This window comes from Oryctolagus cuniculus, chromosome 20 (genome assembly GCF_964237555.1).
Source record: "Oryctolagus cuniculus chromosome 20, mOryCun1.1, whole genome shotgun sequence".
Taxonomy (NCBI): domain Eukaryota; kingdom Metazoa; phylum Chordata; class Mammalia; order Lagomorpha; family Leporidae; genus Oryctolagus; species Oryctolagus cuniculus.
In genome coordinates, this window is record NC_091451.1 from 47,379,232 (window position 1) to 47,447,797 (window position 68,566).

The 68,566-nt window shown below is 61.3% G+C and overlaps 5 gene segments (V, D, J or C); all 5 read right to left on the reverse strand.

The window, feature by feature from the left end:
* Positions 1-5,072: 5,072 nt before the first annotated feature.
* Positions 5,073-7,835, reverse strand: LOC138843088 (Ig alpha chain C region-like). The segment is given in 4 exon segments: positions 5,073-5,513; positions 5,696-6,028; positions 6,165-6,461; positions 7,820-7,835. Coding segments are annotated over 4 exon segments (1,029 nt in total).
* Positions 7,836-15,047: 7,212 nt separating this feature from the next.
* LOC138847290 (Ig alpha chain C region-like) lies at positions 15,048-44,497 on the reverse strand. The segment is given in 3 exon segments: positions 15,048-15,485; positions 15,664-16,035; positions 44,186-44,497. Coding segments are annotated over 3 exon segments (933 nt in total).
* Positions 25,077-36,274, reverse strand: LOC138847289 (Ig alpha chain C region-like). The segment is given in 3 exon segments: positions 25,077-25,514; positions 25,696-26,087; positions 36,065-36,274. Coding segments are annotated over 2 exon segments (753 nt in total).
* Positions 44,498-53,287: 8,790 nt separating the features above from the next.
* LOC100359197 (Ig alpha chain C region-like) lies at positions 53,288-55,434 on the reverse strand. The segment is given in 5 exon segments: positions 53,288-53,728; positions 53,909-54,265; positions 54,397-54,702; positions 55,206-55,285; positions 55,406-55,434. Coding segments are annotated over 5 exon segments (1,170 nt in total).
* Positions 55,435-65,345: 9,911 nt separating this feature from the next.
* LOC100355766 (Ig alpha chain C region-like) overlaps positions 65,346-68,566 on the reverse strand; it is a 4,840-nt gene continuing 1,619 nt past the window's right edge. Inside the window, 3 exon segments of the C gene segment in view lie at positions 65,346-65,786; positions 65,966-66,343; positions 66,480-66,779. Of these exon segments, the coding sequence occupies positions 65,389-65,786; positions 65,966-66,343; positions 66,480-66,714 (1,011 nt within the window).

Here is a 68,566-nt window from a genome sequence, read left to right on the forward strand (position 1 = left end):
CATGCATGTGTGGTATTTCATAGTGTACCTGTGTTTGGTATTTCACGGTTTATGTGTGTATGGTATTTCATGGTGTACATGTGGGTTGTATTTCATGGTATACCTGTGAGTGGTATTTCATGGTACCCATGTGTGTGGTATTTTGTGGTGTACAGGTGGGCTGTATTTTGTGGTTTATGTGTGTGTGGTATTACATGGTACATGTCAGCTGTATTTCATGTTGTGTGTGTGTGGTATTTCATGATGTAACATGTGTGTGGTATTTCATGGTTTATGTGTGTATGGTATTTCATGGTGTATATGTGGCCTGTATTTCTTGGTATACCTGTGAGTGGTATTTCATGGTACACATGTGTGTGGTATTTTGTGGTGTACAGGTGGGCTGTATTTTGTGGTTTATGTGTGTGTGGTATTACATGGTACATGTCAGCTGTATTTCATGTTGTGTGTGTGTGGTATTTCATGGTTTATGTGTGTATGGTATTTCATGGTGTACATGTGGCCTGTATTTCTTGGTATACCTGTGAGTGGTATTTCATGGTACACATGTGTGTGGTATTTTGTGGTGTACACGTGGCCTTATTTTGTGGTGTATGTGTGTGTGGCATTACATGGTACATGTCAGATGTATTTCATGTTGTATGTGTGTGTGGTATTTCATGATGTAACATGTGTGTGGTATTTCATGGTACACATGTGTATGGTATTTTGTGGTACATGTGGGCTGTATTTCATGGTGCACGTGTCTGTGGTAGTTTGTGGTGTGTGTAGTGATGGTAGTTCGTGGTACACAGGAAGCTCATGTTCTTTGTCCAGTCTTTTGTCCATGCACACCTAGGTCGAGTCCTGGGGCGTTTCCTTTGGGTAAGGACCTGGGAACAGGACTAGTTGTTTGCGAGACGACCATATGTTTGCACGTGGCCTTCTGATTGACGCTCCTGCCAGCCACATGCAAGGAGTCCCTTGGCTCCACCTCCTCCCTAACACTTATCTTTGCTCTTTTGGACAGGGCCACCCTGATATTACAAGGTGGGGTCTCACGATGAGTTCATGTGCGTTTCCATGGAGGCCAGTTTGACGGCAAGGCTGCCACGGGTGCCCACTCAGGCCCACCCCTCCAGCCCAGGCACAGCTGGAATCTTTTTTTTTTTTTAAGATTTATTTATTTATTTGCCAGTCAGAGGTACAAAGAGAGAGATGGAGAGGCAGAGAGAGAGAGAGAGAGAGAGAGAGAGAGAGATCTTCCAATCAATGGTTCGCTCCCAAGGTGGCCTCAATGGCAGGAGCTGTGTCAATCCAAGCCAGGAGCCAGGAGCTTCTTCCGGGTCTCCCACGCGGGTGCAGGGGCCCAAGGCCGTGGGCTGTATTCCACTGCTTTCCCAGGCAATAGCAGAGAGCTGGATTGGAAGTGGAGCAGCCGGGTCTTGAACTGGTGCCCATATAGGATTCCCGTGCATCAGTCCAGGGCGTTAACCTGCTGTGCAAAGTGCTGGCCCCAGAGCTGGAATCTCACTGGCAGGCGGCTCCCGGGGAAGGAACAGCTGTGGGAGCTGCTGCACTTCGTGTCCTGTGGGGGCCACGGCTCCGCGGCAGAGGCTGCCCTGAGCAGGAAGCAGCCCGGGTCCTCGTGGTTGCCGTGGCAGCACTGGTGAGGCCTGGGTCTGGAGCATCAGGGCCCCCAGGTGTGCAGCCGCAGGGTCTGGAGGCCTTGGGGAGCAGGCAGACAGCAGGAGGAGTGCGGATGGTGTGGCCAGCGTTTACGACCAGGAATCAGTGCTCAGGGGTGGCCCCGAGCTCGGGACCAGGACTGAATAAGCTGACCTCAGCTCGCTGACCAGTTACAGGGGCAGTGACCTGGAGCTTGGGTTACTGACCAGGGCCACTGCCTGTGTTCAGGACCCAACTCAGGACCTGAAGCAGGGCTCAGCAGTAGCCCCAGGGAGCAGTGGGCAAACGCAGGGTCCAGAACTCAGGGGTGGGGAGCTGTAACCAGTGACAGGGTCAGGACAGGTGCAGGGCCCAGGACCAGGACTGAGTGAGTAGAACCAGGGCTGAGGGACCAGAACCAGGGCTCAGTAACCTGAAACAGGGTCAGTCACCAGGACCAGGGCTCAGTGCTCAGGACCAGGTCCGTGGGCACTCCAGGGAGGCATCCGCCTGAGCCCTCCCCGGAGGAGCACTGGTCTTGGACTTGAGCCACCTGCAGGGCCAGGCTGTATCTGGGGCACCGCGTCCAGTCCATGCTGAAGTTCCTGTGTTGGAGTGGCAGTTGTCCCCCAGTCTGCAGCCACCGTGGCTTCCCTGAGCCATCGTCCAGCAGAGCGAGAACATTCGTCTGGGAAGGGTTGAGTGCACCTGGCAGGGGGATGGGGGGGTCCGCTGCTTCATGGAGGGCTGGGCTCTGGCATGCAGAGCTGGCTTTCCCAGGGGCTCTTGCACGCTTCCCTCCTGCAGAGACAGGGGCAGCTGAGGGTGGGCGGTGTCCTCACCCTCTCCCCTGTCCCAGCCCGGGCCTGGCTCCCAGGAGCCTTGGTGGAATCCTCAGCTGCTGTACCTGGGGACGCTCCCACCCTGACCCAGGGCACCCATGTCCCAGTTCCTGCAGGTTCCCTTGTGCCCCTCTATGGCAGCAGCAGTCACCTCTCCTTGGGCCCGGTACCCCCTCCCCAGGGCATCCCCACACCTGTGCCTCAGTACTGGGGTCCCTCTTTGCTGCCAGGTGGGCCCCGGATGCTGGTCACGGTCAGAGCTGTGCTGTAGAACAGGCTCAGCAGGAAGAGAGTGAGGAGGGTGACGGTGGTGGGCCACAGGTTGGCGCCGGGGGCCTCCTCCTCCAGGCTGTCCTGTGGCAGATCCAGCACCACACAGGGCAGGGGCTCCTGACAACCTGCAAGACACAGAAGGCCTGCCAGGACGTGAACGTGTGGGTGGGGCCTGGGCCCAAGGCCTTCCCTCCCATGCCTCCTCAGGGGCTGGGGGTGGAGTGGTGGGGTCTCTATGTGGTCTGAGGGTGAGAGCAGGGCCCATAGGGGGTTGGTCCCTACAAGTGTCTTAGCGCAGCTGCAGGACAGGAGGCGGGGCAGTGTCCTTGCTGGTCCAGGGAAGGTTTGGCCGGGGCCCTGCTGGCCTGAGCTGAGCCACGTGTCAGTGGCTCCTGCCTAAGCCCTGCTCTTGGGCTGGCCTTGGCCGGGACCTGGGTGCAGAGAGGACCAGGCACACCTCAAGGTCTGAGTGTGGGGGTCAGTGTGCCCAGGGCATTAGCAGGGACCTTGGTGTGAGCAGAGCCTCTGTTCTTCCCCAGGGAAGTGGCTGAGGGATGGCCAGCGAAGGCCAGCAGCACAGCGGCCAGCAGGGTGGACCAGGTGTCCTAGGTCCTGGGTCACGGATCTCTGTGTTGATTGGAGTTGACTAGTTTGTCTTATAATGGAATATCTGGTCACAGCTATCAATCTATTATTTATCTATCACACATCTAGAAAGCTCTCATCCATCCATCTCTCTAACTACAGTTCCCAAATCTCCTTACCTGTACATTAACCCAGCCATCTCTCTACCCATCCATTTAGCCACTGATGCATCTATCTACCTGTCCATGCATCCATCTGTGCATCCACCCATCCATGGTCCTGTATGTCTGCTCTCCCTCTGTTAAGGATCCCTGTTTCCCTCTTTGCTAGGAAGCCGACCCTGTCTCATTCCTGGGCATCATGGGCATCTGAGGCAGGAGCAGGGGCCCCATTTCCTGTGGGAGTCCTGGTGCCAGGGGTTCCTACACTGGTCTGGGACTGTTCTGGGGCTCCTGGGGTGCAAACAGAAGCCCAAGGCGTGAGGAGGGGCCTGTGTGGGTGGTCTCTGCTCAGCCCCTCTCTGCCTGTGGTTTGGCTCAGACTGGGGCATAGGAGGGGATTGGAGGGTTGAGTCTGGGGGCCCAGCAGTGAGCAGGCCCTGCCTAGGGTGGGCTGTGGAACTGGTCCATGAGCTGTGCATGGCTGGACATTCAGGGAGGCCCAGAGAGGGCCAGCAGGATCATGGACAGCAGGGCTGGGCCTGGGGAAACCGTCTGGGGTCGGGTGGGGATGCCCCCGCCTTCTGGGAGCTGGGTCTGGGCTGTGAGCTCTCCTGCAGCTGAGGGGGACGTGTGTGAGCGTGTGTGGCCTGTGAGCACGTGTGTGTGTGCAGGCCCCAGAGAGCGTGGTGCGGGGTGGGGCCTGCTGTGTGCCCTGTGTGTGTCAGCACTGTCCTGCACTGCTGGGCGGTGTCTGCCTGCGGCTGACCTCTGACAGGCTGGGGGTCTGCTGGGCGACCTCTTCCCAGGGATCCCTGCACCCAGCCGCTGTTCCTCCCCCTCCCTCCCTCGTCCTCTGCACCAGGGCAATGGCTGTACCCCTGCTGCCAGGAACTCCTGCTGGTGTCCACGGCTCTGGGTGCGACCTGAGCTGTGCCTGCACTGCCTCAGAATCCACCCCGGCTCAGCCTCCCCTCTCACTGCTCCCTCCCAGACACACTCACTCCCTACACACTCACTCCCAGACATGCTCACTCCCAGACACGCTCACTCCCAGACACACTCACCTCCTACACACTGCCAGACACACTCACTCCCAGACACACTCACTCCCAGACACACCCACTCCCAGACACACTCACTCCCAGAAACAGTCACTCCCAGACACACCCACTCCCAGACATGCTCCCTCCCAGTCATGCTCCCTCCCAGACACACCCACTCCCAGGCACACTCACCCCCATGCACATTCACTCCCAGGCATGTTCACTCCCAGACACACTCACTCCCAGGACCACTCCCTCCCAGACACACTCACTCCCTATAAAACACTCCCAGACACACTCACTCCCAGGTACACATACTCCCAGACACACTCATTCCCAGACATGCTCACTCTCAGGCACCTGTGTTCACACTCATGCTCACATGCACACTCACGGGCACAATGCATGATGTCCCCTCCAGGTGCCCGAGGTCCCAACACCTAGGACCAGGGGCGCTCCACCTCCCCGCCCTGTGGCTGCAGCCCCCGAGGAGACAGACTGGCACAATGAACCCGCAGGGCTGCTGGGGGCGAGCACGGAGTTTATTCAGGGCAGGCCAGGGGCTCAGTAGCACACGGCTTCCACGTCTGCCACGACCACAGACACGTTGACGTGGGTGGGTTTACCCGCTTGGCGGTCGATGGTCTTCTGGGTGAAGTGCTCGGCCAGGCCCTCATGGCCCACCACGCAGGAGTAGCTGTCCCCCTGGTTCCAGTCCTTGGCCGACACGCGCAGCAGGCTGGTGACGGCGTAGGTGGTGGGTTCCTGGCCGGGCTCAGGCAGGGGCTTCCACACCAGGTAGCTGTCTTTGGGGACCACCAGGGTGCCGTTGTGTGTCCAGGACACCAGCACGTCCTTGGGGCTGAAGCCCCTCACCAGGCAGGTCAGCGTCACCTGCTCATTCAGGGCCAGCTCCTCAGTCGGCGGCGGCAGCAGGTGGACCTGGGGTGGGGTGAGGCTGCCTGGAAGGGGGAGAGTGAGGTCAGGGTGGCAGGGGAGGACCGAGCCCCACTGCCCCGCGTGCCGGCCTCAGTTTCCCTCTGTTTTCCGGGGAAAGGAGCCTCGGAGCCCAGGAGGGGAGGGAGAAGTTATACCCCGGGGGTGAGGAGAGGAGCCCATTGCCCAGGGGTGGGGTCAGGCCCACCTCTGCTGATGGTGGCTGTCAGGGAGCCGCCCTCTATCTCAGGGTGGGTGACTGTGCAGGTGAACTCTGTCCCCGCATTCCAGGGCTCCGCACAGCCGGGCAGCACGCTGGACACACTGTAGCAGCCGCACGGGTAACTCTGGACGCTCTGCTGGACGGGTTCGTTCCCGTTTGTGGGCTCCCAGGTGAAGACGGCGCCCTCGGGGTCCTTCAGGCCGCTCAGGGTGCAGGTGAGGCTGGCCTTCGATTCCAGGAGCAGGTCCCCGATGTCTGGCCGCTGCAGGGACAGGCTGGGCTCCCCGCAGGAGGTGGGGGGGCAGTAGCAGTGGCAGTCTGAACGTGTGGAAACAGAGAGGGCTCGGTCTGTCAGTGTGCAGCTCGCTCATCCCTCCCCAGGCTGCCATCCGCCCCTGTATTGTCCAGCCCAGCAGCCCACACGCGGCCTCAGGGCCCCCGGCCGCCCTCTGACCTTGGCAGGGCACAGTCAGATCCTGGCCCTCATCATAGTTGTGCTCCACATGGCAGGTCACATTTCCATCTCTAGGACACTCTTCAATTGTCAGGCTCAGCAGGCTGCTCGTGGTGTAGAGGCTCGAGGGGGGAGACGGGACAGGAGGGAAGATCACGTCCCCCTCGCTGCCGTTCCAGCTCACACTCAGAGGGCCCAGGGGGAAGAAGCCCCGGATCAGGCAGCCGACGACCACAGGCTGTCCACACTCAGGACAGGTCAGGCTCAGCGGGAAGAGGCGGGGAGAGGTTGCGTTCACTGCAACACAGGACACGCTGTGAGACCATCGAAGTCACATGGCTGCAACCCCAGAACACCCTGGGAGCACAGGACCCTGCCTGCATCGTCACAGCCAGAACCTGGCCCAGAGAGGGGAGGAGACCAGCCCAGGGTCACACAGCAGCGGGGCAGGACTGGGGCCGGAAGTGTCCAGCTGGCTCTGCTGCCCTGTGTCTCCCAGGCTCCTCGGGGCTGAGCTGCTCAAGCTTGGCTGGCACGGAGCCGTCGAGGGCCCCAGGCTCCCCAGCCTCAGGGCCCCTGGGCAGTGTGTACAGGGTGGGGTGCTGAAGGGAGGAGGGGACAGGCTGGCTGGAGCAGTGAAGCAGGCTGGGCCTGGTGAAGGCCGAGGGGAGGCAGAGGTGGGGCCCAGCTCTGTGCCCAGCTTGCACTGCCCTTGCCAGGGTCCCAGACCCTCGCCCCAGCCCCACGTCTCATACTCACACCCCTCCCCCAACGAGCAGCAGTCGCCAGCCCTCCTGGCCACCAGGGCTCCAATGCCAAGGAGCGCTTGTTCCTGGAGCTCTGACCACACGGCCGCCTCCTGCCCAGGACGTCTCTGAGTCCTGCAGGACAGGGGTGACCGACAGCGCCCAGAGGCACAGGCTCCGCCCTAGGAACACAGGCGCCCCCTACTGCACTAGGGCTCAGGTCTTCAATGGTTTTCATGCCTGGAACCCCACACCTGGGAACCAGCTTAGCCCCAGACACAGACTTTGCACTTCCCCCAGAGGCCTCAGAGACTGCAAGCTCAGCCCACTCAGCCCTCGCTGTCCTGCTCAGCCCTGCTCAGCCCAGCTCAGCTCAATTTAGCCCAGCTTCGTCCACCGACACTCAGCTCAGCGGACTGGGTCTGTTCAACATTTCCCAGCTCAGCCCAGCTTTGCCCAGCTCAGTCCAACAAAGCTCCGTCCAGCCCAAGTCACCTTAGCCCAGCTCAGCCCAGACCAGACCAACTCAGCTCAGCCCAGCCAATTCCAGCTCAGCCTAGTCAGGTCACCTCGTACGAGCTCAGCCCTATGCAGCCCAGTTCAGCCGAGCCCTGGTCTGTCTAGCCAGCCCAGCCCAGCCCAGCCCAGCCCAGCCCAGCCCAGCTCAGCTCAGTCCAGCCCAGCTCAGTTCAGCTCAGTTCAGCTCAGCACAGCCCAGCCCAGCCCAGCTCAGCCCAGCCCAGCTCAGCACAGCCCAGCCTAGCCCAGCTCAGCCCGGTTCAGCTCAGCTCAGCTCAGCACAGCTCAGCCCAGCTCAAGCCTAGTTTAGTTCAGTCCTGCACTGTCAGGTCAGCTCTCACCCATACCAGGTCAGCTCAGCCCAATTCAACATAGCTCAGCACAACTTACTCCAGCTCCTCTGTTCACAGTCCAGCTAAGATCAGATTTGCCTAGTTCAGGGCAGCCCAGCCAGGCCTTTCAGTCCAGCCTGCAGGGCTCAGTTCAGCCCAGCTCAGCCCAGCTCAGCCCGGCTAAGAACAGCTCAGCCCAGCGCAGCCCAGCCCAGCCCAGCTCAGCCCAGCTAAGACCAGCTCAGCCCAGCTAAGACCAGCTCAGCCAAGCCCAGCCCAGCCCAGCTCAGCCCAGCTAAGACCAGCTCAGCTCAGCCCAGCCCAGCTAAGACCAGCTCAGCCCTGCCCAGCCCAGCTAAGACCAGCTCAGCCCTACCCAGCCTAGTTCAGCAAGGGGTAGGCGTCCATCAGGTTCCCACGTCCTCCTCTGCTCCTCTCTGTCCCAGCACAGCCCACGTCCAGATCAGCCTGCAGGGCTCTTGGCACTGCCTCCAGGGACTCGGCTCATCCTGGGCTCAGTCCCCCGAGCCAAGCCTCTCCCGGCAGTGGCTGTGTCCTGCCTGTGGCCACTGGGCTCCTGGCCATGGTCCCCCTCTCCCTCTCTTCTTTGGCTGATGCCTGTTCTCCCTCTGCCCCCAGGAGCCTCAGGACCAGCCTGGCTGCGACTGCCCCTGTGCAGAGGGGCAGAGCCCCGTGGACCCACCTGTCTGGGCTGCTGGAGGAGCACCATGGAGGGTCAGGTCTCCCTGGCCAGGCTGCCCTGCACTGCGGGTCCACGCCTGTGCCAGAGCTCCCCATCTGCACCCTCTGCTGCTGGCCCAGAGGGGCTGAGTAGAGTGGGAGCCAGGCCTGGTCCGGGCCCCTCCTGGAGAGCTGTGCACCTGCTCTGGCTCTTTGCCCATGGCTGGGCTGGGGCTGGCTGCTGAGTGTGACTGGGGAGGCTGCGTGACTGTGGGTCTGGCCCCACGTTGGGGTCACTCAGCTGCCCACTTCCTGTCCCAGCAGACAGTGCAGCTCGTCTCCACGTCATACTTGTCTGTGGTCTGTCTGTGGTGGGGAGGTGTGTGTGTGGCGAGTGACCCGAGGTACCATGGAGGGAGGAGGGCTCCACGTGGCTGGCCACAGGATGGGCTGGGGGCTGAGATTCGGGAAGGAGAGGCTCAAATGGACACAAAGGCTCAGAGACACTGGGACAGGGAGGGAGACAGACAGCAGGGAGTGCTAGCCCAGGCCGAGATAAGGCCCTGTTCATGGGAGGGCCAGGGCTCAGGGGACAGGGCTGCCTTTGGTGCCACAGGGTTGGTGTCAGGATGGAGACAGCCATTATGCCATGGGCCTGGCGCCCCTGCACCTGTCCAGCCCCACAGGCAGCTGGGGTCCCAACTGAACCCCCTGCAGTTCCAGCTCTGCCTTTTCCGACTCGGGGTCTCTGGCCTGTGGCAGGCAGAGGGCGATGCTGTTCCTGGCCCTGGCTCCCTGCATCCACCCCAGTCCCCCACCCCATCTCTCTACTGGCTGCTCCGTCAGCGTTGCTGTCCCAAGTCCACCGCCCTTAGGGTTCCACAGCCACATTCAGGTACCCGACTGTCCTCACCCAGGGAAGGCTGGGTCAGGAGGGGTTGGGGAGCAGCAGGTGAGCTGGATTGTTCTGCATACACCTGCCCAGGATTTGGGTTGGCTGGGCTGGGGCCTGGGGTCTACCCAGAGGCGGGCCTGGCAGTGTCTTGTGAAGTGTGGGTGACCTGAAGCCCCCTGGCCACAGAGGCAGCACGGCGAGCCTGGGAGGTGCAGGGGCCAGGTCAGCAGGCTAGGTTGTGGTGTGGCCCGGGGTCCCGGCAGATGTGCCCTGGCCTGGCCACAGGGAGCTCGGCAGGTGTTGTGACGGCCGCACTCTCAGTGCGGGGACCTCGTGGCCGTGCGTCTTAGGCATTGCTGATGGCTGCAGCAAACACAGCGCAGACGGGCAGGCTTCAGAGAAGGCACTGATTTCTCCCAGTGCTGCAGGCTGGAGCCAGCGTCAGGCGGGGTCTTCTCCCAGTGTCCACACCTTGGGTTGGGGGGAGAGGGAGGAAGAGGGAGAGGAAGATCTTCCACCTGCTGGTTGGCTCCCCGAGGCCCACAACAGCTGGGACTGGGCAGGCAGAAGCCAGGAGCCTGGGTCTGGCTTGTGGGTGGCAGGGCCCAGGAGTGGAGTGGTCACTGCTGCTTCCCAGGTGCAGGTCAGCAGGAAGCTGGAATTGGAGGCGGAGCCAGGTCGTGACCCCAGGTGCTCCCATGTGGGCTGCGGGTGTCCTGAGGCAGCTTCACCTGCTGTGCTGCACACCTGTCCCTGCCTGGGCTTTGCCATGACCCAGGACGCAGGGCGGGGAGTGGTCTGGGGCAGCTGCAACCCGAGGTTGGACACTGGTCCCTGGGCCTCATCTGGTGGCCTTGTGTCTGGGACCAAAGCAGCCCAGTGTAGAACAAGGACAGTCTCATCTGCTCGGGGTTTGTCTGGGCCGTGACCCCAGAGACGTGGACTCCACACTCGGAGAACTCACACCGTGGTGGCTGTGTCCCCGGCTCGCTGGCCGGGACAGCTCCCCTGAGCCCTCAGGACTGGTGCTGGTGCGGCAGGAGAGGGACTGGGCAGCCTCAGGAAGCGAGGGAGACCCGGGAGCCATCGCAGCCCCGTGGTTTCCATGGCGGGTCGGTGGCCCAGCAGGAGCCCAGGTGGGCAGGCCTTGGAGCCGCTCCAGCCAGGCCGGACTCCCTGCCCCTTGCACATTTCTCTCTTTCTCCGCACTGCCTCCTTCCTTCCGTTTCCCCCGAGTTTGAAATCGCAGCTCTTGGACTCTGGCAGCAGCATTTGAGGTCCCATGGAGCCTTTGTCCGTCCTGTGGGGAGGCTCCGTGCCAGCTCCTCGCAGGCTGGGTCTCCTGGACACCTGTGCCCGAGACCCCTCCTCTGGGTCCCAGAGCCCCAGATTCCAGATAGGGAGCGGTGAGCAGTCAGTCTAGATGGCCTCTGTGCGCTGGACGTCCATGGGCGCTAGGGGTCGTGCTGTGAGGGTGTCGCTGAGTCGTCAGCCGCAGTGGGCGTCCTGAGCTCATCCCTGTGTGTGGAGGACGGGGTCCATGGGCGGGAGGAGCCCTCGGGAAGCAGCCTCCCTGGGAAGCAGTGGGCCGGCCTCCTGCAGCTGTGGTGGGGGCAGGGCCCGGGGCAGAAGGTAGGGCTGGAGGCAGGTCCTGCTGGCCTCGCTCGGCCCATGTCCTCATGGTGGACTCGGGCAGGCCTCAGTCCCTGGCTGCCAGGTGGGACCCTGAGGCAGGGATGTCCTTTGTTGTCTCCTTGGGGCCATTGCTGTCACTGGGCCCCTGTCCTGTGGGTCTCAGCACTGCCTGTGCGTGGAGGTGGGTGGGAGTAGGGAGAGAGTCTGTTGGGGGGGACAGAGAGATTTTTCTACATCGGCTTTGATTGGTGGCCTCGCTCAAGGTCACACTTCCATCAGGGTGGTGTAGTTTGAGGGTGTCTGTGCTGCTGCCCTTCCCCTGCTGGTTGCAGCTCTGGGCCCACGGGGTCCCGGGACCCCTGACCCGCAGCCCACAGCGGCGTCCCCGTGAGATCCTTCCAGGAGCCTGGATCTGGTGCTCTGAGCAGAGCGGGGCTTTGGCTGTGGGCCCTGGTGTGTGGGGGGGCTGTGCTCGCTCAGCAGGGGTGCGGCGCCCTCGCTCCAGCACAGCTTTTTTTTCTCGTTAAATATTTATTTATTTGAAGGCAGAATTACAGAGGAGAGAGATCCTGTGTGTGCTGATTCCCTCCCAGAGGGCTGCTAAGGCTGGGGCTGGGCCAGGCTGTGCCCTTCATCAGCCCTGACACAGGCAGGGGGACGCTGAGGTGCAGTGGCAGGTGCTAGCCCGGGTCCCCGTGGGTCTGCTGTGCTGTGGGTCAGTGCCCCAGGGAGACGGCCTGGCTGAGACGGCCTGACCTGGTGGAAGCCAGCGGGGCCTGGGCTGACCCTGGTGGAAGCCAGGCTGGTCCCGGCTAACCTGAACTCTTGGCCTTCCTGAAGCCTGGCTGGGGCTGGTGGGTGCCGTCCATGAGACCCTGTCCTGAGGGGTGCGAGGGCCCCATGGTCCCCACGGGGCTGTCCGTCCTTGCCCAGGCCTCGGGGCAATCTGGCCAGGCCTCCGTGGAGGGCCTGAGGACAGGGGTCTCAGCGGGGACACCTGGGCTGTGCCTGGGATGACTCAGCCGGCCCAGGGCTATTTCAGGGGTTTCAGCAGGTGCACGGGCACAGGAAGCTTCTGAAGAAGGAGCAACACAGGGGAAAACAACACGACCGTCCGTCCTCCTCGGTCCCACCTGCGCTGCACTCCTGACCCGGGGACCGCAGGCACTGAGTCCACCTCAGGCAGCCCGGGGCCTGGGCTTGTCCCCTCTCCACCCCTGCAACCCCTCAGGGCCTGAGAGGACGGAGTGAGGATGAGGAGTGCGGCCGTGACTGCACCTGCAAGTGGTGCCCGCCGGGGCCTCCCTGAGGGCTGCGGCCTTCCTGCAGGTCACGTCCTAGAGCGGTCAGCACTCAGGGCTCAGGATGTGTGCAAAGTCAGAGCCTTAGAGGATGCAGCTCAGGAGGAGTCCTGGTGTGTGCAATGGGGCGAGGCCCAGGCTCAGGACCAGGCTCAGGACCAGGGATCAGAGAGCAGGACCAGGGCTCAGTACTCAGGACCAGGGCCCAGGACCAGGGATCAGAGAGCAGGACCAGGGCTCAGTGAAGAGGACAAGGGCATAGTACACAAGACCAGGGCCCAGTTAGCAGGACCAGGACTCAGTCGTCATGACCAGGGCCCAATATCCAGACCACATTCAGTCATCAAGACTAGGAATTAGATAATAGGACTGGGGTCCGTCTTTGCTGCCAGGCGGGCCCTGGATGTTTGTCATGGTCAGAGCTGTGCTGTAGAACAGGCTCAGCAGGAAGAGAGTGAGGAGGGTGACGGTGGTGGGCCACAGGTTGCCTCGGGGGCCTCCTCCTCCAGGCTGTCCTGTGGCAGATCCAGCACCACACAGGGCAGGGGCTCCTGACAACCTGCAAGACACAGAAGGCCTGCCAGGACCTAGACGTGTGGGTGGGGCCTGGCCCAAACCCTTCCTTCTTACGCCTCCTCAGAGTGGTGGGGTCTCAGGCAGAGTGGTGAGGTCTCTATGGGGTCTGAGGGTGAGAGCAGGGCCCATATGGGGTTGGCCCCTGCAAGTGTCTTAGCGCAGCTGCAGGACAGGAGGCGGGGCAGTGTCCTTGCTGGTCCAGGGAAGGTGTGGCCAGAGCCCTGCTGGCCTGAGCTGAGCCATGTGTCAGTGGCTCCTGCCTAAGCCCTGCTCTTGGGCTGGCCTTGGCCGGGACCTGGGTCCAGAGAGGACCAGGCACATCTCACGGGTCTGAGTGTGGGGGTCATTGTGCCCAGGGCGTGAGCAGGGACCATGGTGTGAGCAGAGCCTCTGTTCTTCCCCAGGGAAGTGGCTGAGGGACAGCCAGCGAAGGCCAGTAGTGCAGGAGCCAGCAGAGTGGACCAGACGTCCTAGGTCCTGGGTCACGGATCTCTGTGTTATATTGGAGTTGACCAGTTTGTCTTATAACTGAATATCTGATCATATCTATCAATCTGTTATCTATTTATCCATCATTTCACTCAACAATAAAGCTGTCATCCATCCATCTCTCTAACTACATATCCAAAAATCCACCCAGCTAACATTAACCCAGCCATCTATCTACCTGTGCATTTATCCACTGATCCATCCCTCCACCTGTCCATCTGTCCATCCATGGTCCACTGTCTTAGGGTCATGGGCTAATCTGTCTGCTCTCCATGATAATTCGCCCCCTTTCCCTCTCTCTTGGGAAGCTGCTCCTTTGGATCAGTTCCTGAGAATCATTGGCTTAGGCAAGAGCAGGGCCCGGTGCCCTGTGGGAGTCCTGGTGCCAGGGGTTCCTACACTGGTCTGGGACTGTTCTGGGGCTCCTGGGGTGCAAACAGAAGCCCAAGGCCTGAGGAGGGGCCTGTGTGGGTGGTCTCTGCTCTGCCCCTCTCTGCCTGTGGTTTGGCTCAGACTCGGGCACAAGAGGGGATTGGAGGGTTGAGTCTGGGGGCCCAGTAGTGAGCAGGGCCTGCCTAGGGTGGGCTGTGGAACTGGTCCCTGAGCTGTGCAAGGCTGGACATTCAGGGAGGCCCAGAGAGGGCCAGCAGGGCCTGGTCAGCAGGGCTGGGCCTGGGGAAACCGTCTGGGGTCGGGCGGAGATGCCCCTGCCTTCCTGGAGCTGGGTCTGGGCTGTGAGCTCCCCTGCAGCTGAGGGGGACGTGTGTGAGCGTGTGTGCCCTGTGAGCACGTGTGTGTGTGCAGGCCCCAGAGAGCGTGAAGCGGGGTGGGGCCTGCTGTGTGCCCTGTGTGTGTGAGCGCTGTCCTGCATTGCTGGGCTGTGGGACTGTGGAACCTTCTTCCCGGGGGTCCCTGCACCACCCCTGTTCCTCCCCCTCCCTCCCTCGTCCTCTGCACCAGGGCAATGGCTGCACCCCTGCTGCCAGGAACTCCTGCTGGTGTCCACGGCTCTGGGTGCGACCTGAGCTGTGCCTGCACTGCCTCAGAATCCACCCCGGCTCAGCCTCCCCTCTCACTGCTCCCTCCCAGACACACTCACTCCCTACACACTCACTCCCAGACACACCCACTCCCAGACACACTCCCAGATATACTCACTCCTAGACACACTCCCAGACACACCCACTCCCAGACACACTCACTCCCAGACACACTCGCTCCCGGGCACCCTCACTCCCAGGCACGCTCACTCCCAGATATACTCCCAGACACACTCACTCCCAGACACACTCCCAGACACGCTTACTCCCAATCACACCCACTCCCAGGCATACTCACTCCCAGACACATCCACTCCCAGACATGCCTACTTCCAGACACACCCACTCCCAGACACCCCCAGACATACTCACTCCCAGACACACTCACTCCCAGACACACCCACTCCCATGCACACTCACTCCCTATAAAACACTCCCAGACACACTCACTCCCAGGCACGCTCACTCCCAGACACACTCACTTCCAGACACACTCACTCCCACAGGCACCTTTGCTCACACTACGCTCACATGCACACTCATGGGCACCATGCATGATGTCCCCTCCAGGTGTTGAGACCCCAGCTCCTCCGTCCAGGGGCGCTCCCCCTCCCTGCCCTGTGGCTGCAGCCCCCGAGGAGACAGACAGGCACAATGAACCCGCAGGGCTGCTGGGGGCGAGCACGGAGTTTATTCAGGGCAGGCCAGGGGCTCAGTAGCACACGGCTTCCACGTCTGCCACGACCACAGACACGTTGACGTGGGTGGGTTTACCCGCCTCCCGGTTGATGGTCTTCTGGGTGAAGTGCTCGGCCAGGCCCTCATGGCCCACCACGCAGGAGTAGCTGTCCCCCTGGTTCCAGTCCTTGGCCGACACGCGCAGCAGGCTGGTGACGGCGTAGGTGGCGGGGTCCTGGCCGGGCTCGGGCAGGGGCTTCCACACCAGGAAGCTGTCTTTGGGGACCTCCACGCCTTTGTTCATCCAGTACACCAGCACGTCCTTGGGGCTGAAGCCCTGCATCAGGCAGGTCAGCGTCACCATCGCGTTGAGGGCCAGCTCCTCAGTCGGCAGCGGCAGTAGGTGGACCAGGGGTGGGGTGAGGCTGCCTGGAAGGGGGAGAGCGGGGTCAGGGCATCAGGAGATGACCAAGCTCTACTGTCCCACACGCTGGCCTCAGTTTCCCTCTGTGAGTTTGGGAGGGAACCTTGGAGCCCAGGAGGGGAGGGAGGAGTGAGGTTGGGGTGAGGAGAGCAGCCCATTGCCTGGGGGTGGGGGCAGGCCCACCTGTGTCTTTGCTTTTGGTGGCTGTCAGGGAGCCGCCCTCTATCTCAGGGTGGGTGACTGTGCAGGTGAACTCTGTCCCCGCATTCCAGGGCTCCGCACAGCCGGGCAGCAAGCTGGACACACTGTAGCAGCCGCAGGGGTCACGCTGGGGGCTCTGCTGGACGGGTTCGTTCCCGTTTGTGGGCTCCCAGGTGAAGACGGCGCCCTCGGGGTCCTTCAGGCCGCTCAGGGTGCAGGTGAGGCTGGCGTCTGAGCCCAGGAGCAGGTCCCTGAGATCTGGCTGCTGCAGGGACAGGCTGGGCTGGCAGCCTGAGATGAGGTTTCTAGAGCTGGAGCTGGGGCAGGTGCAGCAGCTGTTGCCTGGGCAGCAGTCTGAAGAAACAGAGTTGTTATGTGTCAGTGGCCCCTTGTCCATCCCTGGCCTCAGCTGCCCTTGGTCTGCAGTTCCTTGGATGGAGCCCAGCAGCCCACTCTGCAGCCTCATGGCCCCACCCCAGCCTGCTCTCTGACCTGGGAAGGGCACAGGCAGACTCTGTTTACTGAGTTGTACTCCATGTGGCAGGCTGCGCTTTGATGTCTAAGACACTGCGTGTCTGGTAGGATCAGCTCGCTGCATGCGGTGTACGGGCCTGAAGTGCCAGACTGGGCAGGCGGGAAGTTATAGACGCTCACGTTCTCCCTGCTGACGTTCCAGCTCACACGCAGAGGGCCCGGGGGGAAGAAGCCCCGGATCAGGCAGCTACGACCACGGGCTGTGAATTCCCATCTGACACATGTAGGGGGAGGCTCAGCGGGTAGATGCCTGGGGTGGTTGCGGACGCTGCAATACAGGACACACTGTGAGACCATCACAGTCACGAGGCTGCAACCCCAGAGTACCCTGGGAGCACAGGACTCTGCCTGCATCGTCACTGCCAGAACCTGGCCCAGAGAGGGGAGGAGACCAGCCCAGGGTCACACAGCAGCGGGGCAGGACTGGGGCCGGAAGTGTCCAGCTGGCTCTGCTGCCCTGTGTCTCCAGGCTCCTCGGGGCTGAGCTGCTCAAACTTGGCTGGCACGGAGCCGTCGAGGGCCGCAGGCTCCCCGGCCTCAGGGCCCCTGGGCAGTGTGCACAGGGTGGGGTGCTGAAGGGAGGAGGGGACAGGCTGGCTGGAGCAGTGAAGCAGGCTGGGCCTGGTGAAGGCCGAGGGGAGGCAGGGGTGGGGCCCAGCTCTGTGCTCAGCTTGCACTGCCCTTGCCAGGGTCCCAGACCCTCGCCCCAGCCCCACGTCTCACACTCACACCCCTCCCCCATGAGCAGCAGTCGACAGCCCTCATGGCCACCAGGGCTCCAATGCCAAGGAGCGCTTGTTCCTGGAGCTCTGACCACACGGCCGCCTCCTGCCCAGGACGTCTCTGAGTCCTGCAGGACAGAGTGACCGACAGCGCCCAGAGGCACAGGCTCCGCCCTAGGAGCACAGGTGCCCCCTACTGCACTAGGGCTCAGGTCTTCAATGGTTTTCATGCCTGGAACCCCACACCTGGGAACCAGCTTAGCCCCAGACAGACTTTGCACTTCCCCCAGAGGCCTCAGAGACTGCTCAGCTCAGCCTGTTCAGTCCAGCCTAGCCCAGTTTAGTCCAGACTAGACCAGCCTAGCTCAGCCTTGCCCAGCCCAGCCCAGCTCAATCACCCCCTCCCCCAAGCCCAGCTCAATCTGCCCAGCCCATCCTAGCATAGTTCAGCCCAGCCCAACCCAACCCTGACCATCCCAGCTTAGCCCAGCCTTGCCCAGCCCAGCCCAGCTCAATCACCCCCTCCCCCAAACCCAGCTCAATCTGCCCAGCCCATCCTAGCATAGCTCAGCCCAGCCCAGGTTAGCCTGCCCATTCCAGCTCAATCCAGCTCATCATAGCTCAGCCCAGCCCAGGTTAGCCTGCCCATTCCAGCTCAATCCAGCTCAGCATAGCTCAGCCCAGCCCAGCCCAACCCAACCTTGACCATCCCAGCTTAGCCCAGCCTAGCCCAGTTCAGGTCAGCCCAGCTCAGAATAGCCCAGCTCAGCCTAGTTCAGCCTGGTCAAGCCCAGTTCAGCCCAGTCCAGCACAGGTCAGCCCATTCCAGCCCAGCCTAGGCCAACCATGCCCAGCCCAGCTCGGCCCAGCCCATCCTAGCATAGCTCAGCCCAGCCCAGCTCAACCTCCCCAGTCCAGCCCAGCCTGGCCCAGTTCAGCCTAGGACAGCTAAGCCCAGCCCAGCATAGCCCAGCCCAGCCCAGCCCAGCTCAACACAATTCAGCATAGCCCAGCCCAGCCCAGCTCAGCCCAGCTCAACACAATTCAGCATAGCCCAGCCCAGCCCAGCCCAGTCAAACCCAGCTCAGCCAAGCATAGTCCAGTTCAGCCCAACCCACCCCAGCCCAGCCCCTCCCAGCTGAGTTCAGTCCAACCCAACCAGTCCAGCCCAACCCAGTTCAACGCAGCCCAGCTCAGCCCAGTTTTGCTCAGTACAGCCCAGTCAAGCAGAGCAAGAGCTCAGCCCAGCCCAGCCCAGCCCAGTTCAGGGAGGGGGTGGGCATCCATCAGGTTCCCACGTCCTCCTCTGCTGTCTCTGTCCCAGCACAGCCCACGTCTAGATCAGCCTGCAGGGCTCTTGGCACTGCCTCCAGGGACTCGGCTCATCCTGACTGAGTTGGGCTCTGCCGGGCTAAGTCCCCCTGTCCCAGCCTTTACCAGCAGTGGCTGTGTCCTGCCTGTGGTCGCTGGGCTCCTGGCCGTGGTCCCCCTCTCCCTGCCCTCTTTGGCTGATGCCTGTTCTCCCTCTGTCCTCAGGAGCCTCAGGACCAGCCTGGCTGCGACTGCCCCTGTGCAGAGGGGCAGAGTCCCGTGGACCCACTTGTCTGGGCTGCTGGAGGAGCACCATGGAGGGTCAGGTCTCCCTGGCCAGGCTGCCCTGCACTGCGGGTCCACGCCTGACCAGAGCTCTTCACCACACCCTCTGTTGCTGGCCCAGAGGGGCTGAGTGGAGTGGGAGCCAGGCCTGGTCCGGGCCCCTCCTGGAGAGCTGTGCACCTGCTCTGGCTCTTTGCCCATGGCTGGGCTGGGGCTGGCTGCTGAGTGCAGGCTGGGGAGGCTGCGTGACTGTGGGTCTGGCCCCACGTTGGGGTCACTCACCACTTCCTGTCCCAGCAGACAGTGCGGCTCATCTCCACGTCATGTCTGGTCTGTGGTCTGTCTGTGGTGGGGACAGGTGTCTGTAGCCTGGGCCTTGTGACCTCAGGGACCCTGGAGGGAGGAGGGCTCCACGTGGCCGGCCACAGGACGGGCTGGGGGCTGAGATGCAGGGAAAGTGCATGGGGACCTCGTGGCCATGCGTCTTAGTCATTTGTGGCTGCTGTAACAAACACAGCACAGACGAGCAGGCTCTACCGGAAGGCACTGATTTCTCCCAGGTCTGCAGGCTGGAGGCCAGCATCAGGGATGGAATTCTTCCAGTGTGCACGCCTGGAGCGGGAGAGAGGGCAAGCCAGAGAGATCAATCTGGATGCCCCATGTGAAGGGAGAGAGACACACACACACACACAGAGACACAGAGAGAGAGAGAGAGAGAGAGAGATCAGTCAGTGCACCTCGCGTGGATAGAGAGAGGGTACGAGGCTGCTTTGGGTGCTATTCCCAGCTCACGCTCAGAGGGCCCAGGGGGAAGAAGCCCTGGATCACGCAGCTGACGACCACTGTCTCTCCTGACAGAGGACAGGGGAGTCTCAGCGGGAAGAAGCTGGGGCTTTCCGTGGGATCTGCAACACAGGACACGCTGTGAGACTGTCGCCATCACATGGCGGCTACCCCGGAGCACGGGCAGGCGATATCCCAGTGTCCATGTTTACAGTTCTTCACCGTTCACTTGTGGGCTGTATTTCATTGTGTACACACTTGTAGTATTACACAGCATACATGTGGTTTGTATTTAATGGTGTATGTGTGGGTATTCTGCAGAGTATGTGTGTGTGGTATTTCATGCTGTATGTGTGTGTATTTTATGGTATATGTGGCTGTATTTTGTGGTGTATGTGTGTGTGGTATATCTTGGTACATGTGGGCTGTATTTCATGGTGTGTGTTTGGTACTTCATGGTGTATTTGTGGGCTGTATTTCATTGTGTACGTTTGTGTGGCATATCATTGTGTACATGTGGGCTGTATTTTGTGGTGTATTTGTGTGTGGTATTTCGCGGTATATAAGGGCTGTATTTCACGGTGTATGTATGTGTCGTATTTCATGGTGTACTTGTGGGTTGTATTTCATGGTGTACATGTGTATGTGGTATTTCATGGTTTATGTGTGTATGGTATTTCATGGTGTACATGTGGGTTGTATTTCTTGGTATACCTGTGTGTGGTATTTCATGGTACACATGTGTGTGGTATTTTGTGGTGTACACGTGGCCTTATTTTGTGGTGTATGTGTGTGTGGTATTACATGGTACATGTCAGCTGTATTTCATGTTGTGTGTGTGTGGTATTTCATGATGTAACATGTGTGTGGTATTTCATGGTGTACATGTGGGCTGTATTTCATGGTATACATGTGTGTGGTATTTTGTGGTGTACAGGTGGGCTGTATTTTGTGGTTTATGTGTGTGTGGTATTACATGGTACATGTCAGCTGTATTTCATGTTGTGTGTGTGTGGTATTTCATGGTGTAACATGTGTGTGGTATTTCATGGTACACATGTGTATGGTATTTTGTGGTACATGTGGGCTGTATTTCATGGTGCACGTGTCTGTGGTAGTTTGTGGTGTGTGTAGTGATGGTAGTTCGTGGTGCACAGGAAGCTCATGTTCTTTGTCCAGTCTTCTGTCCATGCACACCTAGGTCGAGTCCTGGGGCGTTTCCTTTGGGTAAGGACCTGGGAACAGGACCAGTTGTTTGCAAGACAACCATATGCTCTGCACGGGGCCGTTCTGATTGACACTCCTGCCAGCCAGCCGCGTGCAAGGAGTCCCTTGGCTCCACCTCCTCCCTAACGCTTAGCTTTGCTCTGGTTTTTTTTTTTTTTTTTTTTTTTTTACAGGCAGAGTGGACAGTAAGAGAGAGAGAGCCAGAGAGAAAGGTCTCACTTTGCCGTTGGTTCACCCTCCAATGGCCGCTGCGGACAGTGCGCTGCGGCTGGCGCACCGTGCTCATCCGATGGCAGGAACCAGGTGCTTATCCTGGTCTCCCATGGGGTGCAGGGCCCAAGTACTTGGGCCATCCTCCGCTGCACTCCCTGGCCACAGCAGAGAGCTGGCCTGGAAGAGGGGCAACCGGGACAGAATCTGGCGCCCCGCCTGGGACTAGAACCCGGTGTGCCGGCACCGCAAGGCGGAGGATTAGCCTAGTGAGCCACGGTACAGCCAGCTTTGCTCTTTTGGACAGGGCCACCCTGATATTACAAGGTGGAGTCTCACGATGAGTTCATGTGCGTTTCCATGGAGGCCAGTTTGACGGCAAGGCTGCCACGGGTGCCCACTCAGGCCCACCCCTCCAGCCCAGGCACAGCTGGAATCTTTTTTTTTTTTTTTAAGATTTATTTATTTATTTGCCAGTCAGAGGTACAAAGAGAGAGATGGAGAGGCAGAGAGAGAGAGAGAGAGAGAGAGAGAGAGATCTTCCAATCAATGGTTCAATCCCAAGTTGGCCTCAATGGCAGGAGCTGTGTCAATCCAAGGCAGGAGCCAGGAGCTTCTTCCGGGTCTCCCACGTGGGTGCAGGGGCCCAAGGCCGTGGGCTGTATTCCACTGCTTTCCCAGGCCACAGCAGAGAGCTGGATTGGAAGTGCAGCAGCCGGGTCTTGAACTGGTGCCCATATAGGATTCCCGTGCATCAGTCCAGGGCGTTAACCTGCTGTGCAAAGTGCTGGCCCCAGAGCTGGAATCTCACTGGCAGGCGGCTCCCGGGGAAGGAACAGCTGTGGGAGCTGCTGCACTTCGTGTCCTGTGGGGGCCACGGCTCCGCGGCAGAGGCTGCCCTGAGCAGGAAGCAGCCCGGGTCCTCGTGGTTGCCGTGGCAGCACTGGTGAGGCCTGGGTCTGGAGCATCAGGGCCCCCAGGTGTGCAGCCACAGGGTCTGGAGGCCTTGGGGAGCAGGCAGACAGCAGGAGGAGTGCGGATGGTGTGGCCAGCGTTTACGACCAGGAATCAGTGCTCAGGGGTGGCCCCGAGCTCGGGACCAGGACTGAATAAGCTGACCTCAGCTCGCTGACCAGTTACAGGGGCAGTGACCTGGAGCTTGGGTTACTGACCAGGGCCACTGCCTGTGTTCAGGACCCAACTCAGGACCTGAAGCAGGGCTCAGCAGTAGCCCCAGGGAGCAGTGGGCAAACGCAGGGTCCAGAACTCAGGGGTGGGGAGCTGTAACCAGTGACAGGGTCAGGACAGGTGCAGAATCCAGGACCAGGACTGAGTGACCAGAACCAGGTCCATGGCCACATCCAGGGAATTGACCTCCTGAGCCCTCCCCGGAGGAGCACTGGTCTTGGACTTGAGACCCCTGCAGGGCCAGGCCGTGTCTGGGGCACCATGTCCAGTTCCATGCTGAAGTCCCTGTGTTGGAGTGGCAGGCGTCTCCCAGTCTGCAGCCACCGTGGTTTCCCTGAGCCATCGTCCAGCAGAGTGAGAACATTCGTCTGGGAAGGGTTGAGTGCACCTGGCAGGGGGATGGGGGGGTCCGCTGCTTCATGGAGGGCTGGGCTCTGGCATGCAGAGCTGGCTTTCCCAGGGGCTCCTGCACGCTTCCCTCCTGCAGAAACAGGGGCAGCTGAGGGTGGGCGGTGTCCTCACCCTCTCCCCTGTCCCAGCCCGGGCCTGGCTCCCAGGAGCCTTGGTGGAATGCTCAACTCCTGCACCCGGGGACGCTCCCACCCTGACCCAGGGCACCCATGTCCCAGTTCCTGCAGGGACCCGTGTGCCCCTCTATGGCAGCAGCAGTCACCTCTCCTTGGGCCTGGACACCTCCCCAGGGCATCCCCACACCTGTGCCTCAGTACTGGGGTCCCTCTTTGTTGCCAGGTGGGCCCCGGATGCTGGTCACGGTCAGAGCTGTGCTGTAGAACAGGCTCAGCAGGAAGAGAGTGAGGAGGGTGACGGTGGTGGGCCACAGGTTGGCGCCGGGGGCCTCCTCCTCCAGGCTATCCTGTGGCAGATCCAGCACCACACAGGGCAGGGGCTCCTGACAACCTGCAAGACACAGAAGGCCTGCCAGGACGTGAACGTGTGGGTGTGCCTGGGCCCAAGGCCTTCCCTCCCATACCTCCTCAGGGGCTGGGGGTGGAATGGTGGGGTCTCTATGGGGTCTGAGGGTGAGTTCAGGGCCCATAGGGGGTTGGCCCCTGCAAGTGTCTTAGCGCAGCTGCAGGACAGGAGGCGGGGCAGTGTCCTTGCTGGTCCAGGGAAGGTGTGGCCAGAGCCCTGCTGGCCTGAGCTGAGCCATGTGTCAGTGGCTCCTGCCTAAGCCCTGCTCTTGGGCTGGCCTTGGCCAGGACCTGGGTCCAGAGAGGACCAGGCACACCTCAAGGTCTGAGTGTGGGGTCAGTGTGCCCAGGGCGTGAGCAGGGACCATGGTGTGAGCAGAGCCTCTGTTCTTCCCCAGGGAAGTGGCTGAGGGATGGCCAGCGAAGGCCAGCAGCCAGCAGCCAGCAGAGTGGACCAGGTGTCCTAGGTCCTGGGTCACGGATCTCTGTGTTAAATTCGGTTTAAAAGTTTGTCATTACTGGTACATCAATCATCTATTTCAATATGTTACATTTCTATCCATCTATCATTTCACACATCTATCAGTCTGTCATCCTCCACCCATCCAAGTACTCATCCCTCCCTCAATTATCCTATCCAGTTTTTGATTCACCCCTACATCTATCTACTCTCCAACTTAAAACCATCCATCCATCCATCCATCCACCCACAAACCTACCTTTGCATCCAGTTAAATATCCATGAATCTATTCATCTACCTATCCATCCATCAATCTGTAACCAGCCACCATCCATCCTTTCAACCATCCATCTACCTGTCCATCCATCCACTGATCTATGCATCCATCAGTCCATGCATCCATCAGTCCATCCATCCATCCATCTGTCTGTCCGTCCATCCACGTTCCACTCTGTCATGTGGTCACTGGCTTATCTGTCTGTTCTCCATGTTAATTCTCTCCCTTTCCCTCTTTCTTAGGAATCTGCTTCTTTGGCTCAGTTCCTGGGCCCATGGGGTGGCTGGGGTACTTGTGTGGGTGCTGTTTTCCTGCCCGGCCTGTTCCTCCCCCTGAGTTCTTTGAACCGGGACCCTCTGGGGAGAGAAGTGGCTGTGTGTGGGGCTCCACTTCACCTGGGCCCTGACAAGGGTGATGGCGAGAGCCTGAGCCCTGGGAGGCCCCAAGGTCATCTGAGATAAGAGCTGGGGCCCTGTGCCTTTTGGATTCCTGGTGCCCGGGGTTCCTACATTGGTCTGGGAGCTCCTGGGGTGCGAATCAGAAGCCCAAGGCCTGAGGAGGGGCCCGTGTAGGTGGTCTCTGCCCTGCCCCTCTCTGCCTGTGGTTTGGCTCAGATCGGGCTCAGGAGGGGATAGAGGGTTGAGTCTGGGACCCAGCAGTGAGCAGTGTCTGCCTAGGGTGGGCTGTGCAAATGATCCTTGAGCTGTGCATGGCTGGACATTCAGGGAGGCCCAGAGAGGGCCAGCAGGGCCTGGGCAGCAGGGCTGGGCTGAGGAAACTGTCACGGCCTTGAGCAGGGACTCCCCTTGCTTTCCTGGAGCTGGGTCTGGGCTGTGAGCTCTCCTGCAGCTGAGGGGGACGTGTGTGAGCGTGTGTGGCCTGTGAGCACGTGTGTGTGTGCAGGCCCCAGAGGGCGTGGTGCGGGGTGGGGCCTGCTGTGTGCCCTGTGTGTGTGAGCGCTGTCCTGCACTGCTGGGTGGTATCTGATGGGGCTGACCTCTGCCACGCTGGGGGACTGCTGGTCGCCCCTCTTCCTGTGGTCCTGCACCCAGCCCTGTTCCTCCCCCTCCCTCCCTCGTCCTCTGCACCAGGGCAATGGCTGCACCCCTGCTGCCAGGAACTCCTGCTGGTGTCCACGGCTCTGGGTGCGACCTGAGCTGTGCCTGCACTGCCTCAGAATCCACCCCGGCTCAGCCTCCCCTCTCACTGCTCCCTCCCAGACACGCTCACTCCCAGACACACTCACTCCCAGACACACTCACTCCCAGGCACGCTCTCTCCCAGGCACACTCACTCCCACAGACACCTGTGCTCACACTCAACTCACATGCACACTCATGGGAACCATGCATCATGTCCCCTCCAGGTGCCTGAGCCCCATCTCCTAGGACCAGGGGCGCTCCCCCTCCCCGCCCTGTGGCTGCAGCCCCCGAGGAGACAGACAGGCACAATGAACCCGCAGGGCTGCTGGGGGTGAGCACGGAGTTTATTCAGGGCAGGCTAGGGGCTCAGTAGCACACGGCTTCCACGTCTGCCACGACCACAGACACGTTGACTTGGGTGGGTTTACCCGCCTCCCGGTTGATGGTCTTCTGGGTGAAGTGCTCGGCCAGGCCCTCATGGCCCACCACGCAGGTGTAGCTTTCATTCTGGTTCCAGTCCTCGGCTGGCACGCGCAGCAGGCTGGTGACAGCGTAGGTGGTGGGGTCCTGGCCGGGCTCGGGCAGGGGATCCCACACCAGGTAGCTTTCTTTGAGGACTACCGTGCCTTTGTTTGTCCAGGACACCAGCACGTCCTTGGGGCTGAAGCCCTGCACCAGGCAGGTCAGCGTCACCAGCGCGTTGAGGGCCAGCTCCTCCGATGGCGGTGGCAGCAGGTGGACCTGGGGTGGGATGAGGCTGCCTGGAAGGGGGAGAGTGGGATCAGGGTGGCAGGGGAGGATTGAGTCCCACTGTCCTGCACGCCGGCCTCAGTTTCCCTCTGTTTTATGGGGAAAGGAGCCTAGAAGCCCAGGAGGGGAGGGAGAAGTTTTACCCGGGGGTGAGGAGAGGAGCCCATTGCCCAGGGTTGGGGTCAGGCCCACCTCTGCTGATGGTGGCTGTCAGGGAGCCGCCCTCTATCTCAGGGTGGGTGACTGTGCAGGTGAACTCTGTCCCCGCATTCCAGGGCTCCGCACAGCCGGGCAGCACGCTGGACACACTGTAGCAGCCGCAGGGGTAACTCTGGACGCTCTGCTGGACGGGTTCGTTCCCGTTTGTGGGCTCCCAGGTGAAGACGGCGCCCTCGGGGTTCAACAGGCCACTCAGGGTGCAGGTGAGGCTGGCCTTCGATTCCAGGAGCAGGTCCCCGATGTCTGGCCGCTGCAGGGACAGGCTGGGCTCCCCGCAGGAGATGGTGGTGTTGGGGCAGCCTGAACATTCTGAAACTAGAGAGGGCCACATCTGTCAGTGTGCAGCGCGCACATCCTGGCCCAGGCTGCCATCCCCCAAGTATTGTCCAGCCCAGCAGCCCACATGCAGCCTCAGGGCCCCCAGCCGCCCTCCTACCTGGGCAGGGCACGATCAGATCTCTGTCCACTTCATTGTGCTCCACGTGGCAGATCACACACTTAGGACACTCTTCAAGTGTCAGGCTCAGCAGGCTGCTCGTGGTGTAGAGGCTTGAGGGGGGAGACGGGACAGGAGGGAAGATCACGTCCCCCTCGCTGCCGTTCCAGCTCACATTCAGAGGGCCCAGGGGGAAGAAGCCCTGGATCAGGCAGCCGACGACCACGGTGTTTCCCGACACAGGTCCAGGGAGGATCAGGGGAAAGAGGCTGGGGGTTTTTGCGGGATCTGTAACATAGGACACGCTGTGAGACCATCACAGTCACAAGGCTGCAGCCCCAGACAGCCCTGGGAGCACAGGACCCTGCCTGCATCGTCACAGCAAGAACCTGGCCCAGAGAGGGGAGGAGACCAGCCCAGGGTCACACAGCAGCTGGACCAGGACTGGGGCCTGAAGTGTCCAGCTGGCTCCTGCTGCCCTGTGTCTCCAGGCTCCTCGGGGCTGAGCTGCTCAAGCTTGGCTGGCACGGAGCCGTCGAGGGCCGCAGGCTCCCCGGCCTCAGGGCCCCTGGGCAGTGTGCACAGGGTGGGGGTGCTGAAGGGAGGAGGGGACAGGCTGGCTGGAGCAGTGAAGCAGGCTGGGCCTGGTGAAGGCCGAGGGGAGGCAGGGGTGGGGCCCAGCTCTGTGCCCAGCTTGCACTGCCCTTGCCAGGGTCCCAGACCCTCGCCCCAGCCCCACGTCTCACACTCACACCCCTCCCCCATGAGCAGCAGTCGACAGCCCTCATGGCCACCAGGGCTCCAATGCCAAGGAGCGCTTGTTCCTGGAGCTCTGACCACATGGCCGCCTCCTGCCCAGGACGTCTCTGAGTCCTGCAGGACAGAGTGACCGACAGCGCCCAGAGGCACAGGCTCCGCCCTAGGAGCACAGGCGCCCCCTACTGCACTAGGGCTCAGGTCTTCAATGGTTTTCATGCCTGGAACCCCACACCTGGGAACCAGCTTAGCCCCAGACACAGACTTTGCACTTCCCCCAGAGGCCTCAGAGACTGCAAGCTCAGCCCACTCAGCCCTCGCTGTCCTGCTCAGCCCAGCTCAGCTCAACTTAGCCCAGCTTTGTCCACCCACGCTCAGCTCAGCGGACTGGATTCGTTCAACACAGCCCAGTTCAGCCCAGCTCTGCCCAGCTCAGCCCAACGAGGCTCATTCCGCCCTGCCCAGCCCAGGCAAGCCCAGGTGTGATCAGCCCAGCCCAGCCCAGTTCAGTCCTGCTCAGTTCAACTCAGCCCAGCTTAGCCTAGCTCCACCTAGCTCAGTCTATCCAAGTTCCATCCAGCACAGGTCACCTCAGCCAGCTCAGCCCAGCCCAGCCCAGTTCAGTCCTGCTCAGTTCAACTCAGCCCAGCTTAGCCTAGCTCCACCTAGCTCAGTCTATCGAAGTTTCATCCAGCACAGGTCACCTCAGCCAGCTCAGCCCAGCCCAGCCCAGCTCAGCGCAGTCAGGTCACCTCAGCCCAGCTCAGCCCAGCCCAGCTCAGCCCACCCAGCACAGCTCAGCCCAGTCAGGTCACCTCAGCCCAGCTCAGCCCAGCCCAGCTCTGCCCAGCCCAGCCCAGCTCAGCCCAGGTCAGGTCACCTCAGCCAGCTCTGCCCAGCCCAGCCCAGCTCAGCCCAGTCAGGTCACCTCAGCCAGCTCAGACCAGCCCAGCCCAGCTCAGCCCAGGTCAGGTCACCTCAGCCCAGCTCAACCCAGCCCAGATGAGCTCAGCCCGGCTCAGCCCACTTCAACATAGCCCACATCAGTTCAGCTCAGCTCAGCCCAGCTCAGCTCAGCCCTGTACTGTCCAGCCCAGCTGAGGTCACCTCTCAGCCCAAACCAGGTCACCTCAGCCCAGCTCAGCCCAGCCCAGCCCAGCCCAGCCCAGGTCAGGTCACCTCAGCCCAGCTCAGCCCAGTCCAGCCCAGCCCAGCCCAGTTCAGCCCAGCCCTGCTCTGCCCAGCTCAGCCCACCCAGCACAGCTCAGCTCAGCCCTGCTCAGCCCACCCAGCCGAGGTCAGCTCTCAGCCCAAACCAGGTCAGCTGAGCTCAATTCCAGCTCAGCTCTTCACAGCCCAGCTAAGATCAGGTTAGTCCAGGGCAGCCCAGCCAGGCCTTTCAGGCCAGCTCTGCCAGGCTCAGTTCAGCCCAGCTCAGCTTGGCTAAGACCAGCTCAGCCCAGCTAAGACCAGCTCAGCCCAGTCAGGTCACCTCAGCCAGCTTAGCCCAGCCCAGCCCAGCTCAGCCCAGTCAGGTCACCTCAGCCCAGCCCAGCCCAGCCCAGCCCAGCTCACCCCAGTCAGGTCACCTCAGCCCAGCCCAGCCCAGCCCAGCCCAGCTCAGCCCACCCAACACAGCCCAGCTCAGCCCACCCAGCACAGCTCAGCTCAGCCCAGCCCAGATGAGCTCAGCCCGGCTCAGCCCACTTCAACATAGCCCACATCAGTTCAGCTCAGCTAGCCCAGCTCAGTTCAGCCCTGCACTGCCCAGCCCAGCCGAGGTCAGCTCTCAGCCCAAACCAGGTCAGCTGAGCTCAATTCCACTCAGATCAGCACAACCTACTCCAGCTCAGCTCTTCACAGCCCATCTAAGATCAGGTTAGTCCAGGGCAGCCCAGCCAGGCCTTTCAGGCCAGCCTGCAGGGCTCAGTTCAGCCCAGCTCAGCCCAGCCCAGCCCAGCCCAGCCCAGGCCAGCCCAGATCAGCCCAGCTAAGACCAGCTCAGCCCAGCCCAGCTCAGCCCAGCTAAGACCAGCTCAGCACAGGCCAGCCCAGCTCAGCCCAGCTAAGACCAGCTCAGCCCAGCCCAGCCCAGCTCAGCCCAGCTAAGACCAACCTAGCCCAGGCAAGCCCAGCCCAGCCCAGCCCAGCCTAGCCCAGCTCAGCACAACTAAGTGCAGCTCAGCCCTGCTCAGCTCAGTTCAGGGAGGGGGTGGGCGTCCATCAGCTTCCCCACGTCCTCCTCTGCTCATCTCTGTCCCAGCCCAGCCCACGTCCAGATCAGCCTGCAGGGCTCTTGGCACTGCCTCCCAGGACTCGGCTCATCCTGACTGAGTTGGGCTCTGCCGGGCTCAGCCCCCTATCCCAGCCTCTCCCGGCCAGTGGCTGTGTCCTGCCTGTGGTTGCTGGGCTCCTGGCCGTGGTCCCCCTTTCCCTGCCCTCTTTGGCTGATGCCTGTTCTCCCTCTGCCCCCAGGAGCCTCAGGACCAGCCTGGCTGCGACTGCCCCTGTGCAGAGGGGCAGCATCCCGTGGACCCACCTGTCTGGGCTGCTGGAGGAGCACCATGGAGGGTCAGGTCTCCCTGGCCAGGCTGCCCTGCACTGTGGGTCCATGCCTGACCAGAGCTCCTCACCTGCACCCTCTGCTGCTGGCCCAGAGGGGCTGAGTGGAGTGGGAGCCAGGCCTGGTCCAGGCCCCTCCTGGAGAGCTGTGCACCTGCTTGGCTCTTTGCCCATGGCTGGGCTGGGGCTGGCTGCTGAGTGCAGGCTGGGGAGGCTGTGTGACTGTGGGTCTGGCCCCACGTTGGGGTCACTCACCACTTCCTGTCCCAGTAGACAGTGCAGCTCATCTCCACGTCATGTCTGGTCTGTGGTCTGTCTGTGGTGGGGACAGGTATGTGTGGCCTGAGCCCTGGGACCCCAGGGACCATGGAGGGGCGAGGGCTCCACGTGGCCGGCCACAGGATGGGCTGGGGGCTGAGATGCAGGCAAAGTGCATGGGGACCCCGTGGCCGTGCGTCTTAGTCATTTGTGGCTGCTGCAACAAACACAGCACAGACGGGCAGGCTTCGCCAGAAGGCACTGATTTCTCCCAGGTCTGCAGGCTGGAGGCCGGCGTCAGGGAGGGGATTCTCCCAGTGTGCACACCTGGACAGAGAGAGGGCAGGGGACTGTTCTGGGAGTCCTCACCTAGAGGGGTGCAGGGAGTTAGGGAGAGAGAGAGACAGAGTGGTAAAGAAAAAGGGAGAGAGAGAGAGAGAGAGAGAGAGCGTGCTCACCCTGGGTGTCTTCATCTAGACGGAGAGTGAGAGAAAGAGAGAGAGAGAGAGAGCTAGCGAGAGTAATGCGGGAGGTTTAGTGAGATTTTCCATCCTCCATACCCCCCCCCCCCCCCCCCCCCCGGTAACAGCCAGGGCTGGGTCGTGCTTGAGCCCGGAGCCAGGAGCTCCCCCAGGTCTCCCACGGGGGTGGCAGGGCCCAGGCAGGGGAGCATCAGCTGCCGCCCCCAGGGTGCGCATGGGCAGGAAGCTGCCCTGGAAGTGGGGCTGGGACCCAGACGCCGGCTGTGGGCGTCTCAGGCAGCCGCAGGAGCCCTCTTCCTCCACGTCCACATTGAGCAGCAGCGTCCGTGCTGTGAGTGGATCGTGAGGCTCTGGAGATGCACGGGACGGGCGTGAGCGAAGCCAGAGAATGAAGGCGTCATCACTCACGCTGATGACGTTTGTGGAGAGAACGTGAAGATCCCTCCCGCACGTGGTGAAAGGGATTTATTCATTGTTTGAAAGGCGGGAATGAGACAGAGATGAAAAGAGATCTTTGGTTTTTTGGTTCCTGCCCCAAATGCCTGCAAAGCCGGAGCCAGGCCAGGCCAACGCTGGGATCCCAGAATTCCCTCTGGTCCCCAGTGTGGGTGCAGGGCCTGAGCACTGAGCCACCACCCACCGCCTTCCCAGGTGCAGAGCAGGCAGCTGGGGAGGAAGCGGAGCAGCCGGGGCTGAGCTGGCGCTGACCCGGGGCTGGTGTGCTCCAGGGCCCTGCAGTGCGCTGTCCCCCTGAGCCGCACCTGAGCGCCCGGGGATCCTGTCCCACTGTGTTCTCACCTGGGGTTCCCCACCTCCTCTCCTCAGGCTCCCACGACACCGCCCTGTGCTCTCATATTGCACGTGACAAAGAGCCACGGAGTGCGTGCTCCTCTGGGCCAGGCACAGTTGAGGGCACGGTGGCCGCCAGGCTCCTGCATCTGCAGCCAAGACTGAATTTCCCTCTCTGAAAGGTGAGGGCTCTTCACGGGGTCCACGAGCCTCAGGGTGCACAGATGGGTGCCTCAGGGAGCACACGTGGGTGCTTCAGGGTGCACACGTGGGTGCTTCAGGGAGCACACGTGGGTGCTTCAGGGAGCACACGTGGGTGCATCAGGGGGCAGAGGTGGGTGCCTCAGGGAGCACACGTGGATGTCTCAGGGAGCACACGTGGATGACAATTTAGGGTGAATTTTCTGGGGTACGTGGGATATTTCTGAGTGTAGAGGGTGGTACTTTAGGGTTTACTTGTTTACAGTTCTTCCTGTTGATGTGGGCTGTATTTATGGTGAACATCTGTGTGTGTGGTATTTCATGGTGCTTGTGCGGCTATATATCGTGTTGTACGTGTGTGTGGTATTCGTATGTGTGTATGTGTGTGTGGTAGTTCATAGTGCACAGGAAGCACATGTTCTTTGCCCAGTCTCTGTCCGGGCACACCTAGGTCGAGTCCTGGCTTTTGCTACTGGGGGCAGTGCTGCCAAGAGCAGGGACAGTGCCTCTCCCTGACCTCTGACCTCATTTCCTCTGGGCAGGGACCTGGGGCCGGGACCAGTTCTAGGCGGATGTTGTGATGGGGTGGCTCTCTCTGTGTTTTCCTCAGCCAGGTGGTCAGCGGTGCACACAGGGGCTGACCTCGTGTGACGGCCTCCTGGCTGTGGCCCTGAGGCCTGGTGGTGCAGCTTCGCTCCGTGTGGAGGCAGCGCCTTCTCCTGCAGGGCTCACTTAACTCTCCCTTCCTGTGTGCGCACCTGTGCCCTTTCTCTCGCTGCATCTCGGCAGAAGTTACAGAGACAGAGAGAGGGAGGCCAGAGAGACTGTGGTTGGTTCACTCCCCAGATGGCCACAATGGCCAGGGCTTGGTCAGGCCAAAGCCAAGAACCAGGAGCTTCATCTGGGTCTCCCCCGTGCGTGGCATGACCCAGACATTTGGGCCTCCTCTGTGCTCTCCCAGCTGCATAGCAGAGAGCTGGGTTGGAATCATGACATGAACTGGTGCCCATATGAGATGCTGGCCTCCCAGGTTGCAGAGTTAAACACTGTGCCGCAATGCTGGCCCTGGGTGCTGACTTTTCATGATATATTTATTTGAAAGGCTTTTGCAGTGAAATTGACAAAACAGAGGGGGAGAGAGAGAGAGAGAGAGAGAGAGAGAGAGAGATCATACGTCCATTGATTCACTCCCCCAAAGCTACCTTGGCTGGGACTGGGCCTAAGCAAGCAGGAGCCAGGTCATCATCTGGGCCCGGCAGTGCCGAGTGATCTGAGTGTGGATCATGATCACTCCCAGGGTGCGGTTCCCAGGACCTGGGCTCAGGGCTATGGACCAGGGATGGCACCAGGAATCAGTGCTGAGGAGTGGCCCCGAGCTGGGGACCAGGACTGAATAAGCTGACCTCAGCTCGCTGACCAGTTACAGGGCAGTGACCTGGAGCTTGGGTTACTGACCAGGGCCACTGCCTGTGTTCAGGACCGAACTCAGGACCTGAAGCAGGGCTCAGCAGTAGCCCCAGGGAGCAGTGGGCAAACGCAGGGTCCAGAGTCAGGGGCGGGAGCTGTAACCAGTGACAGGGTCAGGACAGGTGCAGGGCCCAGGTCCAGGGCTGAGTGAGCAGAACCAGGACCCAGGGACCAGAACCAGGATCAGTGCTCAGGAAAAGGGTTCAGTGAGCATGACCAAGGATCAGTACCAGACCAAAAATGAGTGAACAGGACCAGGGCACAGTACTAAGGACCAGGGCTCAGTAAATTGGAACAGGACTCAGTCACCAGGACCACAGCTCAGTGTTCACTACAGGGCCCAATGCGGAGTACCAGTACCAGAGCCACTTCAAGGGAGGCCTTCTCCTGAGCCCTCCCCGGGGAAGCACTGGTCTCGGACTTGAGCCTCCTTACGGTCAGGCCGTGTCTGGTGCACTGCGTCGGGGACCTCCACGTCTTTGTTCGTCCAGTACACCAGCGGCGTCCCCGTGACATCCTTCCAGGAGCCTGGATCTGGTGCTCTGAGCAGAGTGGAGCTTTAGCTGCAGGGCCCTGGGGGGGGGGGGCTGTGCTCGCTCAGCAGGGGTGAGGTGCCCTCGCTCCAGCACAGCTTTTATTTTACTTGTCACTGATTTATTTATTTGAAGGCAGAATTACAGAGTAGAGAGATCCTGTGTGTGCTGATTCCCTCCCAGAGGGCTGCAAAGGCTGGGGCGGGGCCAGGCTGTGCCCTTCATCAGCTCTGACACGGGCAGGGGGACGCTGAGGTGTGGTGGCAGGTACTAGCCCGGGTCCCCGTGGGTCTGCTGTGCTGTGGGTCAGTGCCCCCGGGAGACGGCCTGGCTGAGACGGCCTGACCTGGTGGAAGGCAGCGGGGCCTGGGCTGACCCTGGCGGAAGGCAGGCTGGTCCCGGCTAACCTGAGCTCTTGGCCTTCCTGAAGCCTGGCTGGGGCTGGTGGGTGCCGTCTGTGAGCCCCTGGCCTGAGGGGTGCGAGGGCCCCATGGTCCCCACGGGGCTGTCCGTCCTTGCCCAGGCCTCGGGGCAATCTGGCCAGGCCTCCGTGGAGGGTCTGAGGACAGGGGTCTCAGCGGGGACACCTGGGCTGTGCCTGGGATGACTCAGCCGGCCCAGGGCTATTTCAGGGGTTTCAGCAGGTGCACGGGCACAGGAAGCTTCTGAAGAAGGAGCAACACAGGGGAAAACAACACGACCGCCCGTCCTCCTCGGTCCCACCTGCGCTGCACCCCTGACCCAGGGACCGCAGGCACTGAGTCCACCTCAGGCAGCCCGGGGCCTGGGCTTGTCCCCTCTCCACCCCTGCAACCCCTCAGGGCCTGAGAGGACGGAATGAGGATGAGGAGTGCGGCTGTGACTGCACCTGCAAGCGGTGCCCGCCGGGGCCTCCCTGAGGGCTGCGGCCTTCCTGCAGGTCACGTCCTAGAGCGGTCAGCACTCAGGGCTCAGGATGTGTGCAAAGGAGTCAGAGCCTTAGAGGATGCAGCTCAGGAGGAGTCCTGGTGTGTGGGATGGGGCCAGGCCCAGGCTCAGGACCAGGAATCAGTGAGCAGGACCAGGGCTCAGTGCTCAGGACCAGGTCCATGGCTACTCCATTGAGGCGTCCTCCTGAGCCGTCCCTTGTGAAGCACTGGTCTTGGACTTGAGCCTCCTGAGGGCCAGGCCGTGTCTGGGGCACCACGTCCAGTCCATGCTGAAGTCCCTATGGTGGAGTGGCAGGCGTCTCCCAGGCTGCAGCCACCGTGGCTTCCCTGAGCCATCGTCCAGCAGAGCGAGAACATTCGTCTGGGAAGGGTTGAGTGCACCTGGCAGGGGGATGGGGGTCCGCTGCTTCATGGAGGGCTGGGCTCTGGCATGCAGAGCTGGCTTTCCCAGGGGCTCTTGCACGCTTCCCTCCTGCAGAGACAGGGGCAGCTGAGGGTGGGCGGTGTCCTCACCCTCTCCCCTGTCCCAGGCCGGGCCTGGCTCCTGGGAGCCTTGGTGGAATCCTCAGCTGCTGCATCTGGGGACGCTCCCACCCTGACCCAGGGCACCCATGTCCCAGTTCCTGCAGGGACCCGTGTGCCCCTCTATGGCAGCAGCAGTCATCTGTCCTTGGGCCCAGACCCCCTCCCCTGGGCATCCCCACACCTGTGCCTCAGTACTGGGGTCCCTCTTTGCTGCCAGGTGGGCCCCGGATGTTTGTCATGGTCAGAGCTGTGCTGTAGAACAGGCTCAGCAGGAAGAGAGTGAGGAGGGTGACGGTGGTGGGCCACAGGTTGGCGCCGGGGGCCTCCTCCTCCAGGCTGTCCTGTGGCAGATCCAGCACCACACAGGGCAGGGGCTCCTGACAACCTGCAAGACACAGAAGGGCTGCCAGGACGTGAATGTGTGGGTGGGGCCTGGGCCCCATTCCTTCCCTCGCACGCCTTCTCAGGGGCTGGGGGCAGAGTGGTGGGGTCTCTATGGGGTCTGAGGGCGAGAGCAGGGCCCATAGGGGGTTGGCCCCTACAAGTGTCTTAGCGCAGCTGCAGGACAGGAGGCGGGGCAGTGTCCTTGCTGGTCCAGGGAAGGTGTGGCCGGAGCCCTGCTGGCCTGAGCTGAGCCACGTGTCAGTGGCTCCTGCCTAAGCCCTGCTCTTGGGCTGGCCTTGGCCGGGACCTGGGTCCAGAGAGGACCAGGCACACCTCAAGGGTCTGAGTGTGGGGGTCAGTGTGCCCAGGGCGTGAGGAGGGACCATGGTGTGAGTAGAACCTCTGTTCTGCCCCAGAAATGTGGCTGAGGGATGGCCAGCGGAAGGCCCTCAGCACAGAGGACCAGATGTCCTCAGGTCCTAGGCATTGATCTCTCATCTTAAATTGGAATTGAGCCGGCGCCGCGGCTCACTAGGCTAATCCTCCGCCTAGCGGCGCCGGCACACCGGGTTCTAGTCCCGGTCGGGGCGCCGGATTCTGTCCCGGTTGCCCCTCTTCCAGGCCAGCCCTCTGCTGTGGCCAGGGAGTGCAGTGGAGGATGGCCCAGGTGCTTGGGCCCTGCACCCCATGGGAGACCAGGAAAAGCACCTGGCTCCTGGCTCCTGCCATCGGATCAGCGCGGTGCGCCGGCCGCAGCGCGCCGGCCGCGGCGGCCATTGGAGGGTGAACCAACGGCAAAAGGAAGACCTTTCTCTCTGTCTCTCTGTCTCTCTCTCTCTATCCACTCTGCCTGTCAAAAAAAAAAAATTGGAATTGAACCTTTTTTCATATACTGGCAAATGATTCCTATCTATCAGTAGATTATGTATCTATTATTCTATCAGATTATGTATCTATCAGTAGATTGTGTATCTATCCATCTATCATTTCACACATCTATAAAGCTGGCCCTCATTGTACTGTGCACCACGTGGCAGGCCACACTGTCATCTGCAGGACACCTGTCAGGTGGTAGGATCAGCTCGCTGCATGCGGTGTACGGGCCTGAAGTGCCAGACTGGGCAGGCGGGAAGTTATAGACGCTCACGTTCTCCCCGCTGATGTTCCAGTACACTCAGAGGGCCCCGGGGGAAGGAGTCCCGGATCAGGCAGCTGACGACCACGGGCTGTGAATTCCCTTTTGACACAAGCATGGGAAGGCTCAGCGGGAAGAGGCTGGGAGGGGCTGCGTTCTCCGCAACACAGAGCACGCTGGGAGACCACCGCAGGCACGTGGCTGCAACCCCAGAGCGCCCTAGGAGCACAGGACCCCCCGCCTCGTCACAGTCAGAACCTGGCCCAGAGAGGGGGATAGAGCAGCCCAGGGTCACACAGCAGCTGGGCCAGGACTGGGGCTGGAAGTGTCCATCTGGCTCTGCTGCCCTGTGTCTCCCGGGCTCTTCGGGGTTGAGCTGCTCAAGCTTGGCTGGTATGGAGCCTTTGAAGGCCGCAGGCTCCCCGGCCTCAGGTCCCCTGGGCAGTGTGCACAGGGTGGGGGTGGTGAAGGGTCGGTGTAGAGGACGGGGCTGGCCAGGCCAGAGCAGCCTGGACTTCGTGAGGGCCGTGGGGAGGCAGAGGGTCCACCCAGCTCTGTCCCCACCTTGCAGTACCCCGACAGGGTCCCAAACCCTCCTCCCGGCCCAGCAAACCCACACTCAGCTCCCTCCCCACATGACCAGCAGTCGCCAGCCCTCCTGGCCACCAGGACTCCAATGCCAAGAGGCGCTTGTTCCTGGAACTCTGACCACGCAGCAGCCTCCTGCCCAGGACGTCTCTGAGTCCTGCAGGACAGGGTGATTGACAGAACCCCAGAGGCACAGGATCCACCCAGGACTACCTCTGGTCTCCTGCGTGGGTGCAGGGCCCGAGCATTGAGCCACCACCCACCGCCTTCCCAGGCGCAGAGCAGGGAGCTGGGGAGGAAGCGGAACAGCCGGGGCTGAGCTGGTGCTGACGCGGGGGCTGGTGCGCTCCAGGGCCCTGCAGTGCGCTGTCCCCCTGAGCCGTGCCTGAGCGCCCGGGGCTCCTGTCCCACTGTGTTCTCACCTGGTGTTCCCCTCCTCCTCTCCTCAGGCTCCCACGACACCGCCCTGTGTTCTCAGATATCATATGACAAAGAACCACGGAGCGCGTGCTGCTCTGGGCCAGGTGCAGTTGAGGGCACGGTGGCCGCCAGGCTCATGCACCTGTGGCCAAGACTGAATTTCCTCTCTGAAAGGTGAGGGCTCTTCACGGGGTCCACGAGCCTCAGGGAGCACATGTGGGTGCATCAGGGGGCAGAGGTGGGTGCTTCAGGGAGCACACGTGGATGTCTCAGGGTGCACACATGGATGAAAATTTAGGGTGAATTTTCAGGGGTACGTGGAGATGATATTTCTGAGTGTAGAGGGGTGGTACTTTAGGGTGTACTTGTTTACAGTTCTTCCTGTTGATTTTGGCTGTATTTATGGTGTACATCTGTGTGTGTGGATTTCATGGTGTATGTGTAGACTGTATATCATGTTGTACGTGTGTGTGGTATTTCGTCGTGTGTAGGTGTGCTATATTTTGTGGTGTATGTGTGTATGGTATTACATGGTACATGTCAGCAGTATTTCATGTTGTGTGTGTGTGTGGTATTTCGTGGTGTACGTGTGTGTGGTATTTCACAGTGTTTGTGTATGGTATTTTGTGGTCCATGAAGGCTGTATTTCGTGCTCTGTGTGTGTGGTATTTCGTGGTACATGTGGGCTCTATTCCATGGTGTGTGTGTGTGTGTGTGAAATATTTCGTGGTGTGTGTAGTGATGGTGTTTCGTGGTGCACAGGAAGCACTTGTTCTTTGCCCAGTCTCTGTCCGGGCACACCTAGGTCGAGTCCTGGCTTTTGCTACTGGGGGCAGTGCTGCCAAGAGCAGGGACAGTGCCTCTCCCTGACCTCTGACCTCATTTCCTCTGGGCAGGGACCTGGGGCCGGGACCAGTTCTAGGCGGATGTTGTGATGGGGTGGCTCTCTCTGTGTTTTCCTCAGCCAGGTGGTCAGCGGTGCACACAGGGGCTGACCTCGTGTGACGGCCTCCTGGCTGTGGCCCTGAGGCCTGGTGGTGCAGCTTCCCTCCGTGTGGAGGCAGCGCCTTCTCCTGCAGGGCTCACTTAACTCTCCCTTCTTGTGTGCGCACCTGTGCCCTTTCTCTCGCTGCATCTCGGCAGAAGCTCCCACGCCCTATGGCTGAGATTGCTCGAGTGGACGCCTTTGCCCCTGAGATCTGAGGGCTCGCTCCCGCTTCCCTCGGCTGGGGCGGCGCTGGCTGTGTGGCTGTCCCAGTGGCCTCTGCTGGGCTCAGCTAGGTTCATTCTAGACCCAATTATTCCCATGGTTTCATCCTGATGGGGGCGGAGTTGTTATTTTTAGAAAAGATTTGTTTCTTTATTTGAAAGCCAGAGTTACAGAGACAGAGAGAGGGAGACCAGAGAGCCTGTGGGTGGTTCACTGCCCAGATGGCTGTGATGGCCAGGGATGGGTCAGGCTGAAGCCAAGAACCAGGGGCTTCATCTGTGTCTCTCAAGTGCGTGGCAGGGACCCAGACATTTGGGCCTCCTCTGTGCTCTCCCAGCAGCACAGCAGAGAGCTGGGCTGGTACCATGAAATGAACTGGTGCGCACATGAGTTGCTGGCATCCCAGGCAGCGTTTATCACTGTGCTGCAATGCTGGCCCCTGTGTGTAAGAGACAGAGATAGATAGATAGATAGATAGAGAGAGACAGTGAAAGATCATACGTCCATTGATTCACTCCCCCAAAGCTACCTTGGCTGGGACTGGGCCTAAGCAAGCAGAAGCCAGGTCATCATCTGGGTCAGGCAGTGCTGAGTGATCTGAGTGTGGATCATGATCACTCCCAGGGTGCGGTTCCCAGGACCTGGGCTCAGGGCTATGGACCAGGGATGGCACCAGGAATCAGTGCTGAGGAGTGGCCCCGAGCTCGGGACCAGGACTGAATAAGCTGACCTCAGCTCGCTGACCAGTTACAGGGCAGTGACCTGGAGCTTGGGTTACTGACCAGGGCCACTGCCTGTGTTCAGGACCCAACTCAGGACCTGAAGCAGGGCTCAGCAGTAGCCCCAGGGAGCAGTGGGCAAACGCAGGGTCCAGAGTCAGGGGCGGGGAGCTGTAATCAGTGACAGGGTCAGGACAGGTGCAGGTCCCAGGACCAGGGCTGAGTGACCAGAACCAGGGCCCAGTGAGCAGAACCAGGAGTCAGTGCTTAGGAAAAGGGTTCAGTGAGCATGACCAAGGATCAGTACCAGACCAAAGATGAGTAGACGAACAGGACACAGTGAGCAAGACCAGGGCTCAGTAAACTGAAACAGGGTCAGTCACCAGGAACAGGGCTCAGTGCTCAGGACCAGGTCCGTGGGCACTCCAGGGAGGCGTCCTCCTGAGCCCTCCCAGGAGAAGCACTGGTCTTGGACTTGAGCCTCCTGCAGGGCCAGGCCATGTCTGGGGCACCGCGTCCAGTCCATGCTGAAGTCCCTGTGTTGGAGTGGCAGGCGTCTCCCAGGCTGCAGCCACCGTGGCTTCCCTGAGCCATCGTCCAGCAGAGCGAGAACATTCATCTGGGAAGGGTTGAGTGCACCTGGCAGGGGGATGGGGGGTCAAGCTTCATGGAGGGCTGGGCTCTGGCATGCAGAGCTGGCTTTCCCAGGGGCTCTTGCACGCTTCCCTCCTGCAGAGACAGGGGCAGCTGAGGGTGGGCGGTGTCCTCACCGCTCTCCCCTGTCCCAGGCCGGGCCTGGCTCCCGGGAGCCTTGGTGGAATCCTCAGCTGCTGCACCCAGGGACGCTCCCACCCTGACCCAGGGCACCCATGTCCCAGTTCCTGCAGGGACCCGTGTGCCCCTCTATGGCAGCAGCAGTCACCTGTCCTTGGGCCCAGACCCCCTTCCCTGGGCATCCCCACACCTGTGCCTCAGTACTGGGGTCCCTCTTTGCTGCCAGGTGGGGCCTGGATGCTGGTCACGGTCAGAGCTGTGCTGTAGAACAGGCTCAGCAGGAAGAGAGTGAGGAGGGTGACGGTGGTGGGCCACAGGTTGGCGCCGGGGGCCTCCTCCTCCAGGCTGTCCTGTGGCAGATCCAGCACCACACAGGGCAGGGGCTCCTGACAACCTGCAAGACATGGAAGGCCTGCCAGGACCTGGACTGTGTGGTATGGCCTGGGTCCACCCCTCGCATCCCACACCTCCTCAGGGACTGGGGGCAGAGTGGTGGGGTCTCTATGGGGTCTGAGGGTGAGAGCAGGGCCCATATTGGGTTGGCCTCTACAAGTGTCTTAGCGCAGCTGCAGGACAGGAGGCAGGGCAGTGTCCTTGCTGGTCCAGGGAAGGTGTGGCCTGAGCCCTGCTGGCCTGAGCTGAGCCACGTACTCAGTGGCTCCTGCCTAAGCCCTGCTCTTGGGCTGGCCTTGGCCGGGACCTGGGTCCAGAGAGGACCAGGCACACCTCAAGGTCTGAGTGTGGGGTCAGTGTGCCCAGGGCGTGAGCAGGGACCATGGTGTGAGCAGAGCCTCTGTTCTTCCCCAGGGAAGTGGCTGAGGGACCGCCAGTGAAGGCCAGCAGCCAGCAGCCAGCAGAGTGGACCAGACGTCCTAGGTCCTGGGTCACGGATCTCTGTGTTAAATTGGAGTTGACCAGTTTATCCTATTTTGGTACATCAATTATCTGTCTATCAATATTACATTTCTATCCATCTATCATTTCACACCTCTATCAAGCTGTCATCCTCCACCCATCCATGTACTCACCCCTTCCTCAGTTATCCTATCTTCCTATCCTTCCATCCATGTATGCACTCATTCATCTGCCTGTCGATGATTCTTCAATCCATCCTTCCACCCATCTACCCACCCACAAACTCAGCGAAGCATCAGACTAAATTTCCATCCATCTATCCACTTACCTATCCATCCATCAATCTGTAGAAACCCATCCTTACATCCATTCATCTGTCTACCTGTCCACGCATCCACTTATCCATCCATCCACCTGTCCATCCATCCTCCATCATCCGTTTACCTGTCCATCCATGAATCTGTAAAAACCCATCTTTACATCCATCTCCTAATCTATCCATCCATCAATCTGTAGAAACCCATCCTTACATCCATTCATCTGTCTACCTGTCCACCCATCCACTTATCCATCCATCCACCTGTCCATCCATCCTCCATCATCCGTTTACCTGTCCATCCATGAATCTGTAAAAACCCATCTTTACATCCATCTCCTAATCTATCCATCCATCCATCTACCTACCCATCCATCCATCTGCCCATCATGTGTCCTTGGTCCACTATGTCATGTGGTCATTGTCCTATCTGTCTGCTCTCCATCTATCAAGTCTCTGCTTTTCCTGCTTTCTTAGGAAGCTGCTCCTTTGGCTCAGGTCCTGGGTCCGTGGGGTGGCTGGGGTACTTGTGTGGGTACCATTTCCCCGCCTGGACTGTTCTTCACCCTGCAGCTCTTTTGGATGCGACCCACTGGGGAGGGAAGTGGCTGTGGGTGGGATCCTCTTCACCTGGGCCCTGACAAGGGAGGTGGCCAGAGCCAGAGCCCCTGGGAGGCCCCAATGGCGTCTGAGGCAAGAGCAGGGGCCCCGTGCCCTGTGGGAGTCCTGATGCCCGGGGTTCCTACACTGGTCTTCGACTGTTCTGGAGCTCCTGCGGTGTGAATCAGAAGCCTGAGGCCTGAGGCAGTGTCTGTGTGTGTGGTCTTTGTCCTGCCCCTCTCTGCCTGTGGTTTGGTTCAGACTTGGGCTCAGGAGAGAATTGGAGGGTTGAGTCTGGGAGCCCAGAAAAGAGCAGAGCCTGCCTAGGTTGGGCTGTGTAACTGTTCTCTGAGCTGCACATGCTGGATATTCTGGGATGCCCAGAGAGGGCCAGCAGGGGTCTGGGCAGCAGGGCTGGGCCTGGGGAAACCGTCTGGGGCTCGGGCGGGGACGCCCCTTGCCTTCCTGGAGCTGGGTCTGGGCTGTGAGCTCTCCTGCAGCTGAGGGGGACGTATGTGAGCGTGTGTGCCCTGTGAGCACGTGTGCCGTGTGCAGGCCCCAGAGAGCGTGGGGCAGGGTGGGGCCTGCTGTGTGCCCTGTGTGTGTCAGCGCTGTCCTGCACTGCTGGGCGGTGTCTGCCTGCGGCTGACCTCTGACAGGCTGGGGGTCTGCTGGGTGACCTCTTCCCAGGGGTCCTTGCACCCAGCCCCTGTTCCTCCCCCTCCCTCCCTCCCTCGTCCTCTGCACCAGGGCAATGGCTGCATCCCTGCCGCCCAGGAACTCCTGGTGGTGTCCACGGCTCTGGGTGCGACCTGAGCTGTGCCTGCACTGCCTCAGAATCCACCCCGGCTCAGCCTCCCCTCTCACTGCTCCCTCCCAGACACACTCACTCCCAGACACGCTCACTCCTTACACACTCACTCCCAGACACACTCACTCACAGACACACTCACTCCCAGGCACACCTACTCCCAGGCACACTCACTCCCAGACACGCTCACTCCCAGACACACCCACTCCCAGACAGACTCACTCTCAGACACACTCACTCCTAGACACACTCACTCCCAGGCACACCCACTCCCAGACATGCTCCCTCCCAGGCACACTCACTCCCAGACACGCTCACTCCCAGACAAACTCACTCCCAGACACGCTCACTCCCAGACACACTCACTCCCAGACACGCTCACTCCCAGACACACTCACTCCCAGACACACTCACTCCCAGGCACACTCATTCCCAGACACACTCACTCCCGCAGGCACCTGTGCTCACACTCACACTCACACGCACACTCACGTTCACCATGCATGGTGTCCCCTTCAGGTGCCCGAGACCCCAGCTCCTAGGACCAGGGGCGCTCCCCCTCCCCGCCCTGTGGCTGCACCCCTGAGGAGACAGACAGGCACGATGAACCCGCAGGGCTGCTGGGGCGAGCACGGAGTTTATTCAGGGCAGGCCAGGGGCTCAGTAGCACACGGCTTCCACGTCTGCCACGACCACAGACACGTTGACGTGGGTGGGTTTACCCGCCTCCCGGTCGATGGTCTTCTGGGTGAAGTGCTCGGCCAGGCCCTCATGGCCCACCACGCAGGTGTAACTGTCCCCCTGGTTCCAGTCCTCGGCCGACACGCGCAGCAGGCTGGTGACGGCGTAGGTGGTGGGGTCCTGGCCGGGCTCAGGCAGGGGCTTCCACACCAGGAAGCTGTTTTCGGGGACCTCCACGTCTTTCTTCCTCCAGTACACCAGCACGTCCTTGGGGCTGAAGCCCCGCACCAGGCAGGTCAGTGTCACCAGCGCGTTGAGGGCCAGCTCCTCCGATGGCGGCGGCAGCAGGTGGACCTGGGGTGGAGTGAGGCTCCCTGGAAAGGGGAGAGTGGGGTCAGGGTGGCGGGGGAGGACTGAGCCCCACTGTCCCGCACGCCAGCCTCAGTTTCCCTCTGTTTTACGGGGAGGGAGCCTCGGAGCCCAGGAGGGGAGGGAGAAGTTATACCCGGGGGTGAGGAGAGGAGCCTATTGCCTGGGGGTGGGGGCAGGCCCACCTGTGTCTTTGCTGATGGTGGCTGTCAGGGAGCCGCCCTCTATCTCAGGGTGGGTGACTGTGCAGGTGAACTCTGTCCCCGCATTCCAGGGCTCCGCACAGCCGGGCAGCACGCTGGACACACTGTAGCAGCCGCAGGGGTCACGCTGGGGGCTCTGCTGGACCGGTTCGTTCCCGTTTGTGGGCTCCCAGGTGAAGACGGCGCCCTCGGGGTACTTGAGGCCTCTCAGGGTGCAGGTGAGGCTGGCGTCTGAGCCCAGGAGCAGGTCTCTGAGGTCTGGCCGCTGCAGGGACAGGCTGGGCTCCTCGCAGGAGGGGCAGTGGCATTGTTCACATGGATCTGAAGAAACAGAGCGTGAGTAATGTGTCAGTGGCCCTCGCCCACCCCTGGCCTCAGGCTGCCCTTTGGCTGTAGTCCCTGGGTCGGGCCAGCAGCCCACTCTGCAGCCTCATGGCCCCACCCCAGCCTGCCCTCTGACCTGGGAAGGGCACGGGCAGACTCTCGTTTATTACTGAGTTGTACTCCACGTGGCAGGCTGCACTGTCATATTCAAGACACTGCGTGACTGGTAGGATCAGCTCGCTGCATGCGGTGTACGGGCCTGAAGTGCCAGTCGGGGCAGGTGGGAAGTTATAGACGCTCATGTTCTCCCTGCTGACGTTCCAGCTCACACGCAGAGGGCTCGGGGGGAAGAAGCCCCGGATCAGGCAGCCGACGACCACGGTCTGTGAATTCCCATCTGACACACGTAGGGGGAGGTTCAGCGGGAAGATGTCTGGGGTGGCTGCGGGCTCTGTAACAGAGGATCCTCAGTGAGACCACTGCAGGCACGTGGCTGCAGCCCCAGAGCACCCTGGGAGCACAGGACCCCTCCTGCCTCCTCCCTGCTGGAATCTGGCCCAGAGAGGGGGATAGAGCAGGCCAGGGTCACACAGCAGCTGGACCAGGACTGGGGCCAGAAGTGTCCATCTGTCTCCTGCTGCCCTGTGTCTCCCAGGCTCCTCGGGGCTGAGCTGCTCAAGCTTGGCTGGCACGGAGCCGTCGAGGGCCGCAGGCTCCCCGGCCTCAGGGCCCCTGGGCAGTGTGCACAGCGTGGGGTGCTGAAGGGAGGAGGGGACAGGCTGGCTGGAGCAGTGAAGCAGGCTGGGCCTGGTGAAGGCTGAGGGGAGGCAGGGGTAGGGCCCAGCTCTGTGCCCAGCTTGCACTGCCCTTGTCCGGGTCCCATACGGCCCCACGGTTTCACACGCAGCTCTGAACCGCCCCCCTACCCCCCATGAGCAGCAGTCGCCAGCCCTCCTGGCCACCAGGGCTCCAATGCCAAGGAGCGCTTGTTCCTGGAGCTCTGACCACATGGCTGCCTCCTGCCCAGGACATCTCTGAGTCCTGCAGGACAGGGGTGACCGACAGCGCCCAGAGGCACAGGCTCCACCCTAGGAGCACAGGCCCTGCCTGGCTGCACCATGGGCTCTGTCTTGACCTCTCTTTTCCAGAAACCTGTCAACTTGGGACACAGACTTTGGACTTCCCAGAGGCCTCATAGACTGCTCACCTCATTCTGCCCAGTCCTGCCCTCTCTGGGTCAGCCAAGGTCAGTCCAGGCCAGCTCAGTCCACCTCAGCCAGCTTAGCCCAGCTCAGCTCAGGTCAGCCCAGTCTTGCTCAGTCCACCTCAGTCATACCAGTCTAACCCAGCCCTGCCCAGCACAGCTTAGTCCAGCTTAATCCAGCTCAGCCCAGCCCAGCTCAACATATCCCAGCTCAACCCAGTTCAGTCTAGGTCACATACAGCTTAGTCCTGCTCAGCACTGCCCAGCCCAGCCCAGCTCAGCCAGCTCATTCCAGTCCTGTGCAGCTTAGTCCAGCCCAGCCCAGCCCAGCTCAGCCAGCTCAGTCCAGTCCTGTCCAGCTTAGTCCAAACCAGCTCAGCCCAGTGCAGTCTAGCTCAGTCCAGATTAGTCTAGCTCAGCTCAACAAAGCCCAGCCCAGTTCAGCCCAGCACAGCCCAGCTCAACCCAGCCCATCCCAGTTCAGTCCATCCCAGACCAGCTCAGTTCAACTCAGCCCAGTTCAGTCCAGCTTAATCCAGCTCAGGCCAGGTCAGCACAGCTCAGTCAGACTAGCCAAGGCCGCCCAGCCCCGGCCAGTTCAGCTGAGTTCAGTTCCGCCCAGCCCAGCCCAGCTCAATGTATCCCTTTCAGCCCAGTGCAGCCCTCCTCATTCCACTACGCTCTGCTCAGCCAGCCCAGAACAGGTCATCCAGCTTAATCCAGGTCAACCCGGCCCAACACTACCCTTTCAGCCCAGCCCAGCTCAGCCCAGCAGGGGGTGGGCGTCCATCAGGTTCCCCACGTCCTCCTCTGCTCGGCTCTGTCCCAACCCAGCCCACGTCCAGATCAGCCTGCAGGGCTCTTGGCACTGCCTCCCAGGACTCGGCCCATCCTGACTGAGTTGGGCTCTGCCGGGCTCAGCCCCCTGTCCCAGCCTCTCCTGGCCAGTGGCTGTGTCCTGCCTGTGGTCGCTGGGCTCCTGGCCATGGTCTCCCTCTCCCTACCCTCTTTGGCTGATGCCTGTTCTCCCTCTGCCCCCAGGAGCCTCAGGACCAGCCTGGCTGCGACTGCCCCTGTGCAGAGGGGCAGAGTCCCGTGGACCCACCTGTCTGGGCTGCTGGAGGAGCACCATGGAGGGTCAGGTCTCCCTGGCCAGGCTGCCCTGCACTGCGGGTCCATGCCTGACCAGAGCTCTTCACCACACCCTCTGTTGCTGGCCCAGAGGGGCTGAGTGGAGTGGGAGCCAGGCCTGGTCCGGGCCCTCCTGGAGAGCTGTGCACCTGCTCTGGCTCTTTGCCCATGGCTGGGCTGGGGCTGGCTGCTGAGTGCAGGCTGGGAGGCTGCGTGACTGTGGGTCTGGCCCCACGTTGGGGTCACTCAGCTGCCCACTTCCTGTCCCAGCAGACAGTGCAGCTTGCCCCCTCGTCATGTCTGGTCTGTGGTCTGTCTGTGGTGGGGACAGGTGTGTGGCCTGGACCTTGTGACCCAGGGGCCGTGGAGGGACAAGGGCTCCACATGGCGGGCCAAAGGACAGGGCTGGGGGCTGAGATGCAGGGAAAGTGCATGGAGACTTCATGCTGTGCGTCTTAGTCATTGGTGGCTGCTGTGACAAACAGTGCAGACGGGCAGGCTTTGCCGGAAGGCACTGATTTCTCCCAGGTCTGCAGGCTGGAGGCCAGCGTCAGGGAGGGGATTCTTCCAGTGTGCACGCCTGGACAGAGAGAGATACTGTTCTGCGTTTCTTCACCTGGACGGGAGTGAGGGGGGAGAGAGATAGACTGAGAAGAGAGAAAGAGAGAGAGCTAGCGAGAGTAATGGGGGAGGTTTAGCGAGATTTTCCATCCTCCATCCCCCCCACCCCCCACCTGTAACAGCCAGGGCTGGGTCGTGCTTGAGCCCGGAGCCAGGAGCTCCCCCAGGTCTCCCACGGGGGTGGCAGGGCCCAGGCAGGGGAGCATCAGCTGCCGCCCCCAGGGTGCGCATGGGCAGGAAGCTGCCCTGGAAGTGGGGCTGGGACCCAGACGCCGGCTGTGGGCATCTCAGGCAGCCGCAGGAGCCCTCTTCCTCCACGTCCACATTGAGCAGCAGCGTCCGTGCTGTGAGTGGATCGTGAGGCTCTGGAGATGCACGGGACGGGCGTGAGCGAAGCCAGAGAATGAAGGCGTCATCACTCACGCTGATGACGTTTGTGGAGAGAAGGTGAAGATCCCTCCCGCACGTGGTGAAAGGGATTTATTCATTGTTTGAAAGGCGGGAATGAGACAGAGATGAAAAGAGATTTGGTTTTTGGTTCCTGCCCCAAATGGCTGCAAAGCCGGGGCCGGGCCAGGCCAACGCCAGGGTCCCAGAATTCCCTCTGGTCCCCAGTGTGGGTGCAGGGCCCGAGCACTGAGCCACCACCCACCGCCTTCCCAGGTGCAGAGCAGGGAGCTGGGGAGGAAGCGGAGCAGCCGGGGCTGAGCTGGCGCTGACGCGGGGGCTGGTGTGCTCCAGGGCCCTGCAGTGCGCTGTCCCCCTGAGCCGTGCCTGAGCGCCCGGGGCTCCTGTCCCACTGTGTTCTCACCTGGGGTTCCCCACCCCTCCTCTCCTCAGTCTCCCGTGATACCCTCCTGAGCTTTCAGATTGCACGTGACAAAGAACCATGGAGCGCGTGCTCCTCTGGGCCAGGCGCAGTTGAGGGCACGGTGGCCGCCATGCTCCTGCACCTGTGGCCAAGACTGAATTTCCCTCCCTGAAAGGTGAGGGCTCTTCACGGGGTCCACGAGCCTCAGGGAGCACACGTGGATGTCTCAGGGTACACACGTGGATGATAATTTAGGGTGAATTTTCAGGGGTACGTGGAGATGATATTTCTGAGTGTAGAGGGTGGTACTTTAGGGTGTACTTGTTTACAGTTCTTCCTGTTTATCTGGGCTGTATTTAATGCTGCGTGGGTGGTGCCTCACCTTGTATATGTGTTTAGTAGTTTGTGGTGTACGTGTGTGTGGTATTTTTTCTTTGCACGTGTGTGTGATATTTCATGGTTTGTGTGTGTGTGGTATTTCGTGGTGTGTGTAGTGATGGTGTTTTGTGGTGCACAGGAAGCACTTGTTCTTTGCCCAGTCTCTGTCTGTGCACACCTAGGTCGAGTCCTGGCTTTTGCTACTGGGGGCAGTGCTGCCAAGAGCAGGGACAGTGCCTCTCCCTGACCTCTGACCTCGTTTCCTCTGGGCAGGGACCTGGGGCTGGGACCAGTTCTAGGCGGATGTTGTGATGGGGTGGCTCTCTCTGTGTTTTCCTCAGCCAGGTGGTCAGTGGTGCACACAGGGGCTGACCTCGTGTGACGGCCTCCTGGCTGTGGCCCTGAGGCCTGGTGGTGCAGCTTCGCTCCGTGTGGAGGCAGCGCCTTCTCCTGCAGGGCTCACTTAACTCTCCCTTCCTGTGTGTGCACCTGTGCCCCCCTTTTTTTTCCAAGGGCAGAGTGGACAGTGAGAGAGAGAGAGAGAGACAGAGAGAAAGGTCTTCCTTTTTCCATTGGTTCACTCCCCAGTGGCCACTGGGGCTGGCGCACCGCGCTGAGGGTGCCAGGACCACAGGTGGAGGATTAGCCTAGTGAGCCGCGGCGCTGCCCCACCTGTGCCCTTTCTCTTGCTGAATCTCGGCTGAAGCTCCCACGCCATGTGGAATGAGAGTGTGCGAGTGGACGCCTTTGCCCCTGAGGTCCGAGGGCTCGCTCCCTCTTTCCTCGGCTAGTGCGGTCTGGTTGAGGGAAAGGTGGCCTTTACTGGTTTCGTCTAAGTTCATTATAGACCCAATTATCCTAAGGTCCATCACGATGGGCACAGAATTTTTATTTTTAGAAAAGATTTATTTCTTTATTTGAAAGCCAGAGTTACAGAGACAGAGAGAGGGAGGCCAGAGAGGCTGTGGTTGGTTCACTCCCCAGATGGCCACAATGGCCAGGGCTTGGTCAGGCCAAAGCCAAGAACCAGGATCTTCATCTGGGTCTCCCTCGTGCGTGGCAGGGACCCAGACATTTGGGCCTCCTCTGTGCTCTCCCAGCTGCAGAGCAGAGAGCTGGGTTGGAAACAGGACATGAACTGGTGCCCATATAGATGCTGGCCTCCCAGGTTGCAGAGTTAAACACTGTGCCACAATGCTGGCCCTGGGTGCTGACTTTTAATGATATATTTATTTGAAAGACTTTTGCAGTGAAAGTGACAAAATAGAGGGGGGGGGGAGGGAGAGAGAGAGAGAGAGAGAGAGAGAGAGATCATACGTCCATTGATTCACTCCCCCAAAGCTACCTTGGCTGGGACTGGGCCTAAGCAAGCAGGAGCCAGGTCATCAACTGGGTCAGGCAGTGCTGAGTGATCTGAGTGTGGATCATGATTACTCCCAGGGTGCGGTTCCCAGGACCTGGGCTCAGGGCTATGGACCAGGGATGGCACCAGGAATCAGTGCTGAGGAGTGGCCCCGAGCTCGGGACCAGGACTGAATAAGCTGACCTCAGCTCGCTGACCAGTTACAGGGGCAGTGACCTGGAGCTTGGGTTACTGACCAGGGCCACTGCCTGTGTTCAGGACCCAACTCAGGACCTGAAGCAGGGCTCAGCAGTAGCCCCAGGGAGCAGTGAGCAGTGGGCAAACCCAGGGTCCAGAGTCGGGGGCGGGGAACTGTAATCAGTGACAGGGTCAGGACAGGTGCAGGGCCCAGGACCAGGGCTGAGTGACCAGAACCAGGACCCACTGAGCAGAACCAGGTTCTGTGATAGGCCTCAGGGCTCAGTGAGTAGAACAAGGGAAGCATGACCAGGAGTAGGGCTCAGTGAGGAGCACCAGGGCTCAGTACTCAGGCCCAGGGCTCAGAGATCAGGACCAGGTTCCAAAGTCTGTACCATGGCTTAGTCATGAGGACCAGGCCTCAACGCTCAGGACCAGAGTTTTGTGATCAGGACCAGGGCTCAGAAATCAGAACAAGGGCGGTGTGCCAAGGACCAGTTCCAAGGCCACTCCAGGGAGGCGTCCTCCTGCGCCCTCCCAGGTGAAGCACTGGTCTCGGACTTGAGCCTCCTGCAGGGCCAGGCCATGTCTGGGGCACCACGTCCAGTCCACGCTGAAGTCCCTGTGTTGGAGTGGCAGGTGTCTCCCAGTCTGCAGCCACCGTGGCTTCCCTGAGCCATCGTCCAGCAGAGCGAGAACATTCGTCTGGGAAGGGTTGAGTGCACCTGGCACGTGGATGGGGGGGTCCTCTGCTTCATGGAGGGCTGGGCTCTGGCATGCAGAGCTGGCTTTCCCAGGGGCTCCTGCACGCTTCCCTCCTGCAGAGACAGGGGCAGTTGAGGGTGGGCGGTGTCCTCACCCTTTCCCCTGTCCCAGCCTGGGCCTGGCTCCCGGGAGCCTTGGTGGAATCCTCAGCTCCTGCACCCAGAGACGCTCCCACCCTGACCCAGGGCACCCATGTCCCAGTTCCTGTAGGGACCCCGTGTGCCCCTCTATGGCAGCAGCAGTCATCTGTCCTTGGGCCCGGTTCCCCCCTGCCCAGGGCATCCCCACACCTGTGCCTCAGTACTGGGGTCCCTCTTTGCTGCCAGGTGGACCCCGAATGTTTGTCATGGTCAGAGCTGTGCTGTAGAACAGGCTCAGCAGGAAGAGAGTGAGGAGGGTGACGGTGGTGGGCCACAGGTTGGCGCCGGGGGCCTCCTCCTCCAGGCTGTCCTGTGGCAGATCCAGCACCACACAGGGCAGGGGCTCCTGACAACCTGCAAGACACAGAAGGCCTGCCAGGATGTGAATGTGTGCATGGGGCCTGGGCCCAAGGCCTTCCCTCCCACACCTCCTCAGGGGCTGGGGGCAGAGTGGTGGGGTCTCCTATGGGGTCTGAGGGCGAGAGCAGGGCCCATAGGGGGTTGGCCCCTGCAAGTGTCTTAGCGCAGCTGCAGGACAGGAGGCGGGGCAGCGTCCTTGCTGGTCCAGGGAAGGTGTGGCCGGAGCCCTGCTGGCCTGAGCTGAGCCACGTACTCAGTGGCTCCTGCCTAAGCCCTGCTCTTGGGCTGGCCTTGGCCGGGACCTGGGTGCAGAGAGGACCAGGCACACCTCAAGGTCTGAGTGTGGGGGTCAGTGTGCCCAGGGCATGAGCAGGGACCATGGTGTGAGCAGAGCCTCTGTTCTTCCCCAGGGAAGTGGCTGAGGGACGGCCAGCGAAGGCCAGCAGCACAGCGGCCAGCAGAGTGGACCAGACGTCCTAGTTCCTGGGTCAGGGATCTCTCATCTCAAATTGGAGTTGATCCTGTTTGCTCTGTCCTGGTGCATCAATCAAATGTCTAATTCATCTGTCATCTATCAATTATTTATCTGTCTATCCAAGGCTTGTCCCATCTATATAGCTATCGTCCATCAATCTACTGAAAAATCAGTCTGTCCATCCTTCCTACCATCCTTTCCTCTTCCATCAGTTTGTGCATCTGTCCCTGGTCCACTATGTGTTACAGTCATCTGTTTGTCTGTCTGCTCTCCATGTTCTTTCTCCCCCTTTCCCTCTTTCTTAGGAAGTTGCTCCTTTACTCAGTTCCTGGGCCCCATGGGTGGCTGGGGCACTTGTGTGGGTACCATTTCCTCACCTGGTCTGTTCCTATCCCTGCAGCTTTTCAGCTGGGTCCCTCTGGAGAGAAGTGCCTGTGTGTGGGACTCCTGTGCACCTGGGCCCTGAAAAGGGTGGCAGCCTGAGCAGATTCCCTGAAAAGCCCCAAGGACATCTGAGGCAGCAGCAGGGGCCCTGTGCCTGTGGGAGTCCTGGTGCCCAGGTTCCTACACTGCTCTGAGTGCTCTGGAGCTCCTGGGGTGCGAATCAGAAGCCTGAGACCTAGGAGGGGCCTCTGTGGGTGGTCTCTGGCCTGTCCCTCTGTGCCTGTGGTTTTGCTCAGACTTGGGCGTGGAGGGTATTGGAGGGTTGATTCTGTTGTGGTGGCCTGTGGAAGTGGTCTCTGAGCTGCACATGCTGGACATTCTGGGAGGCTCAGAGAGTCCCAGCAGGGGTCTGGGCAGCAGGGCTGGGCCCGGGGAAACCTCTGGGGCTCGGGCGGGGACGCCCCTGCCTTCCTGGAGCTGGGGCTGGGCTGTGAGCTCTCCTGCAGCTGAGGAGGACGTGTGTGAGCGTGTGTGCCCTGTGAGCATGTGTGCCGTGTGCATGCCACAGAGAGCGTGGTGCGGGGTGGGGCCTGCTGTGTGCCCTGTGTGTGTCAGCGCTGTCCTGCACTGCTGGGCGGTGTCTGCCTGTGGCTGACCTCTGCTGGGCTGTGGGGCCTGCGGGCACCTTCTTCCCAGGGATCCCTGCACCCAGCCGCTGTTCCTCCCCCTCCCTCCCTCGTCCTCTGCACCAGGGCAATGGCTGCACCCCTGCCGCCCAGGAACTCCTGGTGGTGTCCACGGCTCTGGGTGCGACCTGAGCTGTGCCTGCACTGCCTCAGAATCCACCTCAGCTCAGCCTCCCCTCTCACTGCTCCCTCCCAGACACGCTCACTCCCAGACACACTCACTCCTTACACACTCACTCCCAGACACACTCTCTCCCAGACACACTCACTCCCAGAAATGCTCACTCCCAGACACACCCACTCCCAGACACACTCACTCCCAGACACCCTCACTCCCAGGCACGCTCACTCCCAGACACAATCCCTCCTAGACACACTCACTCTCAGACACAGTCACTACCTACACACTCACTAACAGACACACTCACTCCCACACACACTCACTCCCAGACACACCCACTCCCAGAAACACTCACTCCCAAAAACACTCACTTCCAGACACACTCACTCCTGGACACACTCACTCCCAGACACGCTCACTCCCAGGCATGCTCACTCCCAGACACACTCACTCCACAGGCACCTTTACTCACACTCACGCTCTCATGCACACTCACGAGCACCATGCATGATGTCCCCTCCAGGTGCCGAGACCCCAGCTCCTAGGACAAGGGGCGCTTCCCCTCCCTGCCCTGTGGCTGCAGCCCCCGAGGAGACAGACTGGCACAATGAACCCGCAGGGCTGCTGGGGGCGAGCACGGATTTTATTCAGGGCAGGCCAGGGGCTCAGTAGCACACGGCTTCCACGTCTGCCACGACCACAGACACGTTGACGTGGGTGGGTTTACCCGCCAGGCGGTCGATGGTCTTCTGGGTGAAATGCTCGGCCAGGCCCTCATGGCCCACCACGCAGGAGTAGCTGTCCCCCTGGTTCCAGTCCTCGGCCGGCACGCGCAGCAGGCTGGTGACAGCGTAGGTGGTGGGTTCCTGGCCGGGCTCAGGCAGGGGCTTCCACACCAGGAAGCTGTCTTTGGGGACCACCAGGGTGCCGTTGTGTGTCCAGGACACCAGCACGTCCTTGGGGCTGAAGCCCCTCACCAGGCAGGTCAGCGTCACCAGCGCGTTGAGGGCCAGTTCCTCAGTCGGCGGCGGCAGCAGGTGGACCTGGGGCGGGGTGAGGCTGCCTGGAAGGGGGAGAGTGAGGTCAGGGCGGCAGGGGAGGACCGAGCCCCACTGTCCCGCGTGCCGGCCTCAGTTTCCCTCTGTTTTCCAGGGAGGGAGCCTCGGAATCCAGGAGGGGAGGGAGGAGTTATACCCGGGGGTGAGGAGAGCATCCCATTGCCCAGGGGTGGGGTCAGGCCCACCTCTGCTGATGGTGGCTGTCAGGGAGCCGCCCTCTATCTCAGGGTGGGTGACTGTGCAGGTGAACTCTGTCCCCGCATTCCAGGGCTCCGCACAGCCGGGCAGCACGCTGGACACACTGTAGCAGCCGCACGGGTAACTCTGGGTGCTCTGCTGCACGGGTTCGTTCCCATTTGTGGGATTCCAGGTGAAGACGGCACCCTCGGGGTCCTTCAGGCCGCTCAGGGTGCAGGTGAGGCTGGCGTTCGATTCCAGGAGCAGGTCCCCGATGTCTGGCCGCTGCAGGGACAGGCTTGGCTCCCCGCAGGTGATGGGGGGGCAGGGGCAGGGGGTTGGATCTGAATTTGGATCTTTGCACTCTGATGAAACAGAGAAGATGGAGTGTCAGTGCCCTTCCTTCATCCCTGTGTAGGCTGTCCTCTGTTCCAGCTCAGTGGTCCAGCCCCGCAGCCCACTCTGTAGCCTCAGGGCCCCCCCAGCCGCCTCTGACCTGGGTAGAGCACAGTCAGATTCTGGCCCTCGTCATAGTTGTGCTCCACGTGGCAGACCACATTGTGATCCTCAGGACACTGCTCCGGTGTTAGGCTCAGCAGGCTGCACGTGGTGTACGGGCCTGAAGTGCCAGACGGGACGGGTGGGAAGGTCACGTTCTTCCCGCTGGCGTTCCAGCTCACACTCAGAGGGCCCAGGGGGAAGAAGCCCCGGATCAGGCAGCCGGCGATCACGGTCGCTGGAGTGTCTTTTAATGCACATCTGGGGTGGATCAGCGGGAAGAGGCTGGGAGGGGCCGCGGTCGCTGCAACACAGGACACACTGTGAGACCGTGGCAGTCACGACACTGTCACCCCAGAGTGCCCTGGGAGCACAGGGCCCCGCCTGCCTCATCTCGCCAGAAGCTGGTCCAGAGAGGGGAGGAGACCAGCCCAGGGTCACATAGCAGCTGGGCCAGGACCAGGGCCTGAAGTGTCCAGCTGGCTCCTGCTGCCCTGTGTCTCCCAGGCTCCTCTAGACTGTGCTTGGCTGGCACTGAGCCATCGCAGGCCCCAGGCTCTCAGGGCCTTAGGCTTCTCTGCGCAGTGTGCACAGGTTGGGGTGCTGAAGGGTGGGTGTAGAGGAAGGGCCTGTCCAGGCCGGAGGAGCCTGGGCTTGGTGAGGGCTGTGGGGAGCCAGGGGGTCCACCCAGCTCTGTGCCCACCTTGCACTTTCTTTGTCAGGGTCCCAGACCCTCGCCCTGGCCCCACAGTTCCCACACTCACACCCCTCCCTCCATGAGCAGCAGTCGCCAGCCCTCCTGGCCACCAGGGCTCCCAATGCCAAGGAGCGCTTGTTCCTGGAGCTCTGACCACACGGCCGCCTCCTGCCCAGGACGTCTCTGAGTCCTGCAGGACAGGGGTGACTGACAGCACCCAGAGGCACAGGCTCCGCCCTAGGAACACAGGCCTTGTTTGGCTGCACTGTGTGCTCTGGGCTTGACCACTGTCACTCCAGAAACCTCGTACCTCAGAAAGTAGCTCAGCCTCAGATACATACTTGGCAGTTCCCAGAGAGTCCAGAAGACACTGTTCACATCAACCAGTCCGGCCCAGCTCAAGTCCAGCTTAGTCTAGCTTAGTCCAGCTCAGCCCAGCTCAGCCTAGCACAACTCAGCCCTGCTCAGCACAGCCCAGCCCAAGTCACGTCACCTTAGCACAGCTCAGCAAGCTAAGCTTGGCCCAGCTTAGTCCATACAAGGCAAGGTCAGCTCTGTTCAGCCCAGTCCAGCCCACCACAGCACAGCCCAGTCCCGCCCAGTCCAGCTTAAGTCAGATCAGCTCAGCTCAGCTCATCAAAGTCAACGTCAGCTCCACCCAGCCCATTCCAGCCCAGCTCAGTGCAGGCTTGCTCAGCTCAGCCCAGCTCAGCTCAGTCTATACCAGCTCAGCTCAGTCTACACCAGCTCAGCTCAGATCAAGTCAGCTCATCTCAGTTAAGTCCAGTTCTGCACAGTTCGATCCAGCTCAGCCCAGGTCACCTCAGCCCATCAAACCCAAGGTAAGCTTTGCCTAGCCCAGTCCAGCCCAGGTCAGCCCAATCTACACCAGCTCAGCTCCGCTCAGCCCGGGTCAGCCCAGCTCAACACAGCTCTGCTCATCCCAGCCCAGCTCTGCTCATCCCAGCTCAGCTCAGCTCAGAGAAGCAGAGCACAGCTCAGCTCAGCTCATTAAAGCCAAGGTCAGCTCAGCCCAGCTAGGCCCAACCCAGGCCGGCCCAACCCAGTTCAAGCCCTGCTCAGCCCAGCTCAGCCTGGCTCAGCTCAGCCCAGCTCAGCCCATCAAAGCCAAGATCAGCTCAGCCCAGACTAGCTCAGCCCATCAAAGCCAAGGTCAGCTCAGCCCAGGACAGCCCAGCCCAGCTCTGATCATCCCAGCTTAGCTTAGCTCAGCTCAGCAAAGCCCGGCTCAGCCCAGCTCAGCCCTACTCAGCCCAGCACAGCTCAGCTCAGCTCAGCTCAGCCCAACTCAGCCCAGCCCAGCTCAGCCCAGCTCTGCTCATCCCAGCTCAGCTCAGCCCAGCCCAGCCCAGCTCAGCCCAGCTCAGCCCAGCTCAGCTAAGCACAGCTCAGTTCAGCCCAGCTCAGCCCAGCTCGGCTCATCCCAGCTCAGCCCAGCCCGGCTCAGCCCAGCTCTGCTCATCCCAGCTCAACCCAGCCCAGCCCAACTCAGCCCACCTTGGCTCATCCCAGCTCAGCTCAGGTCAGCCCAGGTCAGCCAAACCCAGCTCAGCCCAACTCAGCCCATTAAAGCCAAGGTCAGCTCAGACCAGCTCAGACCAGCCCAGCCCAGCTCGGCTCATCCCAGCTCAGTTCAGTCCAGCCCAGCCCAGCCCAGCCCTGCTCAGCCCAGCTCAGCTCAGCCCAGCTCAGTCCTGCTCAGCCCAGCTCAACCCAGGCCAGCTCAGCTCAGCTCAGCCCAGCTTAGCCCAGCTCAGCCTTGCTCAGCCCAGCTCAGCTCAACCCAGCTCTGCTCATCCCAGCTCAGCCCAGCTCAGCTCAACCCAGCTCTGCTCAGCCCAGCTCAGCCCAGCCCAGCTCAGCCCAGCTCTGTTCATCCCAGCTCAGCCCAGCTCAGCCCAGCTCTGTTCATCCCAGCTCAGCCCATCAAAGCCAAGGTCAGCTCAGCCCAGGACAGCCCAGCCCAGCTCTGATCATCCCAGCTTAGCTTAGCTCAGCCCTGCTCAGCCCAGCTCAGCCCTACTCAGCCCAGCCATGCTCAGCCCAAACACAGCCCAGGTTAGCACAGGTCACCTCTGCCCAGCTCAGCTCATCTCAGTCCAGCTCAACTTTGCCCTGCTCATCCCATCCAGGTCAAAGTAGCTCGTGTCTCTACAGCCAAGGTCAGCTTAGCCCTTCTTAGCTCAGCTCAGCCCAGCCCAGCCCAGCTCAGCCCCTCAAAGCCAAGGTCAGCTCAGCCCAGCCTATCCCAGCCCAGGCCAGCACAGGTTACCTTCACCCAGCTCAGCCCAGCTCAGCCCAGCCCAACCCAGCCCATTATTGCAGTGCAGTTCAGCTGTGCTCATTTCAGTCCAGCTCAGCTCAGTCCAGCTCAGCTCAGCCAGAACTTATCCTTTTATTCCAGCCCAGCCCAGCTCAGCAGGGGGTGGGCGTCCATCAGGTTCCCCATGTCCTCCTCTGCTCATCTCTGTCCCAGCACAGCCCACGTTTAGATCAGCCGGCAGGGCTCTTGGCACTGCCTCCCAGGGCCTCGGCTCATCCTGACTGGGATGGGCTATGCTGGGCTCAGCCCCCTGTCCCAGCTTCTCCCGGCCAGTGGCTGTGTCCTACCTGTGGTTGCTGGGCTCCTGGCCCTGGTCTCCCTCTCCCTGCCCTCTGTGCTGATGCCTGTTCTCCCTCTGCCCCCAGGAGCCTCAGGACCAGCCTGGCTGCAACTACCCCTGTGCAGAGGGGCAGAGTCCCGTGGACCCACCTGTCTGGGCTACTGGAGGAGCACCATGGAGGGTCAGGTCTCCCTGGCCAGGCTGCCCTGCATTGCGGGTCCACGCCTGACCAGAGCTCCCCATCTGCACCCTCTGCTGCTGGCCCAGAGGGGCTGAGTGGAGTGGGAACCAGCCCTAGTCAGGGCCCCTCCTGGAGAGCTGTGCACCTGCTCTGGCTCTTTGCCCATGACTTTGCTGGGGCTGGCTGTTGAGTGTGACTGGTGAGGGCTGCGTGACTGTGGGTCTGGCCCCACGTTGGGGTCACTCAGCTGCCCACTTCCTATCCCAGTAGACAGTGCAGCTCATCTCCACATCATACTTGTCTGTGGTCTGTCTGTGGTGGGGACAGGTATGTGTGTGGCGTGTTACCCGAGGGACCATGGTGGGACCAGGGCTCCATGTGGCCAGCCACAGGACGGGGTTAGGGGCTGAGATTCAGGAAGGAGAGGCCCAAATGGACACAGAGTCTCAGAGACACTGGGACAGGGATGGGGACGGAGAGCAGGGAGTGCTAGCCCAGGCCGAGAGAAGGCTTCATTCATGGGAGGGCCAGGTCTCAGGGGACAGGGTTTCCTTTGGGACCACAGGGCTGATGTCAGGGTGGGGACAGCCATTGTGCTGTGGGCCTAACGCCCCTGCACCTGTCAGCCCCACAGACAGCTGGGATCCCTGACTGAACCCCCTGCAGTTCCAGCTCTGCCTTCTCCCACTTGGGGTCTCTGGCCTATGGCAGGCAGAGGGCGATGCTCTTCCTGGCCCGGGTTCCCTGCATCCACCCCAGTCCCCCACCCCATCTCTCTCTGGGCTGCCAGTCAGCATTGCTGTCCTAGGTCCTCTGTCCTTAGGGTACCACAGCCACACTCAGTGCCCACATTTCTCACCCAGGGAGGGCTGGGTCGGGCAGGGAGCGGGGAGTGGCAGGTGAGCCAGTAGGAGCTGCACACCCTGCCCACACTCCACAGGACCTAGGTTGGCTGGGCTGAGTCCTGGGGTCTACCCAGAGGCAGGCCGGCAGTTTTTTGTGAAGTGTGGGTGACCTGAAGCCCCCTGGCCACAGAGGCAGCACGGCGAGCCTGGGAGGTGCAGGGCCTGGGTCAGCAGGCTAGGTTGTGGTGTGGCCCAGGGTCCCGGCAGATGTGCCCTGGCCTGGCCACAAGGACCTCGGCAGGTGTTGTGACGGCCGCACTCTCAGTGCGGGGACCTCGTGGCCGTGTGTCTTAGGCATTGCTGATGGCTGCAGCAAACACAGCGCAGACGGGCAGGCTTCAGAGAAGGCACTGATTTCTCCCAGTGCTGCAGGCTGGAGCCAGCGTCAGGCGGGGTCTTCTCCCAGTGTCCACACCTTGGGTGGGGGGAGAGGGAGGAAGCCAGAGGAGGGAGAGAGGGAGAGAGGGAGAGAGGGAGAGGGAGAGGGAGAGGGAGAGGGAGAGAGAGGGAGAGCGAGCTCACCCTGGGTGTCCTCATCTGCACAGAGGAAGATCACTGCAGGTGCCGTCCCCTGGCAGGGAGAGGAGCCAGGTCACGCTGGGTGTTTTCCTAAGGCAGGGATCCCACTGTGGGCTGCACCCTGGTGACCCCGACACCGCCCGGTGGGATCAGGGTTTGCCGAGTGACACAGTTGGGCCGTCCTCCACAGGGAACAGCCCCTCCACGGCCAGCTCTGCCACGGGAGCACAGGCGCCGGCCCTGGGGGGGACAGGGGCTCTCCCACAACTGCTGGCCTCGTTTGTTTTCGTCTGTCCTCACGGGAGGGCGGCAGAGAGGGAGGAAGAGAGAGAGGAAGATCTTCCACCTGCTGGTTGGCTCCCCGAGGCCCACAAGAGCCGGGACTGGGCAGGCGGAAGCCAGGAGCCTGGGTCTGGCTTGTGGGTGGCAGGGCCCAGGAGTGGAGTGGTCACTGCTGCCTCCCAGGTGCAGGTCAGCAGGAAGCTGGAATCGGAGGCGGAGCCAGGCCGTGACCCCAGGTGCTCCCATGTGGGCTGCGGGTGTCCCGAGGTAGCTTCACCTGCTGTGCCACACTCCTGCTCCCAGCCTGGGCTGTGCCATGACCCAGGACGCAGGGCGGGGAGTGGTCTGGGGCGGCCGCAGCCTGAGGCTGGACACTGTTCCCCGGGCTGGTCTGGTGGCCTTGTGCTCTGGGACCAAAGCAGGCCAGTGTAGAACAAAGACAGTCTCATCTGCTCGGGGTTTGTCTGGGCCGTGACCCCAGAGACGTGGACCCTCCTCCTGTGGGGAGGCTCCGTGCTAACTCCTCGCAGGCTGGGTCTCAGCTGCAGAGGCTGCACTTCATGGACACCTGTGCCCGAGACCCTCCTCCAGGTATCTAGACCCCAGTGAGTGGCTGGGGCGGGGAGAGTGGTCCCCTTGGATTGGCTCTGCACTCCGTGAGTGTCCGTGGAGTAGGGGCTGGGCTATGACGGTGTCGCTGGGTCCTCAGCTGCAGTGGGTGTCCTGAGCTCATTCCTGTGTGTGGAGGACGGGGCCCATGGGCGGGAGGAGCCCTCAGCAACAGCCTCCATGGGAAGCAGTGGACCGGCCTCCTGCAGCCCTGGTGGGGGAAGGGCTGGGGCAAAAGGTGGGGCTGGAGGCGGGCCCTGCCGGCCTTGCTCGGCCCCATGTCCTCGGGTTGGACCGAGGCAGGGCTCCGTCCCTGGTCCCTGGCTGCCTGGTGGGACCCTGAGGCAGGAGTAGCCCTAGCTGTCTCCCTACTGTGTCCCTGGGCCCCTGTCCTGGGGGTCTCAGCACTGCCTGCCCATGGCGGTGGGAGGGAGTGGGGAGTGAGTCTGGTGGGGTGGGCAGAGATTTTTTCAGATCGACTCTATTTAGTGGCCTCCCTCAAGGTCACACTTCCATCAGAGTGGTGTAGTTTGAGGGTGTCTGTGCTTCTGCCCTTCCCCTGCTGGTTGCAGCTCTGGGCCCACAGGGTCCCAGAACTCCTGACCCGCAGCCCACAGCAGCGTCCCTGTGAGATCCCTCCAGGAGCCTCAATCAGGAGCTCTGAGCAGAGTGGGGCTTTGGCTGCAGGCCCTGGTGGGGGGGTGGGGCTGTGCTCGCTCAGCAGGGGTGCGTCTCCCTCGCTCCAGAACAGCTTTTGTTTTCTCGTTAAAGATTCATTTATTTGAAGGCAGAATTACAGAGAAGGAGAGAGATCCTGTGTGTGCTGGTTCCCTCCCAGAGGGCTGCAAAGGCTGGGGCTGGGCCAGGCTGTGCCCTTCATCAGCCCTGACATGGGCAGGGGGACGCTGAGGTGCGGTGGCAGGTGCTAGCCCGGGTCCCGTGGGTCTGCTGTGCTGTGGGTCAGTGCCCCAGGGAGACGGCCTGGCTGAGACGGCCTGACCTGGTGGAAGCCAGCGGGGCCTGGGCTGACCCTGGCGGAAGCCAGGCTGGTCCTGGCTAACCTGAGCTCTTGGCCTTCCTGAAGCCTGGCTGGGGCTGGTGGGTGCCGTCTGTGAGCCCCTGGCCTGAGGGGTGCGAGGGCCCCACGGTCCCCACGGGGCTGTCCGTCCTGGCCCAGGCCTCGGGGCAATCTGGCCAGGCCTCCGTGGAGGGCCTGAGGACAGGGGTCTCAGCGGGGACACCTGGGCTGTGCCTGGGATGACTCAGCCGGCCCAGGGCTATTTCAGGGGTTTCAGCAGGTGCACGGGCACAGGAAGCTTCTGAAGAAGGAGCAACACAGGGGAAAACAACACGACCGCCCGTCCTCCTCGGTCCCACCTGCGCTGCACCCCTGACCCGGGGACCACAGGCACTGAGTCCACCTCAGGCAGCCCGGGGCCTGGGCTTGTCCCCTCTCCACCCCTGCAACCCCTCAGGGCCTGAGAGCACGGAGTGAGGATGAGGAGTGCGGCCGTGACTGCACCTGCAAGCGGTGCCCGCCGGGGCCTCCCTGAGGGCTGCGGCCTTCCTGCAGGTCACGTCCTAGAGCGGTCAGCACTCAGGGCTCAGGATGTGTGCAAAGGAGTCAGAGCCTTAGAGGATGCAGCTCCAGAGGAGTCCTGGTGTGTGCGATGGGGCAGGCCCAGGCTCAGGACTAGGGCTCAGAGATCAGGACCAGGGGCCAGTGAGCAGGACCATGGATCAGTGACCAGGTCCAGGGCTCAGTGATGAGGACAAGAGCTCAGTGACGAGGACAAGGGCCCAGTGCTCAGGACCAGTTCTATGGCCACTCCCCGGAGGCGTCCTCCTGAGCCCAGGTGAAGCACTGGTCTTGGACTTGAGCCTCCCGCAGGGCCAGGCCTTGTCTGGGTCACCGCGTCGAGAACCAGGGCCCAGTGAGGAGAACCAGGTGTCAGTGCTTAGGAAAAGGGTTCAGTGAACATGACCAAGGGTCAGTACCAGACCAAATATGAGTACACGAACAGGACACAGTGAGCAAGACCAGGGCTCAGTAACCTGAAACAGGGTCAGTCACCAGGACCAAGGCTCAGTGCTCAGGACCAGGTCCGTGGCTACTCCAGGGAGGTGTCCTCCTGCGCCCTCCCAGGAGAAGCACTGGTCTCGGACTTGAGCCTACTGCAGGGCCAGGCCATGTGTGGGGCACCGCGTCCAGTCCATGCTGAAGTCTCTGTGTTGGAGTGGCAGGCGTCTCCCAGGCTGCAGCCACCGTGGCTTCCCTGAGCCATCGTCCAGCAGAGCGAGAACATTCGTCTGGGAAGGGTTGAGTGCACCTGGCAGGGGGATGGGGGGTCCGCTGCTTCATGGAGGGCTGGGCTCTGGCATGCAGAGCTGGCTTTCCCAGGGGCTCCTGCACGCTTCCCTCCTGCAGAGACAGGGGCAGCTGAGGGTGGGCGGTGTCCTCACCCCTCTCCCCTGCCCCAGGCCGGGCTTGGCTCCCGGGAGCTTGGTGGAATCCTCAGCTCCTGCACCTGGGGACGCTCCCACCCTGACCCAGGGCACCCATGTCCCAGTTCCTGCAGGGACCCGTGTGCCCCTCTATGGCAGCAGCAGTCACCTCTGCTTGGGCTGGTTCCCCCCTTCCCTGGGCATCCCCACACCTGTGCCTCAGTACTGGGGTCCCTCTTTGCTGGCAGCTGGGCCCCGGATGTTTGTCATGGTCAGAGCTGTGCTGTAGAACAGGCTCAGCAGGAAGAGAGTGAGGAGGGTGACGGTGGTGGGCCACAGGTTGGCGCCGGGGGCCTCCTCCTCCAGGCTGTCCTGTGGCAGATCCAGCACCACACAGGGCAGGGGCTCCTGACAACCTGCAAGACACAGAAGGCCTGCCAGGACCTGACGTGTGGGTGGGGCCTGGCCCAAGGCCTTCCCTCCCACACCTCCTCAGGGGCTGGGGGTGGAATGGTGGGGTCTCTATGGGGTCTGAGGGCGAGAGCAGGGCCCATAGGGGGTTGGCCCCTACAAGTGTCTTAGCGCAGCTGCAGGACAGGAGGCGGGGCAGTGTCCTTGCTGGTCTAGGGAAGGTGTGGCCGGAGCCCTGCTGGCCTGAGCTGAGTCATGTACTCAGTGGCTCCTGCCTAAGCCCTGCTCTTGGGCTGACCTTGGCCGGGACCTGGGTCCAGAGAGGACCAGGCACACCTCAAGGTCTGAGTGTGGGGATCAGTGTGCCCAGGGCATGAGCAGGGACCATGGTGTGAGCAGAGCCTCTGTTCTTCCCCAGGGAAGTGGCTGAGGGACGGTCAGCGAAGGCCAGCAGCCAGCAGCCAGCACAGCAGACCAGACGTCCTCAGGTCCTAGGTTTGATCTCTCATCTCAAATTGGAGTTGATCTTGTTTGCCCTGCACTGGTACATCAATCTAATCTATAATTATCTATCGTCATCTAAGCAATAGTTATCTATTTATCCACCGCTTGTCCCATCTACATAGCTATCGTCCATCCTTCCACTGATCCTTCCATCTATTGTTTTCCATCTATCTAGTGTCCTTCCATCCATCCATCCATGGTCCACTATGTCTTATGGTCATTGGCTTATCTGTCTGCTATCCATGATAATTCTTCCCCTTTCTCTCTTTCCTTAGAAAGCTGTCTTGATGGCCCAGGTCCTTGGGCCCTGCACCCGCATGGAAGACCAAGAGAAGCATCTGGCTCCTGGCTTCGGATCAGCGTGGTGCGCCGGCTGCAGCATGCCAACCACAACGGACATTGGAAGATGAACCAACGGAAAAGGAAGACCTTTCTCTCTATCTCTCTCTCTCACTGTCCACTCTGCCTGTCCAAAAAAAAAAAAAAAAAAAAAAAAAAAAAAGCTTCTCCTTTGACTAAGTTCCTGGGCCCATGGGGTGGCTGGGGTACTTGTGTGGGTACCATTTCCCTGCCTGGCCTGTTCTCTTGCAGCTCTTTTGGATGTGACCCTCTGGGGATGAAGTGGCTGTGTGTGGGGCTCCTCTTCACCTGGGCCCTGACAAGGGAGGCGGCCATAATCAGAGCCCCTAGGAGGCCCCAAAAGCATCTAGGGCAAGATTAAGATCCCAGTTTTTGTGCGTCCTGGTGCCCGGTGTTCTTAAATTTGTTTGGGAGCTCCTGGGGTGAGAATCAGAAGCTTGAGGCCTGAAGAGGGGCCTGTGTGGGTGGTCTCTGTCCTGCCCCTCTCTGCCTGTGGTTTGATCAGACTTGGGCTCAGGAGGGGATTAGAGGGTTAAGTCTGGGGCCAGCTGGAAGCAGGGCTTGCCTAGGGTGGGCAGTAGAACTACTCTAAGAGCTGTGCATGGCTGGACATCAAGGAGACCCAGAGAGGGCCAGCTGAGCCCTGGGCAGCAGGGTTGGTCTGGGGAAACCGTCTGGGGCTTGGGCGGAGACAACCTTGCCTTCCTAGAGCTGGGTCTGGGCTGTGAGCTCTCCTGCAGCTGAGGGGGACGTGTGTGAGTGTGTGTGCCCTGTGAGCACGTGTGCCGTGTGCATGCCACAGAGTGTGGTGCGGGGTGGGGCCTGCTGTGTCCCCTGTGTATGTCAGTACTGTCCTGCACTACTGGGCGATGTTGCCCTGGGCTGACCTCTGCCGGTCTGGGGGGCCTGTGGGTCCCCTCTTCCCGGGGGTCCCTGCACCCAGCCCCTGTTCCTTCCCCCTCCCTCCCTCCCTCGTCCTCTGCACCAGGGCAATGGCTGCATCCCTGCTGCCCAGGAACTCCTGGTGGTGTCCACGGCTCTGGGTGCGACCTGAGCTGTGCCTGCACTGCCTCAGAATCCACCCCGGCTCAGCCTCCCCTCTCACTGCTCCCTCCCAGACACACTCACTCCCAGACACACTCACTCCTTACACACTCACTCCCAGACACACTCACTCCCAGGCACACTCACTCCCAGACACGCTCACTCCCTACACACTCACTCCCAGGCACACTCATTCCCACAGGCACCTTGCTCACACTCACACTCACATGCACACTCACGGGCACCATGCATGATGTCCCCACCAGGTACCCGAAGCCCCAACTCCTTGGACCAGGGTCGCTCCCCCTCCCTGCCCTGTGGCTGCAGCCCCCGAGGAGACAGACAGGCACAATGAACCCGCAGGGCTGCTGGGGGTGAGCATGGAGTTTATTCAGGGCAGGCCAGGGGCTCAGTAGCACACGCCTTCCACGTCTGCCACGACCACAGACACGTTGACGTGGGTGGGTTTACCCGCCAGGCGGTCGATGGTCTTCTGGGTGAAGTGCTCGGCCAGGCCCTCATGGCCCACCACGCAGGAGTAGCTGTCCCCCTGGTTCCAGTCCTCGGCCGGCACGCGCAGCAGGCTGGTGATGGCGTAGGTTGTGGGGTCCTGGCCGGGCTCAGGCAGGGGCTTCCACACCAGGTAGCTGTCTTTGGGGACCACTGGGGTGCCGTTGTGTGTCCAGGACACCAGCACGTCCTTGGGGCTGAAGCCCCTCACCAGGCAGGTCAGTGTCACCAGCGCGTTGAGGGCCAGCTCCTCTGATGGCGGCGGCAGCAGGTGGACCTGGGGTGGGATGAGGCTGCCTGGAAGGGGGAGAGTGGGGTCAGGGCGGTAGTGAAGTACCGAGCTCCATTGTCACGAACGCTGGCCTCAGTTTCCCTCTGTGACCTGGGGAGGGAGCCTCAGCCCCCAGGGTGGGGAGGGAGGAGTCAGGCCAGGGTGAGGAGAGCAGCCTATTGCCTGGGGGTGGGGTCAGGCTCACCTGTGTCTTTGCTAATGGTTCCTGTTAGGGAGTCGCCCTCTATCTCAGGGTGGGTGACTGTGCAGGTGAACTCTGTCCCAGCATTCCAGAGCACTGCACAGCCAGGCAGCACACTGGACACACTGTAGCAGCCACAGTGGTCAAGCTGGGGACTCTGCTGGACGGGTTCCTTCCCAAATGTGGGCTCCCAGGTGAAGACGGCGCCCTCGGGGTTCAACAGGCCTCTCAGGGTGCAGGTGAGGCTGGCGTTCGAGTTCAGGAGCAGGTCCCCGAGGTCTGGCCGCTGCAGGGACAGGCTGGGCTTCCCACAGGAGGGGGAGGGGCAGGGGCAGGGGCAGGTGGGTGTCGTTGGTGGTTCTATGGTGGACTCATTGCAAGCTGATGGAACAGAGAAGACGGAGTTTCAGTGCCCTTTCTTTAATTGCTTATCTAGGTTGTCCTCTGTTCTAGCTTTGTGGTCCAGCCCGCAGCCCACTCTGCAGCCTCATGCCCCCTCCCCCAGCTCTCCTCTGACCTGGGGGGCTGGGCACGGTCACATCCTGGCCCTTGTTGTTGTGCTCCACGCGGCAGGCCACACTGTTTTCTTCAGGACACTGCTCAGCTGGTAGCCTCAGCAGGCTGTACGTGGTGTAGAGGCTTGAGGGGGGAGACGGGACGGGCGGGAAGATCACGCTCTCCCCGCTGACGTTCCATGTCACACTCAGAGGGCCCCGGGGGAAGAAGCCCCGGATCAGGCAGCCGATGACCATGGGCTCTCCGGGTTCAAGTATGGGGCAGGGTAGCGGGATGAGGTCAGGACTGGTGTTCTCGAGATCTGCAACACAAGACTCATTGTGAAACCATCCCAGTCACATGGCTGTAACCCCAGAGAGCCCTGGGAACATAGGACATCGCCTGCCGCCTCTGTGTGGAACCTCATCCAGAGAGGGGAGGAGACCAGCCCAGGGTCACACAGCAGCTGGGCCAGGACCAGGGCCTGAAGTGTCCAGCTGGCTCCTGCTGCCCTGTGTCTCCCAAGCTCCTCTAGACTGTGCTTGGCTGGCACTGAGCCATCGCAGGCCCCAGGCTCTCAGGGCCTTAGGCTTCTCTGCGCAGTGTGCACAGGTTGGGGTGCTGAAGGGTGGGTGTAGAGGAAGGGCCTGTCCAGGCCGGAGGAGCCTGGGCTTGGTGAGGGCTGTGGGGAGCCAGGGGGTCCACCCAGCTCTGTGCCCACCTTGCACTTTCTTTGTCAGGATCCCAGACCCTCGCCCGGCCCCATGGTCCCCACACTGGCACCCCTCCCCCATGAAGCCGCAGTCGACAGCCCTCCTGGCCACCAGGGCTCCCAATGCCAAGGAGTGCTTGTTCCTGGAGCTCTGACCACACAGCAGCCTCCTGCCCAGGACGTCTCTGAGTCCTGCAGGACAGGGGTGACCGACAGCGCCCAGAGGCACAGGCTCCGCCCTAGGAGCACAGGTCTTGTTTGGCTGCACCATGGGCTCTGGCCTTGCCTTTCCCCAGTACCTCAGAAAGAAGCTCAGCCTCAGACACATATTTGGTATTTCCCAGAGAGTGCAGAAGACACTGTTCATCTCAATTAGTCCAGCCCAGTCCAGTCCATTCCAGCTCAAGTCCAGGTTAGTCCAGCTCAGCCCAGCACAACTCAGCCCTGCTCAGCTTAGCCCAGCCCAGGTCACATAACCTTAGCCTGTCTCAGCAAGCTAGACTCGTCCCAGCTCAGTCTATACCAGCCATGGTCAGCTCTGCACAACCCAGTCCAGCCCAGCTCTGCTCAGTCTACGCCAGCTCATCCCAGCCTAGCCCAGGCCACTTCATCCCAGCCCAGCTCTGCTCAGCCCAGCTCATCCTAGACCAGATCAGCTCAGCCCAGCCCAGGGCAGCCCAGCTTAGCCATGCCCAGATCAGCTCAACCCAGTTCAGCACAGCCCATCAAAGCCAAGTAAGCTCTGCCCAGCCCATTCCAGCTCAGCTCAATAGAGGTCAGCTCAGCTCAGCCCAGCTCAGCCCATACAGGCCAAGATCAGCTCTGCCCAGCCCAGTCCAGCCCAGGTCAGCTCAGTCTACACCAGCTCACTCCACTCAGTCCAGGTCAGGTCAGTTCAGCCCAGTTCTGCCCAGTTCAATCCAGCTCAGCCCTAGTCAGCTCAGTCTAGCTCAGCTCAGCTCTGCCCAGTTCAATCCAGCCCAGCCCAGCTTAGCTCGGTCCAGCCCAGATCAGCTCAGTGCATCCCAGCCCAACACACCTCAACCCATCAAAGCCAAGGTCAGCTCAGCTCTGCTCAGGCCAGCCCAGCAGAGCCCAGGTCAGCCCAGCTCAGCTCAACCTAGCCCAGTTGTGCCCAGACCGGCTCTGCCCAGCTCTGCCGAGGTCAGCCCAGATCAGCTCAGACCAGCCCAGCCCAGCCCAACTCTGCCAAGCTCTGTCCAACCCAGCTCAGCTCAGCTCATCTCAGCTCAGCCCAGTCCATCCCAGCTCTGCCCAGTCCATGCCAGGCCAGTTTAGCCTAGCTCAGCTGAGGTCAGCTCAGGCCAAGCTCTGCCAAGCTCAGCTGAGCTCAGCCCAGCTCAGCCCAGCTCAGCCCAGCTCAACCCAGCCCAGTC